Here is a 67,846-nt window from a genome sequence, read left to right on the forward strand (position 1 = left end):
TTTTTCACAAGCAGTGAAAGTAAAGTGTTTTATAGTGAAATATGGGTAATGTAGAGAGGGTGTTTAGTAATCGCGGTAACATTTCACTAACTTGGTCCTAAGCAAAAGCACTCGGACGTCCTCAATAGTTTAACATTTTCTACTTAAACATCCGTAACAAAACTACTCACTTCGCTGATTTTGTGACTTGTTGGATGAAAAGTGTGTACTGATCAAAACGGGTTGTCAAACTTGTGATGTGGGACAATGAATTGGGTCGCATGGGATTTTCCAAAAAAAAAAACTTTATATAAATTAGGGAATAGAAAATAGAGTACAAGTCTGATGTTAAGTCTCTGTCTTGTGGTTGAAGACAACATAGGAGATGAGAGTGAGTCAGAGAGAGCATTAAAGGAGAGGGACAGCGGAAATTGGAAACAACATGAGGAGATAGAGGCACTGAAACTTGAATTTAGAGATTGAAACTGAGAGAGAGAAGAAGAAGAAGAAGACTTTGGGCAAAATGGTCAAGAAACAGTTAGCAAAATGTAAGAAGGATAGACAAAATCCTAAGATTCCGAGTTACCAAAAGTGATGAGTCTCCTAGAAACAACCTTACTAGTCTCAACTCATTGCACTTTCACTCTCAGTCTCATTTCAAACCTAAATTCCAAAAACTGCATTGTGTTTTGTGGTTGATTCAATAAATCCCATTTAAAGAGACAACTACACATGAGACAAAGAGGAATTTCTCTCTCAACTTCATTTGTTTTTTTTTCTAACTTGCAAACCAATCTACTACCCACACCACCTCATTTATTACATTTCCCTTCTTCGATCTAATATCTATCTGTGCAACGTGGCTTTCCATTTTGACATGTTCATTGTAACACCGTACATAATCTTCACCAATGGTCAGATTTATATATATTAGCTTTTGTCATTCTATTGTTCATCCTAGTTTAATATTGCAATAACCCATATATCTTATCATGCACGTTATACGGATTTGTAAAAAGTAGAATATGACTGAGCTTATGTGTTGCGTTTATGGGTTAATAAATGTATTTTTGATTAACTTGTTGATAAAAATCTCTATCCTAATGAAACTTTCAGAATGTGGCATGTATCACGTTGATATTATATGCATGTCACCTAGGAATATATACTTATATTTTAATCAATGCTTTTATACAATGGAACCGGATTTTAATCACATTAGAACTCGCCGACAAAAATAGTTGTCACTAGAACTCCATCATCACAATACATATATATTATACTCTTTCCGTTTTACAAATATAGATTTTTTAGTGTTTTCACACATATTAAATAAACACATTAAATCACTATAATAAATGTATCATTTTTTTCTATAATTTCCAATTTTCAATAATTTTAACCAATAGTAATTTAATAAAGTCAATTAATCTTTTTGAAAATCATATTTTTTCATAAAAAATACAAAAAGTCTATTTTTATGAAACAATTTTTTTTAAAAAATATTTAACTTAATGAAACGGAGAGAGTATATATTATTTATTTTCTTTTTTCTAAAATGTAGTTAGGAATGTGATTAATAGAAAGAATGAGAATCATTTACTACTCACAGCTGATCGAAACGACGAAGATTCCAATTATTAGAAAATGAGATGGAGACGTACATAAGAGGAATTAAGTATAGTGCATTTTAGCATATAATTAACCGAAGTATTTTCACATGAAATATTCAAAATTTGCCTTAGTAATTAGCAATGCCTATCTCTCTTACTCTCTATCTATATAAACTCACACACACCCACTCACATATATCTCCTATCATTCATCGTCTCTCTCTGTATTTCTCAGAACTAAAATCTCTCTATATGACAAAAATTCCCAACATGACGACACTCAACCAGCTGTTTGATCTGCCGGGGCAGGTTTGCCATGTCCAGTGTGGTTTTTGCACCACTATTTTGCTGGTACACCTTAGCTTCTTCTCTCTCTTTTTGGTTATATGCAGATTTGATGAATATAAATGTTTAACAGGTGAGTGTACCGTTCACGAGCCTGTCAATGGTGGTGACTGTGAGATGTGGGCATTGCACAAGCCTTCTCTCTGTTAATTTGATGAAGGCTTCCTTCATTCCTCTTCATCTCCTCACGTCTCTCTCTCATATGGATGAGGTTACCCCCATAACATATCTATTATTTATGCATAGTCCTGGGTATCTACATTTATATATACATCGATCACTCTTATTAATTTTGGTTTTATCTTTGTGTAGAAGGGGAACGAGGAGGTTGCAGCTACAACAGATGGTGGTGTGGAAGAAGAAGCGTGGAAGGTGAATCAGGAGAAGGAGAACAGTCCAGCGACTTTGGTTACATCTTCAGACAGTGAAGATGAAGATAGAGATGTTTCTCGTGTTTACCAAGTTGTCAACAAACGTACGTTGTGTGTATATATATATATAGTTTGATCTTGTCAGCTTCTGTTCATTTCTCTTATAATTGGTATTTTTGAGTTGTGAGTAGCACCTGAGAAACGACAACGAGCTCCTTCCGCTTACAATTGCTTCATCAAGTAAGAAATCGTTCCAAGAAACTATGCTCATTAATTTATATAAATTACAAATGTATGTATGCATTTTCACAAATTTGTAAAATAGTTTCCTTTTGGGGGTTAAATTGGGGCAGGGAAGAGATCAGGAGGTTAAAGGCTCAGAATCCAAGCATGGCTCACAAAGAAGCTTTCAGCTTAGCTGCCAAAAATGTACTTAAAAGTTTACTTAAACTTTAAACTTAAGGAGAATAAGAACCCTAGTTTAGTTTAGTTTAGTTTTTCATCTTTTATTCAGCTTAAAGGAGAGATCTATCTGATAATTCTTTTGTGATTTCAATTTGTTTTATTTGGGGATGGTGAAGTGGGCCAATTTCCCTCCAGTGCAAAACAGGAGAGCTGCCTCGGATCAATGTTTTTGCGAAGATGACAACAATGCACTACTATCATGCAACGCTCTCGGGGTAATTTCAGAAATTAATTGTGTTTTTACGACATGTTATATATATTTTTAGAATCAATAATCATATACTTGACAAATAAACCACCATATAGGTTAGCAGACTATAAAATGTCATTTCTAAAGCAAACCATCTAAGCATTAACTAGATCCAAATAGCATCACTCTCAGTAAAACTTTCAGAACCCTAGCTAGAGTATTTATTAAAACAGAAAACATATTTATTTATACTAATTATTAGAGTGAATTCAAGGAAAAGGGAAATATGATTCATTGATCCTCAACTACTGCAATGTGTGAAATTAATGACCTAGACCCTTTTATAGTATTGAAGCTTACACTGCACACAGTTTACTTTTAAAGAAACACATTCAACTACTTAAAGCATTACAGCTGAATATGTATGTTTTCAATTAATTTAACTTGAGTTTAATTCAATGCTGAAATTAATGTTTGGAATGCAGGACCATGACGAGAGCAATAATGGATTCCGAGAGAGAAAGGCCCAAAGGCATTCCATTTGGGGAAAATCTCCATTTGATTAATAACAATTTGGCAAATGAAATGTGATGGTGACTATCTTCTTCTATCTAGGGTTTGATTTTGTTGTTTTTAAGGTTCTTGTTGTTGGAGAGAGAAGGGAGGGTAAGGATCTGAAACTTACGTAAGCTTTGGGTATTCGAGGAGAGTCTTACGAATGATCAGCGAGATCAGTATTTTTGTACTTCTTAGCTTTGAACTTAATTTAAAGAGACACTGACTCTATATCAAATCCTACTTTTGCATTCATGACTACGTTATGTTTTAACATTCCATGAAACACTCGAGGAATCTTTGTTAAGCTGTCATTATTAGATACTTCTTCATTTCACTTAGTATGCTTTTGTACATTGGGGAAAACAAGACAAATACTTCTAATAAATCATAAATTCAAATGAATGTTTACGAAATATACATTAGATTGGTATAAACATGAATATCATGAAACAAACAGAAAGTAGGAATATTTGAAATTCTTAAATTACACCAAGAGAGAGAGATGAGAGATGAGAGAGGATTCTCTCTTTTCTTTCTTTTCTTTCTCTCCCAACCGTTCATCTTTCTACTTGAAAAATCCACCGCCGATTCTCGTTACGGTGGCCGACGGAGGGTCTCCACCCGTCGGTCGCCACCCCCAATCGCTCCTGAGTCCAACTTCATCCCCTCTCTAATCTCGATTTCTCCATATCCTCTTTGTTTTTCTTTTCTGGTTCTTCGTCGGTTTGCGGCAGGGCGAACCAAAACGGTATATGAGTGTGTCCTCGGTCTTCCTAGAGTGATGACGAGGATGTGGATAGTCGGATCTGAGCAGGAGGCGCCGTCTAGGTGGTAGATCTAGGGTTTGATTTGTTAATGCAGATGAGGAAGTACTTCACCAAGTACGTCAGCAACCAACGCACACCAGTGACACCAAAAGCTTGATCACCCATGCACACACATAGCTCATCACGAGCTACACACGATGGATAACTCCACCACACAAAGCGCCAGCTCAAACGCCACCAAACTAAGTCAACATCAGACTCCATCAGACAATGCTTCAGAATGTCCTTCGACACCAAGCAGTACCACACACCAATGAAACCTCTCTCTCTCTTCTCTGAGGTCTGACTTTCTCATAAGGCACGTCCCTCCTTATATAGCAGACCAGATCTTGCTCTCCACCTCTTCAACTTGCTCTCCAAATCTTCCAAATACACTTAAGACAACTATCCATTTTCTTTAATGGAAAACTTCATCTTAAAGTAACTCCCTTTTGCTTTATGGAAAATGTCCATATGTCTTCAAACATATATCCTCTTTCCTTTTCCAAGCTCAGAAAGTCCACGCAATCAAAAAACTCGAACTCCCATTCAGCTCCATCTTCATGATGCACGTCTGTACTACTTCATGTAGTACTTCACGAACTGATACAGAACATCTCAGCAAATTGCATCTTTATGATTTTGAGCGGATCTGGGTCAGTTTCTCTCTTGGAGGGTCCGCTGGAGTGGCTGAGCGTCGCTGCCTCCTATGTCTCTCTCCGTCTCCTCTTCCGGCTGCTAATGGTAAGAACTTCCCTCTCTCGTTCCGAGTTAAAAAGACTATATCGAAGCTTATTGTCGGGGACTTCTTTCTGGTTTGGTTCTTCGACAATCACCATGGCGCATAGTTAGGGTTTAGATATGTCTGGGGTTTGTGTCGACTCAGAGCTTTCGTGACGTTACTCTGCTATGTTCCTACTCCAATCGATGGATCTTTTCTCCTCTTCCGTCTGCTGATAGGAGCTTCTTGTTCCACCGCTTCTCAAGCTTCAGAAGGTTGGTAGCCGCTGTCCCCTGCCTCTCTTGATGTTCTGTAACCGGTCACTTTTTGTGCTCTGCTCGCGGGATGGGACCGGAATTCAGCCGTATAAACCTCCGCTTTCCATCTGCCAGTAATCCACCTGCGTTTCATCTGATGGTTCCTCCTCATCGGTTTGGATTCTCAGGAGTGCAGCTTGTCGTCTTCTTGAGCTAGCAGCGTCTGGAGTGGACTTCACTGGTTAGGAATGGCTGGACCAGGACTTGCCGACCCTGCTTCGCCTGTTCCACCATTGGAGTCGCCCTCTGGACGGTCTGCGGTCCCTCAGACTGTTCTCCGGTTGTGATCTCTTTGGACTCGTGTGGTTTTGATGCAGGTCTCGGCATCAATCTACTCGTTATGGTCTGATGTTAACTTAAAGGGTTGTCGATAGAATCATGATGTTAGTCGAGCTTTAATCACATCCATATGGCTGGGATTGAAACTTTGTTTGTCTTAGTGAGTTCTTTTTAGTTTTTTTTTTGTGGTTTTCTAAGACACATTTGCTTTGAGTAGCGACTTAGATACTGTAGGTTTTGATTCTTCAAGCTGAATGTATCTTTCTGCATCATTATTGATTTAATGAAAATTCACATACTTAACAAAAAAAAAAAAAATGAAACAAACAGAAAAGTCAATATTCATGAGTAAGTCTATTAGTCTTACTCGGCTAGCTTCATCTTAGATATACATGATGTTTTTTTGTTTTTTTTTTTGTTCACCAGATATACATGATGTTTGAACATGCTATTTTTATAACAATAAGAAAACCCAAGTCAAAGTCAAGTCCGATTTTATCGCTTATTTACGAAAAATATGGTACGTACTCTCCTCATGTTTATACGGAAGGCTGATACTTGGCCAATCTTACAATCATACGTTTTGGATTCCGGGATTCAAACCCGCTACTTCAGTTTTGTATAATTGTATAAAAACTATTTGTAAGAGCAACCTCAATGGTTACAACTTCATATTGAGTATCCAAACCATAAAGTAATTTTATTTATAATACTGTTTTTATTGATGAATTAAATTTTAAACTTAAAAACACAAACAATTGATCTATAGTTGACAACTGTCCATTGAGTTCCAAAAGCGAGTCATAAACATTGTGAAAGAAGAAACTTCATCTGACACATTCTTTATTCTGCTATATTTTTAGTAATATAATTTTAGCATACTCAAGACCTCTTGGTTGGAGGTGCTCTAAGAACCGTCTATGTGGATCCACATTTCAGCACACACTCTCAAGACTTAGTATTGAGGGTACCCCGATGGTACAAGTGAGTTTTACTGTTTTCTCCATTCTATCGCTCATTTATCTTCTAACAATTCGATCAGATAATCATTTTCTTATTAATATGTATTGTATTGTCGGTAAAATTAGCTTATTAGTTCATCTTACTTTGAATACTTTCATTCATTTTCTTATTAATATGTATTGTATTGTCGGTAAAATTAGTATATTTTCTTGGGTATTTGAGAATATTTTTAGCAGAACTAAGTGGTGGTACATTGGTAATTTGATGATAATTTTTTTAGGATTCAACATGTATCCATAGTTGTCTTGAGTTTGATTCTTGTTACGAACTAAATTATCATTACTTGACATACAGTCTAGACATGTCTAGACATAGACTATGACCCAAATGATTAATATGGTGGATTGTACCTATCCGTCCATTTCATGACATTAGTTGGAGTATTAACTCGAATCAGACAGTGTGGTATATTTTATAACACAAAGTATATTCTTCTTAAGGTTGATCGGATCAGCTAATATGGTATATAAAATAGCCAAAAACTCTCTCTCTTTTCCTGCGTTTTCTTCCTCCACCTCCCACAAGTAAAACCGTAGCCACTTCTGCTTCAGCCAACGGTGGTTGGCCTCCTGCCGCCGCCGTCGGCTGCCTTTTGTGTCTTCCTCCCTTTCCTTTCACTTTCTCACTTTCCTGTTTTCCCCGTGAAACTTATTAAACCCTGTTTTTTCGCCTTCGCCTTCTCGTCGGTTTGAAACGGCTGCATTGTTGTCTAGGGTGAGGTTGGAGCGTCGGTTTGTAGGTCGGTGGGAAGGTTCTGGCTGGTGGTTCGATGGTGATTAGGTTTCAGATCTGGGTCAGATCTAGGATTTCCGACGGATCCGTGGCAGCGATCCTTTCAACCAGAGGGTGTCCTCAGTGGAGGAGCATACTTCTTATGTGGTGGTGCGGAGTCGCTATCTGTGCTGCAAAGACTCCCACTAGATCGGCAAGGTTGTGGCACGCGTCCGAGCCTTTATCCAGAGTCTCCGATTTGTATCGGGCCGAGAAGTCTACTTATTGTGCATCCATGGAGGTCTCAAAGGGCGTTTGTGGTTTGTTTGTTTTGTTTTGTTTTGTAGGATATCAACGTTGGGGTAGCAATGAAACTGTAGGAGTGGAGACGGTTTTGAGGATGGGCCTTTCTCCGTGGCTCGCGTCAAAAAAGTTTGTTTCAACTTAGTGATTCCGATGGGAAAGACATAATAGACAACATTTACAGGGTGATCTAGTTTTGTTTTGTGGGTGACTTGTTCTCTTGATTCCCATTGTCTTGTACTTGTATTTTTTCAGTAGTTTTTATTTGTTTGCTGCTACTAGTTCTTTTTGTAATTTATGTCACAAATCATAAATGATAATAAAGTTTTAACATGTTTACCAAAGAAAAAGGTATATAAAAGAAAAATGATATTTTTAGTAGGACTGAATAAGGTTTTCTTCTTTATGATAGTTATAACATAAAAGGATTAACAAATTTTCAAAAGATACTTATGATTTTTTTTCAATATACAAACTTTTGAGTGTATTAAATAAATATTTTATATTAACAAAGCATCTATGTAAACAAGTTGTATATGCTTGCACGTTTCCCTCAAATAATAAGAGGGGCAATTTCGTGTATATATCCACCCCATCGGTAGGTGGGTCCTGTTGGCAAAGCGGCTCAACAACGCTATTATGTTGCCGGAATCGCAACCTCTTTTTAAAAAAATACCTATTTTTAATCTATCCTCCAATAATAACACGCCACGTAATCCTCTCTGTCACCGATTGAATAAGGACGACAGAAGCTGTCGGAGACGTTTCATTCCCCCGACGCTTAGTGGCAATCTCGTAGATACATTCGTAATCGGTGGGCGTTCCATTCATGCGTGCGCTTATAATAAAAAGTCCACCGCGAAAGAACCCAAAAACTCAACTCATCTCATAATTATTCTCTCGGAAGAAGAAACCAAAACCCATTTTTGTTACCTCTTCCCTCAATCCATAAGTCAAAAAACAAAAAGCTTTTGAGAACTGGTAAAGCTCTTCCCTTTTTTTTTTTTTTTTTTTTTTTTTTTTTGTATTAATGATCAATCAGAGAATTTGATTTAGGTACTGCTTATCGCATCTTTGCTGGTTCTGTGGTTAGATATGTTTTTGAGAATTTGATTGATTTTGTATGTGTTTATTTATTTTTCTACTTTATGAAGGTTGGAGGAGATGGGCTCTGAAGGACCAAAAGCTGTTACGATTCACGTGACTGGTTTCAAGAGGTTTCTTGGTGTTTCCGAGAACCCTACTGAGAAAATCGCTAATAATCTGAAATCGTATGTGGAGAAACGAGGGTTGCCTTCTTGGTTGAGTCTTGGTAGCTGCACTGTTCTTGAGACTGCTGGGGAAGGTGCAAAGTCTCAGCTTTATCAGGTTTTGGAGTCCAGTGTTGCTGTCTCTGGAGATAAGAACAGCAACGGAACTGTTGTTTGGGTAAGAGAACTCTTGTTAATTTCTTGATGATTGCCGATCATTCCTTGAAGTCATCAACTTAAACAAATTTGATGACTGTAGACTGTGGTTCAAGTGTGATTGTGCTTTGTATTGACTTTTTCTATTCATGGCTCTTGATTGTTGCTTACTCTTAGTTGAAAGCTCCCCTTGTGTTAACGCCTTGTGCTTCTAACTAGATGTGTGTTTGGAGCTCAAGATTGTTAAGGTCTCTCACAAAAGTTTATATTTTGAATTATAACTTGGAAATGAAAAAAGGTTGTTTTAGTATTGTGATTAAGTGTTCTTCTGATGGTTTAAAGACATGCATCTTCTCTTGGTTGTTGTTGTTGTGCTGCTTCAGCTTCATCTTGGAGTGAATAGCGGAGCGGAAAAATTCGCAATTGAAAGACAAGCAGTGAACGAAGCTCATTTCCGTTGCCCTGATCAATTAGGCTGGCAACCACAGGTACAACGATTCACATACCATTAACTACTAAGAAACATATTCAAATCCAACAAGATACTAACTGATTACATTTCTTCACCACAGAGGATTCCCATAGTTTTTGATGATGGAAGCATTTTAAAGGCCAAAGAGGTATATAAAATCATACACACACTTCAACCACAAGACTCACCTTTTTCTTTCTTGCAACATTCTAATGTGTTTTTTTTTTTTTTTTTTGGTGTCGTTTCAGACAACATGTTCAACAGAGTCGATTTTCAAGCTACTGCAGAACAAAGGCTTCAACGTTGTTCAATCAGACGACGCTGGACGTTTTGTGTGCAACTATGTCTACTATCACTCTCTGAGATTCGCTGAGCAAAAGGGACACAAGTCACTCTTCGTCCACGTTCCTTTGTTCTCCAAAATTGATGAAGATACTCAGATGCAGTTCGTGCTCTCTCTCTTGGAGGCAATTGCAGCTACTTGCTAGTGTACTATGCCAATGTGTAAGTATAATATATATCCCATCTACGAAGCATTGTGTTCTTTTGTTGGGGAGAGGGAGGGGGAGTGTGGTGGCATTGTAGCTTGTGATAAAATAAAAAATGACTATTGCTTTTGGTTCTGAAACTTTCTGGGTCATGTAAAGCACACGATTAGGAAAGAATGAGCCTCTTTTGTGATCGTCTCTGTAATAAATAAATAATCTTAATTCAAAAATGTCAAAGTTTGGATTTTTATGTTATTTCTTGTTTTTGCTGCCCATTATACAAATTTTTATCATTTATTCTTATTATATTACTCACTCCGTTTTTTAATATAAATCGTTTTAAAATTGTGCACATAGATTAAAAAATCATTAATTTTTTATATTTTCTAAACAAAAACATCATTAATTATTTACCTAGACACAAATCAACCAATAATAAAATAGAAGGTATATTATCATTGCGTCATATAACATTAAGTGTTAATATATTTTACATAGAAAACCGAAAACTTCATATAATTTAGAACATAAAAATTTCTTTAAAAAGAGTTATATTAAAAAACGGAGAGAGTATAAACTAGAGTTTGAAGTGCGGGTATTTTTTATTTTATAAATTATAAATATATGATTTACATATTAATTTTGAACAAAAGAAAATAATTTACATAGTAGTGTTATATATTGTGTAACTCTTTAACGTTATAATTTTTTTATTGAGTATTTTTATTTGACATGATTAATATATAATGATTTTTTTATACATTTTACTTTGTTATTGATTGTTATTACATATTAAAATATTTCGATTTGTTATAACAAATTCATAATATGAAATAATCAAATAGATAGCCTCGTTCATAATATTTTTTTTGGGACAAATAATATGTCTTTTTTAATTTTTACAGTTTGTGTATAATATATTTTTAAAATTATTTTAGTTATGCTATAGAAATTATATTTTAAGGATAATTTATATTTTTATGTTGTATTTTAAAAGTATACCTTAGTAACTATCACTTTAGTATATTACATGATTCGATTAGTAAATTTTATAAATAATAGCATCTATCGTATTATTTAAGTAAAATTTATCGATATAGAATAATTTTTGGATGTTATGGTATTCAGTTTTCTGATTTCTTTGTTACGAAATAAAGATTTTAAAATATTAAAATATTTTAATTTTAGAATATATTTTTTTTTGTGTTGGATTTCGAAAATATTCTTTAACATCAATGGTTTTATCTTTTGTATTAATTTGGAATATTATTATTTCAAGTTTAGAATATGTATTTTCAAAATTGTATATTTGGTCAAGAGAAATTAGTAAAATTATATAACTTTTTGAGTTTGGAAGATTATATGACTTATTTTTTTTCATTGCTAAACTAATGGATTATTGTATAAAAGTTTTTTTGAAATTCTTGGTAAGATTCATTATATCTTTCTCAACAGGTTTTATTATAATTAAAAATCAATACTATCCTCTCCATATTAAAAAAAAACATTACAACATTTTAACTATGACACATGTCATCACTAGAATGTTCTTAGTTTCTCTAAGAAAAATATATTAATCCACTAAACATATATTATATAATTCTCATTAAACTAACCATAAAATTAATTAACAATCTATAATTAATACTTTATATTTTTTACTTAAATAAAAACTACGGAATTATCAAAAACGAATATAAAATATATTTGATAACTAGTGATTTTAAAAGTCAAGATTTGATAACAATTTACATATCCTCCCTTATTTTCTGTTTAATTATATTATTAAAATAAATTATACAATCATGTTAATCATATAATAAATAAATTAGTTTATAAATTATTAAAAATATTAATTGTTTAAATTTTTAAATCTCCCACACTAAAAGTTTTGTTATTAATGGTTTAATTTTTTTCAATAAAAAATATAAAAGATCATAAAATACTATGATTAGAAAGTTTCATTTAATAGATAGTCATATTAAAAATATACTATATGTATATGTTAATATTATTTATATTTAATTACATGCAATACAAAATAGAGAAAATCATTGTTTAAATTTATTTACCAAAATGATTGTAAATAAAAAAAATGTTATTTCTTTATTATATGTACTAGATTTTGATCCGCGCTTTCAAAGCGCGAACATTTTCTACTGATAATTTTGATAAAATATGCATGAATTCATAACTTATTATAAAAAAAAAAGTTGTTTTAAGTTTCAAGCAGTGCCTTCATATCCCGCCTAGATCTGTTGTCGAACAAAAATCCCCGACGATTCGTATATAATCCGTATATAGCATATGTTAACATATATAATTTGTGTATATTATAAATTTTCTAAATTTATATGAAGGTTTGTATAAATATACATATATAAGAATCAAAATAATATAATTTTTTTGTTTAGACCTGTGTTCCATTAATTTAAAATGATTTTTAATGTCTTAAGCATGTATATAGTTTTTAATGACAAAAATATGTTTGACAATATTTTTCTTCAAATATAATTTTTTTCTCACAAATTCTCCAAAATTTTCTTGATGTGTTTAGTTAAAGGATTTTATACAAATTAATAGATTTTGTATTGAGATATTTTTTTACATATTCTGGTATTTCTAACATATTTATAATAATAATTATGCATACTAAATTTTTATTTTCAAACATTGTAAAATTAATAATTTTTATTATTATTTTTTTTAAAAAAAATATATATAGTGTTTAGTTTAGTGTTATCAAAAACTTTAAATTGGAAACTATATTATATAAAAAGTTATAGTGAATATGTTTTTAAAAAATTGCTGTAAATCATTTTTAGGATAATAAATATAGTGTTAAGTTTTAAAAAGGAAACAATAAAAGAGAGAAAATTTAATTAATTTAATTGGATTTTAAGTTTTGGGATATTTTCTAAATTAATTGGTTCATATTAATTAGTTAAGATATGCATAAATTTAGGAGTGAAATTGTCTTGTAAGTAACTCTAAAAATTAAGGGCAAAATTCTATTAGGTATTTTGCTTTAATAGTCTAGATTTTTGTCAATTCAAATATACTAGATCCTTTCTCCGCGCTACGCGCGGCTAATATATTTAAATTTGTTACATTTATCATTTTTATTTGTATGTGAATTTTTGTATATTAAATTATATATAACTAATTTTTAAATTTGATTTTTTAATATCTTTATTTTGAAGTAAGTATTTCTATTATATATAACACAATTAACTAATAAAATATGAAGAATCAAGTCCGAGATTTTAGAGTTATGTAAAAAAATGTAATTATGTATAGAACATAAATTATATTAGTTTAAAAGATCGGAATCTAATCTCGAATAAATTCACGAAAAGAAAAAGTACTACAATAACCTACTTAAAATATAAAACCCCATTTTCAATAAAAAAACATACATAATAATATTTTTTTACGTGTAATAGTTAAAAACTGACAATTGAATATCGATCTAGAATATTATTTTAAAATATCTAATGGTAAAATATTAATTGTAAATTTGTAATAAACAAATTTTGAATTTTGTAATATTACATGAATTAGAAGTATTTAAAATCTAAAATCTGTTTTAATAATATAATATATTTTTTATTCATTTATTATTTTAACGTTACATAATATTGCTTTTGTTTTATTTGTATATTATTTTTTTAATAATTTAGTTTCTTTTTAAGTAATTTTAAAATTATCAAGAATATAATATATTTAAAATTATTTATTTAAATGTATCCAAATATGATGTCTCATTTTTATGTGTGTTTGCGTTGAGCATATTTACTTTGTAGTTTGTTTATTTAATAACACATTGTTTCGGGCCGTTTTATGGTTTTAATAAATGTGTTGTCATTTCATTTTTATTACTAATAACATGATTTTTTAGTGATCAGTGATAATGTATTTTTAGCGTTATGTATTATATTTTATCGTATATTTTCTAACTCTTCATGCTGACATTTTTTTTAGAATCATTTTAACTAGATAATAGGTTTAAAGATGTAAATAAAACTGTGTATATTGTAAATTTAGACTTTTTAGTGTAACTAAGCACTATCAATTATGAAAATTATATTATGATTTTATTTTACTAAATATTTTTTTCTGTGTATATATTTTGTTTTATTTTGTATTTTTACAATTTTATTGCATTATTCTTTAATTGCAGAGAATTGCTATTTCCGATTTTTGTTTCATATACCTTAAAAGTCTTCGGTTGATTTTTGTTTGTTTTCTTTCTCCAATTACAATGTACAGTTCGACCGTTTCTTTTTTTTTGGATCAAACTACTAATATCATCAGATAAAAAAGCTTAAACTCCAAGAATGAAGTGAGTATTTGTGCTAGAGAAAACTGATTTAGCCTTTAATATAGTGAGATACTATAATATTAGAAGGTATGTAAACTCTTTTCTGTTGTCCTACGTTGGACATAATTAAGTTGTTGTCAATTGATTCTATATTAGTGATAACTGGAAATACATCTTTATGGCTTCCTTACACCTTCCTTAACTGATTTACGGTTAGACCATTTCTAATATACTGAGAGTAACATAATATTAGATGTTGATTATCTCCTTCCAATTAGGAATGCACAAAATGAGAGAAATTCAAAGTGTGACCACTTTATAATTTTGTCATCATATCTATATAGAGTTAGTTTATAGATTACTCTTTCTGTTTCAAAATGTAATCAATTTTAATTAAAATCTGTAATATTTAAAAGTTATCACTTTATAAAACTGTCATTTAACATATAATTTAATCAATTACACAGTAATTTACATAATTTATTTAATTGTCCACGCGATATCCAATAAATATAAAGTTACATTGAAATATAAAAACAATTTATGTAGTGAAACAAAAAAATACTTTTAAACCATTATATTATAAAACAAAAGGAATATTCAAATTATATTGAAACATTAGAATAGTAAAAATCAGAAAAGCTGAAATCTCAACGTCGATCATTTACGTCGGCCATGCCTTAGACCATCTCCAATGTATTCCTCTGTTTTTTTTCTCTAAAATAGAGGAATTTCATAATAGAGATGGATTTGTCTCCGACGTATTTTTCTATTTTCTCTCCTAAAAAAGAATATTCTTGATATATTCTTTTCTAAGTTTACAAATAATATTTTTTATTTGTGAAAGTTGAAAACAGCCCAATTTATTTTAGTATTTTATAAAATTATGATATTATTTACACTAAATATTTCTTTACAAACTATTATGTAAATAAAAATATATAATTATATTTATATAAATAATATATTTTAGTAAAAAAATATTTTCGGTTATAATTGTTTAAGTAAAAAGTTAAAGAATCATTTTGTAAAAACAAATAGAGGAGGTGACATGACAAAAATATAGTTTCTCATTGGCCGATTATTTTCGCCTACGTGGACACTCTATCTGAGGCTTATATCCTTGAGTTTTAATTAAAAAGTTATTACTTTAGAAAATTGTCATTTAATATATAAATTTAATCTATAAATTTAATCAATTACATAGTAATTTACCTAATCTAATTGGCCACACGATATCCAATAAGTATAAAGTTACATTGAAATATAAAAACAATTTATGTAGTGAAACAAAAAATACCTTTAAATCATTATATTATAAAGCAAAGTGAATATTCAAATTATATTGAAACATTAGAATAGTAAGAATCAGAAAAGCTGAAATCTCAACGTCGATTATTTACGTCGGCCATGCCTTAGACCATCAACAATGTATTCTTCTATTTTTTTCTCTAAAATAGAGGAATTTCATAATAGAGATGAATTTATCTCCGATGTATTTTTCTATTTTCTCTCCTGAAAAATAATATTCTTGATATATTCTTTTCTAAGTTTACAAATAATACTTTTTATTTGTGAAAGTTGAAAACCAGTCCAATTTATTTTAGTATTTTATAAAATTATGATACTATTTAAACTAAATATTTCTTTACAAACTATTATGTAAATAAAAATATAATTATATTTATATAAATAATATATTTCAATAAAAAATATTTTCGGTTATAATTGTTTAAGTAAAAAGTTAAAGGATCATTTTGTAAAAACAAAAGAGGAGGTGACATGACAAAAATATAGTTTCTCATTGACCGATTATTTTCGCCTACGTGGACACTCTATCTAAGGCTTATATCCTCCTTTTATTACTTGTTTGATACATAACATTTAATAGTTTTCAATTATTCAATATATAATTATTAATTTGTTTCATAATATGTAAAAAACGTTAAACAAATAATAATAGTAAAAATAATGTGTATATCAAATGTTCATCTAGCACAAGGTGCGAATCTTAAACTGGTTAAAATATAAGGAAAACTATGGACCTTTGAACCCAACTTGTTTGTAGATAGATTTAAAAAAAAAAAAAAACTATACACTATACTATCAAAGTCAGAGTAAGAAACATCTCCATGTTCTTACTCACGGCACAAACGTAATGCAAACCCGACTAGATTACTGTAAAGATCGAGCCTAAAGGACAACTAAAAGCTTTATGAGTTTTCCTTTGGGGATTAAGATTTGATGTCCAAGAAACTAATATATGGTAATTATGTTTAACATGAACTTTGATCCCGTGAATATTAAAACCGAAGGAAAGTAACAACAACGACAAATGATAAAGTAAACCCAAGAGCAACTCCATTTAAAAGATCTAGGGCAATGTCACTATCACTGTAGTCAGTCTCACTGGTACTTGGTCGTCTTTCGTCTGGTGTACCTGCTTGACATTGAGTCCAGTTGTAACAAAAAAAAAGTCGTTTCCCTCGTAGCTCGAATCCGGAAATGTTTGAAAGTGACCACCAGAAGGGATTCTCCCAGAGAGACTATTGTTAGCGACGCTGAACATGGACAAGAACGTTAGTTTCTGCAGAGACTCCGGGATTGAACCGGAAAAACGGTTATTGGACAAATCAAGAACCTCCAAGGTTGTCATTTCCGAAAGCGAGCTAGGGATTGTTCCTGATAATCTGTTTCCATTCAGATTAGCAACATGGAGTTTCTTCAGTTTTCCAAGATCCTCCCAAATGGGTCCAGAAAGATTGTTTTGGCTGAGTTGTAACGTTGGTGGTAGCCTGAAAAAGTGTTTGGATTGCAGAGATCTTGCATCCGAAATGTCTCGGCTTGAGAGATTGGGAAATCTAGAGACGGCTCTCCCGTGAGCGAGTTTCGTGACAAATCCAAGTAGAAAAGATTATCGAAACCACCGGTATAGCTCCGGTTAAACTATTCCACGAGAGATCCAACAGCTCTAGATTGGTGCTCTTGCTCAACCATCTTGACATTGAACCAGTAAGCCTAGAGTTTGCTACAACAAGCACCTTGAGCATCTTGAAATGAAGACGCGGGTCGTCAGGCAACATCTCTCCACGGAAATTCAAAGTGAGAATCAGAGTTGTCAGGTTCTTGCAGTGCTGAAGGATGTGAAGCGTCTATGAAATCCTTGAAGCTCTCAGGGGCCTGCCCGTAAAAGTGGTATCGCCCTAGGTTGACGTAATGCAGGTGTCTGCAAGACGGTAGATACTCCGGAAAAGAGCTATTGAACTTATTAGTCCCCAGATCGAGCGAGGCCAAGTTAGTCATCACAGCACAGTTCAGATACAAAGGACCACTCAGCGAGTTGTTCCCCAGGTTAAGCAAGATCAAACTCTGTGAATTTGCCAGCGACTTAGCTAGGGATCCCTCCGCTGAATCTGTTAGACTTAGCCATTAGATACTCTAACTCGTGCAGTGTGTCGAACACATCAGGTATTTCGCCGGAGAATCTATTCGATGAGATGTCCAGATGAACGAGGCTGGAGAGGTTACCGAGAGCAGGACCGAGTGAACCAGAGAGACCCTTCTCTTGAATCTCCAAAAGGTTCAACCTTTGAAGCTGAAAGAGATCTTCAGGTATATTACCAGTGAGTTCGGCGCATTTCTCGAACCCATATGGAATATCTCCGGAAAAACTGTTAGACTCGAGTCTGATCAGCCTGACCTCGGTGGAGTTTTGGCAAAAGTTAAATTTATCAGTAAGGGAAGATTCAATCTCTTAGGGACTTGGCCTGTCAGTTCATTAGAGCTCAAATCTAGAGTTTCTAGGTTTGCGAGATTGAAAATAGATCGAGGGATGGAGCCAAAGATGAAATTGCGCGAGAGATTAAGAACTCTAAGCTGATGCAGCCGCCCAAGAGATTCAGACAACTTACCGGACAATCTTTTTGTTCACAAGCTTCAGCTTGGACCTTGGTGATTCTCAGAGTCTTCTTGTCCGGATCGTTTAAGTGAAGCGAAGAAGAGCATGTGATCCCCTCCCATTCACAGCAATCTCCAGTAGAATTGAAGTCCCAACCATCTGGTTTGGAGTCGAGCTCGTTGATGAAGTCACGCAAGGCCTCCAGTTCACGTGGATGGCACGTAAGGTTCTGAGAGTTTGATGAGTAGAAGCGGAGCTCTATGACAACAACTAGGATCATCACCCACCAAAGTTCGTTTTTCGTTGACTGATAGATTTGAGTTTTGTATTCCTGATACGGTTATGGTTGGTTTAAAATCAGAATTGTCTGCTCTAACAAACTAACCAGCACAAATGTTGTGTTCTCATCACACTTTTGATTTAGTCAACCGGAATGTACCATTGGGAATGAAACTAAGCGCAAATTAAACAACACACTGTTTTTTTATTCATCAAGGCATAACCGCCTTCTATGTTTGAAGTTACATTCATCTAGGACTAAGTATTTTTATCAGGTAAATTTGATTCGATTCGTTATCCGTTTTTATTCTATACAAAAAAAATTCTGAATATTCGTAAATTTTTGGAGCAAAATAAATACTAAAACTCAGTATCCGCTAAAAACAAAACAAATCATAAATACTAAAATTTTAATAGGCGTATATCCGCTCCGCTCCTAAAAATATATAAATACACGTGTATCTAGATTAAATGTATAAGTTTATAATTATTATTTTAACATACAATTTATATATTATATTCATATTATTACTTATAAAAGTACTAAATCAATAAAGGAAATTTCACTACCTTTTTATATATCATATAAAAAATATTTTTCAAAACAAATTTTTATCACTTTTTTCTAAATTGTTTGTATTAAACTAAGATATCCATAAATAGTAGTAAATATCCGTAAATATGCACATATTATTGAATATCTAATTTTCTGAATATCCATATTTACTTGAGAAAGTAATCTAAAATTAAACTAATTTTAATATTTTTAGAAAAATCTATATAAATATATAGTCTCTTTAAAATCACAATTTAACAATTTATATGTATATACATTTTATATAAGTATAAGCAAATCATTTTACTGTTTGTTATATATTCACAATGGATATATATATATATATATTTTAAAACTTCAATATCTTTTAATGATATTTAGTAAAATTCTATTTAAAACTACATTTAAATTCCATGAAAGATATTTTATATACACCAAATAATATAACTAAAACAATATGAAAAGCGAATTTTGAAAAATTAACTAATGTATATATAAATTAATAATATTGAAAATATAATATTTAATTAATTTATAGTGTTATTAATTTATAAAAAGTTTATTTCTTAGATTTTTATATTAAGAGTATGTTTTAAAAATAAAATTGGATATATTAGTTGACAAAAAAAGTATTAATAAATCTTCAGACTTAAAAAAAAATTTCTAGTCACTAGACTGGGAGCTTTTTCAACCCAATCATATAATTTTAAGTCTTAAATTACTCTCTAGAAAGTAAGAAAAATAAAATATATGCAATAAGTAAAAGTAATAAAGTTGACAAAAAAAAAAAAAAAAAGTAAAAGTAATAAAGAGGGTTTCTTTGTGAAGACATTGCTTGATACTTGTTGAGCAAGGAGATGAAAAAGATTGAATTTTTAAAGTTATATATTGAATCAAATGCGAATTGGCGGCTGTAAGAGAGACATTACTGTGTCGGAGACATGCGAGGAGCTCAAGCTTTAAACTTCCTTCGCAAAACAACGACGCTAGCTCAACACATACGTTCTACGGCGGCGACTCGTTTGGAGTTTGGTTCGTGTCTCGAAGCAAACCCTAGCGACCTAGTTTATACCCATAACTGCAAAATCGATGATTTGTTAAAATCCGGTGACCTAATATCTGCACACGAGGTGTTCGATGAAATGTCCCTACGAGATGTCATCACTTATAATCTGATGATATCTGGGAACAGCCGAAACGGGTGTTCTGTAAAAGCTTTCGAGCTCTACGCGGAGATGGTCTCTCATGGTCTTAGAGAGAACGCTTCCACGTTTCCTTCTGTTCTTAGTGTATGTAGTGGTGATGAATGGTTATGCAGAGAAGGGATTCAAGTTCACTGCAGGGTGATCTCGCTTGGGTTTGAGTGTAATATGTTCATTAGGTCTGCACTTGTGGGTCTCTATACTTCTTTGCGGCTCGTTTATGTTGCTCTCAAGCTGTTCGATGAAATGCCTGAGAGAAACTTAGCTGTTTGTAATTTGATGCTGAGATGTTATTGCGAGAATGGAGATTCGAAGGGGTTGTTTGGAGTGTATCGTAGGATGGGAGTTGAAGGTGTCGATGAGAACGGGTTGAGTTATTGTTATATGATCCGTGGTTGTTCTAATGATCGGTTGTTATGCGAAGGGAAGCAATTGCATTCTCTAGTGGTTAAATCTGGTTGGAACGTTTGTAATATATTTGTGGGTAATGCGCTTGTGGACTTGTACTCTGCTTGTGGTGATTTATACGGTTCTAAGACATCATTTGATGATGTCCAGGAACAGGATGTGATATCGTGGAACTCGATTGTTTCTGTGTTTGCTGATTACGGGTCTATGCTTGAGTCTCTTGATTTGTTTAGAAAGATGCAGTTTTGGGGGAAGAGACCTTCAGTGAGGTCATTCATGTCGTTTTTGAATTTCTGTAGCAGAAACAGTGATACTCAGTCTGGGAAGCAGATCCATTGTTATGTCCTCAAAATGGGATTTGATGTTTCTAGTGTTCATGTGCAGTCTGCTCTAATTGACATGTACGGCAAATGCAATGACATTGAGAGTTCTGTGTCTGTTCATCAGAGTCTGCCTCGCCTGACTCTGGAGTGTTGTAACTCGCTGATGACTTCTCTTAGGCACTGCGGCATCACTAAAGATATCATCGAGATGTTTGGTTTGATGATTGATGAAGGAACTGGAATCGACGAAGTCACTCTTTCTACTGTCCTCAAGGCTTTATCACTCTCTGAAGCAGTAACTTCACAGAGCTGCACGCTTGTACATTGCTGTGCCATCAAATCCGGATACGCATCTGACGCTGCAGTCTTGTGCTCTCTAATCGATGCCTATTCGAAGAGCGGCGAGAATGAAGTGTCTCGGAAGGTGTTTGATGAGATTGATTCACCTAACGTATTCTGCTGGACCTCGATCATCAATGGATATGCTAGAAATGGCATGGGAAGAGACTGTGTTGAGATGCTGAAAGAAATGGATGGAAAGAATCTCGTACCAGACGAAGTTACAATCTTGTCTGTGCTATCAGGTTGCAGTCACTCTGGGCTTGTTGAAGAAGGTGAAGTGATTTTCAACTCATTGGAGTCGAAGCACGGGATAGTCCCAGGAAGGAAACTGTATGCGTGCATGGTGGATTTGCTAGGCCGTGCTGGTTTGGTGGAAAAGGGCGAGAAGCTGCTTCTTAAGGCACGTGGAGATGCAGACTGCATAGCGTGGAGCTCATTGCTGCAGAGCTGCAGGGTTCATGGAAACGAAGCAATAGGAAGAAGAGCAGCGGAGGTTTTGATGGATCTTGAACCTGACAACTTCGCTGTTTACATTCAAGTTTCTAAGTTTTACTTTGAGATTGGTGACTTTGAAATCTCCAGGCGAATCAGAGAGATTGCTGCCTCACGAGAGCTCATGAGAGAGATTGGTTACAGTTCAGTCATCTTGAGAAACTGATAACGGAGGACAGTAATTTGCTTCAGCTTCATGATAAAGAAGAGTGTACATATGTGAAATGGGTTCTTTTACTTGAAGCCACCACACATGATTTGACAACACTCTACAAGCACAAGACGCAAGGATAAGATTCTTTATTTGCCTGATTGGTCCAATAAACTCATTTGACCTCTTCTATAAAATCATTTTATGTTCGTTAGATCTTAAAATAGCATCTTGAGGTTTAATAATTGAGAAATATTCAGCGACTTATTTCTCGTTTTGTTTATTTCAGATCTCATGGGACCAACATGCATCAAGAACAAGTTGACCACAAAGGTTTTGTGTTGTAGAGGTTTTGGAGTAAAGCAAAGAAGTGGAAAAGAACATGACTTGTGCTTTAAGCGTAGATATTGTAGAAAAACAAGGCTTCTTCTTCTTCATGTACTTTTAAGCCAAGCCAATAAACCCCACAAACCGCATTAATTAGTATGCATTATAAATTCATTCTGAAACCAAATCGTCTCTGCATATTAGTGAGCAGTGGATATAATCAAAAACCTATGATGGATAAGCTCTTGCTTCTTTCCCTTATTGGTCTGTTAGTAGTCACTGCTTATGGAGCTGCATATGTCGACATCCTTGAGAAGCTTGAGAACTTTGACATACCGGAAGATGATGCTGGTGATGATTATGATTTTGATTCAAAGGTCTTTGATTTGCCGTCATTCAATTCTGGTAAGAATCTGGTGAATGTTGATACATTTGGTGCAGCTGGAGATGGAGTTTCTGATGATACTCAGGTGCGTTTTAGATCATTTTTGTTTATTCCATGAGAAATGTCAGCGTCTCTGTGATAAAATGTTTCCCTAAACTTGGAATGTATACGTTACCTATAGATTTTGTGCACTAATCTGTTGTTGTGCAATGTTTTTTTCTCAAACCAGGCATTCGCGAGCGCATGGAACAAGGCCTGTGGGACGCCAAAATCTGTGTTGCTTGTACCACAAGGAAAGACTTATTTAGTAAACGCAACGAAGTTCAACGGTCCATGTGAACAAAAGTTGGTCATTCAGGTCAGCAGAAAAACAGAAGCTAGACCTTTTCTATAGATACAAATACCTATGGTATGTCTTATACAAATCAGAAACTTTTTTATAGATTGACGGAACAATAGTGGCACCAGACGAGCCCGGTAACTGGGACCCGAAGTTCCAAAGAACTTGGCTCGAGTTTTCGAAATTGGAAGGGGTTGTGTTCCAAGGGAATGGAGCTATAGATGGTTCTGGCAGCAAATGGTGGGCTGCTTCTTGCAAGAAAAACAAGTCTAATGTATAATCTTCTATACCCAAAATTAGCTTTTCTATAACTAAAAATGTAAACCTCTCGAGTTTATATGAGAATCTTACACTTCTATCTTGCTCTCTTGCAGCCTTGCAAAAGTGCACCAACGGTAAGAAGCCATTGCCTTTATTGTTTGATCGGAAAACGGTAAATAATAAGATGTGGGTTTTAACAAAGACGTCTTATTAATGGTCGGAGAAAAAACGTTCGGTCGGTTACAAGGGAAAAGAAGAGAGTGCGACAGAAAGGAATCCGGTGGCTCGACGAGCTACCGGAAAAGTACAACTAACGGCGAGATGAAGCAAAGGTGAAAACCCTAATCTAGCCGTCAAGTGTTAGTCAGTGATTTCGGATCCTTTTCTCGTTGTCTCCCCTTTCCCTTATATAGACGTCCTGATACCTCGTCCTTGACCTAATTTACGCCGTCTTGGTGGGCCTCCTCTGCTGGGCCGAGAAGCCCGTAGGCGTCCGAGCAGCCGCTGAGCCGAACGTACTTCAGTCGATGATGATCAACTAAAAGTACTCAAGAGTCAAGCCGAGAGACCTGACTCTTGAGCTGACCGATCGAGCCGTCGCTCTTCCTAATCCGGGCCAGGCCTTCCTATTCCTCGGGCCTTGTGGGATGGTCAAATCCATCCTCTACAGTAAGTCCCCCCCAGTCCATTAGCGAGCGAAGTGCTTTCCAGCTCGTGATGGATTCTAAGGTTTGAAGGTTTGAGGGAATAGGAGGTCTGTCGGAAGGTTGGAGCGGTTGGTCGATGAGTCGCACAGCGTCGTTCTCTCGGAAGCAAGCAGCAGAGGCTTTTATCTCTTCTTTTGGTCGTCGTGTCGCAGGAAAGGTTCTGGAATATTTCCACTCAAGGCCGATTAGTCGCGGATATTCAGATCCCGACTGACATATCTAGATTAACCGTTGGTTTATTCTAATTTTAAGATGACCGACATCCGATTCAGACGAGAAGCCGAACCGTCGCGAGGGTCCGCTGGACATTTGGGAGAGTTTCAAGGCCCATTTGGGCCCGTTTAGGCTTAATGACGACACCTCGAATTCCCCCCCCCTTTTTTTTTTTTAAATGTACCGAGAAGTCGAAACGTCGCGAGGGTCCGCTGGATTTTTAGGGAGAGTTTCGAGGCCCACCTAGGCCCGAATAGACCTAATAATGATGCCTCGAGTTCCCCCCTTCTCTTTTCCTTATAAATACGCCGATCCCCTCTCATTTCTTCAAGTTTCCTCCGCGATCAAAGGTACTTTCTCTCTCTTCTCCTTTTATCTCTCTAAGTGTTATAGTCTTCACTCGATGCGTTCTCCGCCGCCTTGTCCTATCATGTCGTCGGCTCAGGGGTTATCGAGGCAGCAAAAAGGGAAATCGGTTGCGGCGGCATCAGCTCCGTCAAGGGGTTCTGGCGGAGGTTGTATCGGGGGTCTCGAGTCGACCCATCACGAGGCGATGATGGACACGGTTGATTTGTCTCGCTCCCAGAGACTTTTGGTCGCAGATGCCACACGGCTTGCGAGGGAAGGGAGCGAGAACGTCGTCGTGAGGGACGCGACGGAGTGTGCGAGAGACGGGCAGAGCGGGGCGGTGCCCGTTGATTCGATTATCTTGAGAGCTCGCGCAGTGGAGGGCGATCCTTCAGAAGACGACAACTCTGAAGTCGAGTTTCTTCCGACGACCTTCTATCCCGAAGGGATTTTCGAAGAGCTTCCACGACTACATCCCGACTTATTGCGCCCTGCTTTCGTGGCTGGTCAAGATTGGGACGGTGTGGAGGAGACTAAGTCGACCCTGAGAAGCGTGAAGGGGGTTCTTCGGGCCCAGAACGCCACAGGCGTGACTTTCCTCATTCCTACGAAGGAGCAAAGACCTTGGTCTCCTCCGATCGGGTACCAAACAGTTTACGAATCTTATTTCCAGAACGACACTCGCTGTTGGTTCCCCATCCCGCGACTGATCACCGCGTACGCTAGGCGGCGAGATCTCGCGATTAGTCAGTTACTGAACGGCTCGCTGCGATTAGCCGTCACTCTATCAGTTCTGGCGGAAGAGATCGACATGCCGATGAGCGTCAGGTCGTTCGAGGAGATGACCTCGATAACCGATATGAAGGACGGAACCTACTCGGTAAAGATGCGACCAAACTGCAACGTGTGCGCCGGTCATCCAAACAAAACGTAGAATTGGCAGCGCTCCTACTTCTTCATTAAGTCCGACGACTCGGCTTTCGAGGAGCCTCCTCGAGAAGACTATCGGGTCCTATGGAACCGTTCTTGTGGTAGAATATCTTGTCGCGAGCTACGTCTGATTTTGTTGATTTTAACGAAACTTTCTTTTTGTTGTGCTCGCAGTTGGCCATCCCACTTCTCCAGTCTATCTTGAGGATTTCCTAAAGAGCGTTCGAGCCGTCACTTTGCTTCGGATCTACCGTTGGTCCAAGATTACCGTCGAGAAGATTCGCGAGTTTAAGGATCGGATAGCTCGAAGTGCGTTCTCTCGCCGTTTCTAGTTATTCTTTCGATCGCAAAGTTCATTTATCGCGTTCTGACCTTTCTGCCTTATGTTTTCAGGAGAGTGGAGATCTGACCTTCCGACCGTGCTTCCTATTCACACCAAGCGACTAGATATCTTCCCGAAGGACATCCAGAAGCAAATTTCTGAAGCAAAGAGGATGGGAACTCTTCCCGATTTGAGCGCGATGTTAGCCGCCCAGCTGGGACTGGCTAGCGAGGAAGGACCCTCAGCGACGGTTCCTCGCACGGTTTCCCCTTCTGGCGCTAGTAGCGCGGGGAAGGGTAAGAAAAGGAAGAGGGGCGGCTCGGGAGTCGAGGGGAGCGCCGAGGAGGCGAGCGACGTTCCTCTTTCTGGCGAACCCCAGAAGAAAAAGAAGAAGAAGAAGAAGAGGACGAAGAGGCCTGTCGACGAGCAGTCGGAGAATCCCGAGGAGCCGACTGAGATTGAGGAGGGTGATGTTCAAGAAGAAGAACTTCAACCCGAAGAGGAGGCTCCTGAGGCTGAATTCTCGGGAGAACGGGACGACGCGGCAGAAGCTGGTGAAGGGGAGGAATCTGAAATTCCTCTTAATGTCGCTCGTCCGGACGGTTCTGAAGATGACAGCGGGGAGTCGCCGCTTTTGATCAGGAGACGCAACGACGAGGTCGGCGATGAGGGGCGATCTCCTATTCTGGCGTCTTCTCGCGAGGGAACTCCGGTTCCCAATTGGGAAGGGGTCGCTCAGATCGGCACTTCTTCTCGCGGCTCCGCTATCTTGAGGAGGGTGCCCGGAGTCAACTTTCCAGACAAGGTTTCGTTTCACTACGAGGGACCGGCCCCTCTAGCGTACGTCCCCGAGAAGTGTGGAGAGTTCCTTCGCCAAATAAGGGGGAGGGCGAAACCTTTGCCTGCTGTGAAGGACCTCATTTTTGGGGGTGAATACGAGGAAGCCGCGAGGGCCAAGCTGCTGGTAAATGACTCGGCCCCTTCTTCCTTTTTTTTTTGCTTCGTCCTTTAACTTTTTCTTACAATTTTCATCTCTTCGTTTGTTTAGGGGGATAGTGCGACGAACGTCGTGATCGATAAGTACGACACTGCCTTGAAGGGAGCTTTGGGCGAACTCGAGCTGGCTAAGAAGGAGCACGCGGCGAAAGAGGAAGCTTCTGCTCGCCAGCTGAATGCATCGAGGGCTGACGTCGAGAGGCTTAACGGGATGGTTGCTCGCATCATCGCTCGGAGAGATGAGCTCAAAGCCGAGTTGGAGGTATCTCGGGGAGTCGTTTGTGAGCTCGAGCGGAAGAACGCCGAACTTGAGGGCGAGAAGGCTTCGCTCGTTGAGTCTCATGAAAGAGAGATGAGGCGCCTCAGATATTTCAGGATCCTGGAAGTGACGAGGGAAAGAGGAAGAGTCGAGGCCGAGATGGCCGCAAAAGCTAATCGTCGCTTCGCTAGGATTCGCTCCCGAGAAGAGCGACGAGGTCCCTATGAGGAGGCCCGGTTGCTTCATAGCCAAGCCTTCGGAACCAGGAAATGCCTCGAGGCTTTGAGGAGGGCTGGAAGCGACATCTCGCAAGCTACTATCGAGATATTCGCCGAGCAAGAGAAGAAATACGAGGACGAAGCCGAGAAGCTTAGGGTGGGCGTGATACCCGAGGAAGATCTCACACTTTCTCCTCTCGTATTGGACTCTCAGTTTGTGGATGTTCGAATCTTGGCGAGTCTCGATCCATATGGGTCCAACGCCGGCTTGATTGATCCGGAGACTGCAGCGAGTCTTCACGTTCCGCCTACTCATCCGACTGAAGAACGGCGCGGAGACCCAGCGCCTCTTCTTGAAGGTCCTTTGGCTGATCCAGAGGTCGTCCCGAGACCAGTTTAAGCGCATGTTTCTCCGGCTTCTCGTGAGTCGAGCGTCAGGGCTTCAGAGCTCTCCGTCCTCAACGAACGCGAGAGTGATCGGGAAGCTTAGTCTTTTTTGTTTGTTGTTTTTTTTTTTGAGTCTCGTAGGACTTGTGTTGTTGCCTTTAGATTTTTGCCTTTCGAGGCTTCTACTTTGTTGTTTTTCTTCTGTTTTGTTCCAACTCATCGAATTGCATTAACTGTTTTCCTTTAATTGTACTTGTCTATCAAATGCATGATTTCTCAAGATTCGAAGTGACTGTTTGCTTGGTATAAACGTTGTTCGAGATATTGAATCGTCGTAGTGTTTAGCTCGTCATGACTTTGTCTCGGTCGATTTCTTTGACTCGCGATCGTTCGTCATTTGAGTTTGGTTGTTAATTATGAGTTTTCGACGTTGACGGTTCCAAATCGACCCTAACGTAATTTTCAAGCGTTCGGCGGGCCAAATCTTTCTTAGCAAATTACAGGGTGAGTTGGAGTCATTGTCTCGGCCGTGTTGGTTTAAATCGCAACACGGTCGACTCCCGTGAACGCGTGTCTGATCAGGACATATTCAACGTGGGATGCGAGTATTAATACGCTTGTTCGGGAAGCCGGGGCATGCTCGTGTCGGCATCGCTTAAGTGATCGTCTGCTTCGGAGATCGATTCCTCGGGGAGGAGTTTTTTTTTTTTTTTCGGCTGGACCCCTTTTTCTTTTGGGTTGCCTACGTATCCCTTTGTGGGAATCAAACCATTCGTAGTTCTTAGATTGTGAGTAAAAGTGGCTTTTGAGGCGCATTTACTCGTTTTTTTTTTTTTTTTTTTTTTTTTTAAAGAGACCGAGTAAAAGTGGCCTTAGTGGCGCATTTACTCGGTAAAGTGTTCGTCTTGACTAAGGATGGAAGAGGCGGAGATGTTTGGAGTTCCAAGCTCTCGGTACTGCTTCGCCTGTTGAAGTCTCGAGGCGGTATACTCCTGGTTTGATGACTTCGACTATCTTGTATGGTCTTTCCCAGTTGGCTCAAAGCTTGCCGGCTTTCCACTCCTTAGTATTTTCGAAGACCTTTCTTAAAACAAGATTGCCCATTTCGAGGGGACGCGACTTAACCTTTTGGTTGTAGTAGCTCTCGATTTGATGCTGGTAATTTTGGATACGGAGTAGTGCTTGGTCGCGCTTTTCCTCGATGTCGTCGAGTGCGTCGAGCAGCATGTCACGGTTGAGTTCGACGTTTTGTGGCATTCGTGATCGGCGCAAACTCGTCACATTCACTTCTGCGGGAGCCATTGCCTCGACGCCGTAGGCCATTGAGAAGGGCGTAGCCTTCGTCGCTCCGCGAGGAGTTGTTCTGTGGGACCACAGGACACCATCTAGTTCATCCGCCCAGCAACCCTTCTTTAAGTCGAGTCGTTTCTTCAGATTGTCGATGATGGTCTTGTTCGTCGACTCAGCTTGGCCGTTACTCTGCGGGTTTCTCGGGGTCGACATGTTGAGTCGAATGCGCCATCTGTCGCAGAATCCCTTGAAATGATGCGAGATGAATTGTGAACCGTTGTCTGTGATGATCTCGTATGGGAGCCCGTGTCGGCAGATTATGTTCTTCCAGACGAAGTTTTGCACCTCCTTGTCGGTGATGCTGGCATAGGCTTCGGCTTCAACCCACTTGGTGAAGTAGTCTGTGAGGACCAGGATGAACTTCTTTTGGCGAGATGCCGGCATTGGACCAATGATGTCCATTCCCCATCGCATGAATGGGTATGGAGCAGTTAGGGTATGCAGGAACTGCGTTGGGCTGTGTAAGGTGGGAGCATGACGCTGGCATTTGTCGCACTTGCGCACATATCTCTCGCAGTCGGCGTTCATGGTTGGCCAGTAGAATCCGAGATTCTTCACTTTTAATGCAAGAGCTCGTCCGCCCGAGTGATTGCCTGCTGCTCCTTCATGTGTTTCGGCCATGACTAGTCTCGTTTCTTCACCGGAGATACATTTGAGTAGCACCTTCGTCGCGGTCCATCGGTGTAGTTCCCCGTCCATGACAACGTAGTGTGCACTACGTCGCTTCAGTCGCCGCGCGTCCCATTTCTCGGTGGGCAATAAACCTTCAGCGAGATAATCGATGAGTTCCTTGCGCCAGTCTGTTGGCTGATCATCCTTCGAAGGAGGTTCTGCTTCGTCGATGTCCATCGCTTCGCTAATCGCTGCTGCAATTGCAGTCTGTTCCGCCTTCATGTCGATGCTCGGTTTCTCGATTTTATGGATTGGGATTGTCCTCTTGACTTGATCGTGTAGCTTGCTTCCTAGAGCAGTGAGTTCGAAGAACTCGAAGTCTCGCGTGAGGTCTTGGACGAGTTTGTGGTAGGCGTCCATCCTTTCGTTGCGGACGTCGTAATCGCCGAGGTACTGGCTCACAACAAGTTGAGAGTCGCAGTAAGCGCTGACTCTTTTGGCCTTTACTGCCTTGGCGAGGCGGAGCCCTGCGATGAGGGACTCGTACTCAGCTTCGTTGTTTGACGCCGCAAAACCAAAACTGAATGACTGTCGGATGAGTTCTCTTGTTGATGATTGCAGTTGCACTCCTGCCCCCGACCCTTTACTCGTGGATGAACCGTCGACGTGGAGGATCCAGTTTAAACTTGGTAGGATGAGGTCTTGCTCCAGCTCTGGTGTTAACTCGATCAAGAAGTCTGTAAGGACCTGTGACTTTGCTGCTGTGCGATTCTTGTACACGGTGTCATGTTCGCTCAGCTCCATCGCCCATTGAGTCAACCGTCCTGACTGGTTGGTATTCTGCATAACCGGTCAGAGTGGTTGGTTGGAGAGCACTTCAATCGTGTGCGACTGAAAGTAGGGTCGCAGTTTCCTGGCCGAGGTGACGACAGCTAAGGCCATCTTTTCGAGTGTTGGGTATCTCGTCTCCGGCTCGGTCATTCTTTTACTTGTGTAAAAGATTGGTTTCTGTTCTCCCCGATCTTCTCGAATGAGCACGCTGCTGACAGCGGAGGATGTGACGGCTATGTAGAGAGACAATGTGTCGCCGGCTTCTGGCTTTGATAGTACTGGGGGGGTTGTGAGGTAGTGCTTGAGTTGATTAAACGCCTCTTCGCACTTTTCGTCCCAGACGAACCTCTTGTTGCCCCTTAGTAGCTCGTAGAAGGGAAGACACTTATCGGTTGATCGCGAGATGAACCTGTTGAGAGCTGCTATGCGTCCGGTTAGTCGCTGTACTTCGCGGCTGTTCTTTGGGCTTGGAAGATCGAGGATCGCCGAGATCTGCTTGGGGTTAGCCTCGATTCCTCGTTGAGTGACAATGTAGCCGAGGAATTCTCCCGAAGTGACACCGAAGGTACACTTGGCCGGGTTGAGCTTCATCCCGTAGTCATTCAAGATCTTGAAGCAGTCGCGTAAGTTGTTTAGGTGATCGTCGGCCTTGAGCGATTTGACTAACATGTCGTCGATGTACACTTCCATGGTGTTGCCTAGCTGATCAGCGAACATTCGGTTGACGAGTCGCTGATAAGTCGCGCCGGCATTCTTTAGCCCGAAGGGCATCACCTTGTAGCAGTAGGTCCCTCTGTCGGTGATGAATGCCGTCTTCTCGCGATCGTCGGGATGCATCAAGATCTGGTTGTATCCCGAGAAAGCGTCCATGAAGGTTAGGAGTTCGTTACCAGCAGTTGATTCGACGAGACGATCGATATGAGGGAGTGGGTAACTGTCCTTTGGGCACGCCTTGTTGAGGTCCGTGAAGTCGACGCATATGCGCCATTTGCCGTTTTTCTTTTTGACGACAACCGGGTTAGCCAACCATTCGGGGTATCGGACTTCGGTTATGAAACCCGCGTCGAGGAGCCTGTCGACTTCTTCGTTTACGGCTTTAGATCGTTCTGGACCGAGTTTTCGTCGCTTCTGTCGGATGGGTTTGAACGTCGGATCGACGTGCAGTTCATGAGAGGTAACTGCGGGGTCGATCCCCTTCATGTCGGAAGTCTTCCAGGCGAACGTCGAGGCGTTGTCTTTGATGAAAGAGATGATCCTTGAACATACGTCGTCGGACAGGTAGACGCCAACTCGGATGATTTTCGTCGGGTCGGATTCATCAATTGCGACTTCGCGAACTTCCTCCTTCTGAGGGTATATCTTGTTGAGTGGTTTACTGACGGAGTTGACAAGGGAAGCTTGTTGCTGCATCTTTACAGTTGCGATCAGTAGTTCTCTTGCGGCTTGTTGATCTCCCCGAATCGTCTGAGTTTTGCCGTCTTTTCCGGGAAATTTGATGCATTGATGATAAGTCGAAGGGACGGCTTTCATGGAATGCAGCCATGGTGTTCCGAGTATGGCATTATAGGGTGCTTTGGCGCGGATGACGGAGAACTTGACGGTGCGGGTTATACCACCTGCGTAAACTGGAAGGCGAATTGTCCCGATCATTTGCTCCGAGGCTCCGTTGAAGCCGGTGAGCGTGCGAGAGGAAGGCTTCATATCCCTTAAATCAACTCCCATTTTGTCGAGTGTGTCGCGAAAGATGAGATCGACTGAGCTGCCGGTATCAATAAGGACTTTTGCGACCAGACATTCGCCGATGTCAAGGTCGACGAGGAGAGGATCGTTATGTGGCATGTGGACCCCCTTGGTGTCTAGTGCCGAAAAAGTGATCTGGTGATCATTTTCGACTGAAGAAGGCCACTTCTGAGAGGTGGTTGCTTGACGTTTGTAATCTTTGACGGCTCGAACCGAGTCACCGCAAGGTGGTGATCCGCCCATTATGACACTAATGTGCGGGGCTCGGTTAGCTCGCATTGATTCGAGTTGCTTCCTCAAATCGTCAGTTGTGTTCTCGAATGTAGGAATTTCTACGGGCTGTTTCTTTTTTGACTCAAGACGTCGTCGCAGATCGGACCTTTTCGAACGGTTGAGTTGGATTCGCAGATCGTCGGCCTTCGAATTGAGCTGGTCACGAAGGTCGCCAGTTTGACCGACTCTCCGAGCGTTGCATTTTGAGATGGTCGCACGGAGGTCGGTGGTTCCTGTGTTTTCGTTCGTGGCGCTTTTTCGCTTCAATAGAATGCGTAGGTCTTTATCTGCTTTCGAGGGAGCGAGGGACTGCTTATCCTTGATGTCCAATTTATCGCGCAGATCTGGTTGCACTGTCGGGACGTCGTCATCAGAGGAGTCGCAAGGGCGAGAGAGTATGACTTCCACTCGTCGCCGGCGACGCGGGTGTTCGTCTTCTGACGAATCGTTGGCGGGGCCGACGTTGTTGACGGGAGTGCGCTCAGGGCTTGCTCTTTCCTCGCTCGGGGCCGTGTTCTTTTGAGACTTCTGTGCCTTCTTCTCCTTGTTCTTACTCCAGCTTTTAGTGTTTTTCGGTGTCGTAGGAGAAGTGGGCATTTGGATTGTCCCATTAGTGATCCCGTCGAAAAACTGCCCGATGAGGACCTTGCATTCCTTCGTGTCATGGGAATCCCTTTTGTGGTAGAGGCACCATTTTTTCGGCTCCTCGGAGTTTGAACTCGCTGGTTCGGTTTGGGTTGATTGCTTCGGAGCGGAGTCTCGATCCCAGTGGTTCCAGCCTTTCTCTCGCGTGATGGCTGCTGATTTTGGAGATTCCTCATCATCGACCGAGCTAACGTAGCCTCGCTTCTGAGTGGTATTTCCACCGGAGGAGTGCTGGCGAGGCTCGGGGCGGGTGTCGTTCGTTCGGGAGGATCGCTGTCTCGCTGCTGCTTCTTTTGCAAACTTTGCTCTAGTGTCTTCTTCCATGCGGATAAAGTTGTGCGAGCGAGCGATGGCGTCGGAGACAGATTTTGTCGGATATCGGTAAAGATCCTGGCGGAATGTGGAGTCGACGTGCAAGGTGTTCATCAAAGATTCGACGGCGATATGGTCGGGAATATCAATCTTCGAGACAATAGCTTTGAATTTTTCCATGAAGTCGCGGAGACTTTGGTCGCTGGCGTGAGTGAGGTTCCACAAATCTGACACGGTCGCTTCCTGGTTGGTGAACATGATATAGTTCTTAAGGAAAGCCGTCGAGAGGTCGTGGAAACAGTCGACGAAGTTCTCTCTGAGGCCGGTGAACCAAGTAAGGGCCGGTCCTTCTAGGGTTTCGACGAAGAGTTGGCAAAAGCCGGCGTCTTTGTCTTCGTCGGTCAGGTTTGCGCGTCGCATCGCTATGTTGAAAGACGTGACGTGAGTAGAAGGGTCAGAGAGACCTTTGAAGGTTGGAAGACGGAGTTTCTCCATCTTCTGTAGCCGCACGCCGGTAACCTTTTGCGTGAAGGGTGTACGAAGAGATTCCGCGAGTACATGCTCGATTTGGGGCGCGGACGTCGTCTCCTGTTGGATCTTCGAATTGATATCGAGGACCGACTGTTTCAACGCGGCTAGTTCGCTTGCTGTGTGCGCGTTGGTGTCGTTACCGGCGCTTTGGTTATCGTTATCCCGCGTAGGTGCCAAGTCGGCGGTTCGTTCTGTGGCGAACAGGTGTCGACGATACTGCGCCGTTGAAGCTTCGGCGTTTGCAGCGAGAGGAGCAAGGATCTTTGCTATCGCCGTGATTTGGTCAACTGCCGCCTTCTGCGCCGCTTCTTGTAGGGCGAGGCGTGCCAGGATAGTTTCCATAGATGCAGGATGGGGAAGTGGAGTTACTGGTGTAGGCGTAGATGTCACCTCTGGAGCCGGTGTCACCTCGAGAGCTTCGCGCTCCTCGCTTGACGAAGAACTGTCGTTGCTAACGACCATAGTTCTGACGTTACTTTGCTAGTGGTCCCACGGTGGGCGCCAACTGTTTGATCGGAAAACGGTAAATAATAAGATGTGGGTTTTAACAAAGACGTCTTATTAATGGTCGGAGAAAAAACGTTCGGTCGGTTACAAGGGAAAAGAAGAGAGTGCGACAGAAAGGAATCCGGTGGCTCGACGAGCTACCGGAAAAGTACAACTAACGGCGAGATGAAGCAAAGGTGAAAACCCTAATCTAGCCGTCAAGTGTTAGTCAGTGATTTCGGATCCTTTTCTCGTTGTCTCCCCTTTCCCTTATATAGACGTCCTGATACCTCGTCCTTGACCTAATTTACGCCGTCTTGGTGGGCCTCCTCTGCTGGGCCGAGAAGCCCGTAGGCGTCCGAGCAGCCGCTGAGCCGAACGTACTTCAGTCGATGATGATCAACTAAAAGTACTCAAGAGTCAAGCCGAGAGACCTGACTCTTGAGCCGACCGATCGAGCCGTCGCTCTTCCTAATCCGGGCCAGGCCCTATTCCTCGGGCCTTGTGGGATGGTCAAATCCATCCTCTACATTTACCTTCTTATTAATGGCTTCTTGTTTAGTTTGATTCAACTGGCTTCTTGTTTTCCATGCAGGCACTAACTATAGACTCTAGTTCAGGTGTGAAAGTAAGTGGCTTGACGATCCAGAACAGCCAGCAGATGAATTTCATCATTGCAAGGTCAGACTCAGTTCGAGTCTCCAAAGTTATGGTCTCTTCTCCAGGAGATAGTCCCAACACTGATGGTATCCACATCACTGGATCCACCAATGTTGTCCTTCAAGACTGTAAAATCGGCACAGGTCTTTCTTCTTAAACCAGAATCTTTACGCAAATGAAACATGCTTAAGCCTAATCTCGAAAGATTGGATTAAACAGGGGATGATTGTGTCTCGATTGTGAATGCAAGCTCTAATATAAAGATGAAGAGAATCTATTGTGGACCTGGACATGGAATCAGGTACATCATCAAGTCACTTGATAACATTTTTTTTCAGATCAAATTATATCATTCTTTGGAGATTCTCGCAGCATTGGAAGTCTTGGGAATAATAACTCAACAGGCATTGTAACAAAGGTTGTGTTGGACACTGCGTTATTGAGAGAGACAACTAATGGACTCAGAATCAAAACATATCAGGTAATACAGAAAAAAATAGCTTCAATCTTTACTCGGAAACTTTTTATTTCATTGTGTACTCTTTTGGAACAACAGGGAGGTTCAGGTTACGTTCAAGATGTTCGATTCACAAACGTAGAGATGCAAGATGTCTCTAACCCTATACTCATTGATCAGTTCTACTGCGATAATCCAACTTCCTGTCAAAACCAGGTTTCTTTACAATCACAACACAACCTGGTGATTATACTCAAAGATGCAAAACTTAACTCAGATAATGTTTTGTTTCTTTTTCTTGGTATAATGTAGACATCAGCGGTTAAAATCAGCCAAATAATGTACCGGAACATAACTGGGACAACAAAAAGTGAGAAAGCCATCAAATTTGCGTGCAGCGACACAGTCCCATGCAGCCACATTGTCCTCAACAATGTGAATCTTGAAGGCAAAGATGGTCAAGTCGAAGCTTATTGTAACTCGGCTGAAGGTTTTGGGTATGGAGTCATTCATCCGTCTGCGGATTGTCTATACTCACACGACGACAAGGGCTTCGACCACAGTCACACGTCAGGACCTGTTTTGGTGACTGAGGAAGCTGAGATTGGCCACGACGAGCTCTGATGGTGGTGATGTTCTATGTGTTGTAGTGAGGGATGGGATGTGTAATATAGTTTTCTGAAGCATATGATACAGTAAACGAAGTTTTTTTTTAAAAAAAATCTTTACTTCGTAAAGTCAACCGTTAGATTGTTCTTAATAGTAAGCATTTGTCCATCTATTGTATCGTACAAATCATAGCACGGTTTTTCTCAACGTTAATGTTTTTTTTACAATGATTTTATAGTTCTATTATAAACTATAAAATTATAATATTGATAATTTTATAATGGACAATTCTATGAATAATATTTACGCTTACATAATTTCACTTACATCATAGTAAATTGCTTTACGAAGATTTATGTCTCATGGTTATATTTGAATTATGTTTACATTATTCTTGTAGTATTTTTAATCTTTATAAATGATAATTAATCTCATTTTAAGATCCGAACTTTAATGAAATATCTAATAGTTAATGTCAATGAAAGTTACAAAGTATTGATACTGCAAATAAACTATATAAGTATCTAACTGCATAGAGGTATATGATGATTCAACTAAAAATTATTATATTGCTGATTGATTAGAATTTAAAATGCTTGAACTTTTCCGGTGTGAAAGTTTCACTTTCTGTCGTGAAATTGAAATTTTAAAAGGAAAATTTTGACTTTTTAGGATAGAGAAGAACATAGCACATGGGAACACCAAAGGATGCACTTAAGATTGAAATGTTTGATATGTTTGGCACCAAAGGATGCAATTATTATTTTCTAATTAGTATTCCCAATTTGTGAGTAGCTGTAAACATCAATGACCAATGCCAGCCCATTTATTTACTCCTTTTAATACAACTCACCAACTATACATGAGCCTAAGATCTAGTCTTAGCTTACAATTTGCAGACTGTGACTTTATGTAATGTGAAATTAGAAAAAGAATTTGTAATTATACATTGTATATGATTATTAATTTTCTTTCATATGGTATAAAATAATAAGTTACTTAGTTTGTTTATATGCAGAGGGATGCGAATAAAGAGATATTTTTCAAAAAAAAAAACAAAGAAAAAAGCCAAGCTAATATGGGTATGGACCGGAGAATCTAAGACGTGCGAGAATAATGAGTTTCTTTACCATTATAAACAAACCACTATAAACAAAATAATGTTCATGTTCATTCCATTCCACCCTATTCAAATCATTCTGAACAAAAAAAAATAGAGTTGTGAAGAAACTGAAAGTGGTTTCTCTCTTAGAAGACATATTGAAGAGGTCTCTTTGGTGGTGGAGAAGAAAGCTTCTGAGGTAAAGTCACAAAGACAACATTTCTCAAATCTCATTTGTCAACAATCTTATTTGACTCATAATGTTGCATTTGCTTTTAAGTTCTACTTCTGAATTTTTTTGTAAGTGATGATCTCTAAAGGTTTCTGACTTTTTAGAATTACCCTTTTTGATATCTAAGCACATGTTCTGTATTCGGACGGCCAAACTTTTGCTTTAGTTTTGTTCAGTTGATAATGCAGATCCAACGTGACTTGGTTTTATTTCAATCGTTTCAACAAAAAGGCCTGCCGTTGAACATTAATCTATCATCTACTTTGTATAGAATTGTAATCCATATAGTCATTCACATATAACATCCATCATCTATAAGTCATGTTTTGATTGCAATATTTCTCGGAAAACGAAGTCAAACATTTTTATTTATCAGTTTTGAGAAAGAAACAACACGCCATTAGAGAATGAACAGTGTTTTGAAGAAGATGAGGAATGTTCAATATTAGAATAGTAACAGCAAATGTCAACATCACTTTCTACAAAATAATAACGAATACAACTGTAACATTTACTTCGACTTTATCTACCAGGGGAGAATAAGCAAGTGGATGTAATTGACTAACAATGCATCACAACCGAAATCATAGCTTACAATTATATTAGACCACCCCTTTTCTTTCTTTCTTTCTTTAATTTGCTTAGATTATAATAAAATGAAATTAAGAGAATATTGTTATGCTAGCAGCCCCTAAGCTATTATATATATAATTGAAGGAATAAAACAAGATCTAGTTCTGACATTAATATGGATCATCAAACTCAGGACACAAACCAAGATCTCTGCTAGAGGAAATATAATTTCCTCTATGTTCAGGTTTTGAGCTTCTTCAGAGCTGTGGAGAGAAAACAATGTCACCATTCATGAAGTTCTTCAACTTTCTATATGATTCTCTCCCACCTTCCTCTTGGTTTCTGGTAAATCATTTCTTCCTCTCTGTTTCACTTAATCATGATTCTTAATCATTTCACATTCTATCTAATTTTTTTTTTGGGTTTTGGGTCCTAAGGTCCAAAGACGCAACTTAGCATCATCTTCAGAGACAGATGAGGTTATTAGAAGTGGCATTATTGGAGAACTTATATACATTTGGAAGGAGACGAGAATCTTTGTCTTTATACCAATCTTGAAGTTCTTAGTGACAATGTGTCTGGTGATGTCATTTTTGCTATTCATAGAAAGAGTTTATATGAGCGTAGTTGTAGTGATTGTGAAGTTACTTAGAAGAACACCTGAAAAAGTACACAAGTGGGAGGTTATAAACGATGATGACCTTGAGCTAGCACACACAAACTACCCAATGGTTCTCATTCAGATCCCAATGTACAATGAAAAAGAGGTAAGATTTTCATTAATTTTTTGTAACCAAACTTTATTATATTAATATACATATACACAAGGAGACGTGTTATTGCTGTCACAGGTGTGTCAGTTATCTATAGGAGCAGCCTGCAGACTATCTTGGCCGTTGGATCGTATGATAGTTCAAGTTCTTGATGATTCCACAGATCCAGCTAGTAAGGTCCTTTGTTCAATTTTTTCTTTCTAACTCTTTAGTTTATATATTTATATGATTAACTCAACATCAATAGAGAGTTTTGACATACGAAATGATGTGGAAATGACAGGAACTGGTGAATGCAGAATGCGATAAATGGGCTAGAAAAGGTATAAACATAATGTCAGAGATTCGAGATAACAGAATTGGATACAAAGCTGGAGCATTAAAGGCAGGAATGATGCACAACTATGTGAAACAATGCGAGTTTGTCGCCATTTTTGATGCTGATTTTCAGCCTGATCCTGACTTCTTGGCTCGAACCATTCCTTTTCTTATTCACAACCGTGAAATCTCCCTTGTTCAATGCCGTTGGAAGTTTGGTAAACTCATCATCAATCTTTTGGAAGTCTAATGGTTATGTTTTGGATTTTTCAAACAGAAGGGAATGACTTAAATATGTGTATGTGTCACGTTTGTAGTGAATGCAAATGAGTGTCTAATGACAAGAATGCAAGAGATGTCACTAAACTACCATTTCTTGGCTGAGCAAGAATCTGGATCTTCAATCCATGCTTTCTTTGGATTCAATGGAACCGCTGGTGTTTGGAGAATCGCAGCTTTAAATGAAGCTGGAGGATGGAAAGATCGAACAACAGTAGAAGACATGGATTTAGCTGTAAGAGCTTGTCTTCATGGTTGGAAGTTTGTCTATGTCCATAACGTCGAGGTATTCTGAAAGTGACTTAAATCTCTTACTTTCTTCGTCGCTTGATTTTCGTTTGTTCACAACAAAAAATTTATAACTCAATCAAGTGTTCTTTAAAAAATTCATTGAAGATACATTTATTTTATTGAAATATTCAGGTGAAAAATGAATTGCCAAGCACATTCAAAGCATACAGGTTTCAGCAACATAGATGGTCTTGTGGACCAGCCAACCTCTGGAGGAAGATGACAATTGAGATTCTACAAAACAAGAAAGTTTCTGCATGGAAGAAGTTGTATCTCATATACAATTTCTTCTTCATAAGGAAGATAGTAGTACACATCTTCACATTTGTCTTCTATTGTCTGATCTTACCAGCAACTGTGATGTTCCCTGAGCTCCAAGTTCCTAAATGGGCAACTGTTTACGTTCCTAGTACAATCACTCTCCTTAACGCTCTGGCTACACCTAGGTAACACCTCTAACACATTAAAACTCTTCTTTTCTCATTTCTTATTGTGAAGTTGAAGTTTGATGATTGGTGTCTAATGCAGATCACTCCATCTTCTTGTGTTTTGGATCTTGTTTGAGAATGTAATGTCTATGCACCGCACAAAGGCCACTTTCATTGGGTTACTAGAAGCAGGACGGGTTAACGAATGGGTTGTTACAGAAAAACTAGGTGATACACTCAAATCTAAGTTAATAGCTAAAGCTACAACTAAGCTTTATACCAGATTTGGACAAAGGTACTAAACTATAACAACACACGAACACTCTTCAAAGTTATTTAAACCTTGAAAGCATATTTAAATATTTGTAAGTATTATAATATAGTTTCTTATTTTTGCAGAATCAATTGGAGGGAGCTTGTTGTTGGGTTATATATATTCATCTGCGGATGCTATGATTTCGCCTATGGAGGATCATATTTCTATGTTTATTTGTTTTTACAGGCTTGTGCATTTTTTGTAGCTGGAGTTGGTTATATTGGCACCATTGTTCCCATTGGTTAGAGAGACTTGGTTTTGAGAAACAAATGTTATTTTGCTACTCATGTTAGAGAACAACTAGGGATTGGATCTTGGATAAACAATGTTAACTCTTCCAATTTTCACACTCAAATGTATTACTACTAGTAAATGTTTATGTTGTAATGATCCAAGATGTGGCTATGAATTCTATACCAATGTATAGGTACTTGGTTCATAGGTAACATTAAAGCAAGTTCAATCCTGACAAACTAAAACCAAACCGAAATAACCAATTAAAAAAACGAATCATATCTTGGTGTATTCTACATTTTTTACTGGAAAAACCAAATCCGAACTATATGTAAAAAGAATAGAATCTGTTCTAAAGCAAAATTAAGGTTTTAAGAAGAAACTTGAATTCCAACCGAAATGGAAAACATATTCTTCAACTAAGAATCGAATAATCTAAAGTTAAACCAAACCGAAATCAGAGAAGAGTTTTGCAAACAATACAAGTAAAAAATGGAACTTCGATAATGACGTGTGAACCTCTAATTGGCTAGATTCCATCGACGGCTAAATCACTCATCATCGCACGTAAACCGCGTAAGCTCAGAAAAAACATTCTGCAAATGGGTCTTCGAAGGGTATTCCGGTAATAAGACAATGAATTGACGTTTTCGCCCTTCGCCTGTATAAAGATCTTCTCCGCTTTTAATATTGAGCGTTGTTTTGAAGCTCCGTTCTCTTTCATCGAGCTCCGTTCGTTGTTACGCCATTTCTCTCTCTCTCTCGATCAGATCATATACGCAGAGGTATTCTTGATCTGGATCTATGATACCATATGCATTCTCAATTCGAACAAATTTTGCAGGTTTCATTCCCATTTTTCTAGTTTGGGAATCGAATCTCTTGCATTGATCTAGGTTTCGTTCTGTTTCTGATTGATGCTCTGAGATTTGAAAATTTTAACGAGTCGATGTGCCATTGCATCGCGTCTAAGTCTGGATCTGTGAAAACCATCTTCGATTGCTCGTCGTACTCGTAATTGGTTCATATATATATTTTATGTTTATTAGTAATCGCTGGATGCATTGCTTTGTGATACGCTACTCTGATCTCTTTGTGTGTTGTTGTATTGACACGATGAGCACCGGTTAAGAGATCGGTTATTGTTGGTTTGATGTTGATTACAACCGGTTTAAGTTTATACTCTGAAATTGAACTGTATATTGTTTACGTTTGAGTTACATAAATTAATATCTTTGTGGTGTGATTAGTGAAGCAGGATGGGACTGTCGTTCGCCAAGCTTTTTAGCAGGCTTTTTGCCAAGAAGGAGATGAGGATTCTCATGGTTGGTCTTGATGCTGCTGGTAAGACCACCATTTTGTACAAGCTCAAGCTCGGTGAGATCGTCACCACCATCCCCACTATTGGTATGTTTCTTAACCATCAGTGAGCTATATGTACATACAAAATGTGTTGCTTACATTGACCTTAATGATTAAACTTTACATTTGTGGACAGGGTTCAATGTTGAAACTGTGGAGTACAAGAACATCAGTTTCACAGTCTGGGATGTCGGGGGTCAAGACAAGGTATAATCTTTATCCAACTTTTAAACGATTCACTAGTTTTGGTTTTGCATTGCAACCTCTGGATCTTTTTGAACTGCACATGGTATATAACACCTGCTGCACTTGTTGTCAGATTCGTCCATTGTGGAGGCACTACTTCCAGAACACTCAAGGTCTCATCTTTGTGGTGGACAGCAATGACAGAGACCGTGTTGTTGAGGCTAGAGATGAATTGCACAGGATGCTTAATGAGGTTCTGTTTCCAGTGTTTATCCTGCCTATTTGTTTCTTGATTTCATGATTCCATCCGTGCAAGTAGACTTACCAAAACATTTATCGGGTTTATACAGGATGAGCTGCGTGATGCTGTTCTGCTTGTGTTTGCTAACAAGCAGGATCTTCCAAATGCCATGAACGCAGCTGAAATCACTGATAAGCTTGGTCTCCACTCTCTCCGTCAGCGTCACTGGTATAATGAATCATCTTAATCTTCCTTAATTGTTCTCTTGCTTAATGATGTATTTATATGTATATGGAACTCTCTCTCTCTCTCTCTCTGTTCAGGTACATCCAGAGCACATGTGCCACTTCAGGCGAGGGACTCTACGAAGGTCTTGACTGGTTGTCCAACAACATCGCCGGCAAGGTAGACAAACGTCCTAAAACCTCAATTTTTTTTGTTTTTCTTTTCGTATATTTGTGCACGTTGTAATTATTTCTTCTGTGTTCTTGTTGCTTGTTTCTTGCAGGCGTAGAGGGAAAGTTTGTGGTTGAGTTGATTTTGCTGGGCAAATCTTGATGCGGGGGCAAAACATTATCTGAGTTTTTTTTATTCCGGTTATCTTATATTGTTTTTGTTTTTTTCGGGTATGTGGATTGATTTTGTGATCGTTGTTTTAACTTGTGTAAGGCGGGAGGGGCCTCTTGTACGTAGAACACAGAAACTACCTTATTACATATATAGCTTGTTATCCAAGATTCTCTCTTACTGCTTTCTTTGTCACATTTTACTTTTGCATTCGATTCATAAGTTGGAACCGCGGCTACATTTGATACTAATAGACATCATGTGATCGTGTGAATATGCTATTGAGACATTTGCTTGCTATATTAAAACTGTGTCGAACTGTATGACAATGAAATATAAAATTATGATTTCCAAAGATCAATCAAATGACTCATGGACTACTTTGGGGATTGCTGTTCGGAGTTAATGTTTAAATTAATGTCAATGATTACTTTCTTATACCACTCATCAGATCAAATATTCGACTTTCCATTTTTGACTAGGAGGATATCTACAAAGACGATAATCAAGTAGTATTTGAATTTGATATAAGAACTTGGATAGTTAATGGTATGAAAAAGAAGACCGGATAAAACATTCATGATCTATTGCTTAAATAAAGGGCAAATCTCCAAAATAGCACATTTCTAAGTTTATATCACAAAAATAGCACTCCAAAACTAAAATGACCAAAATAGCACCTTTGAAAATTTTAATTTTTTTATTTTTCAAAATTTGAAATCTTATCCCCAAAACCTCATTTCTCAACTCTAAACCCTAAACCTTAAACTCTAAACCCTAAGCCCTAAGCCCTAAACCCTAAACCCTAAAACCTAAACCCTAAACCCTAAACTCTAAACCCTAAACCCTAAACTCTAAATCATAAACCCCACCTTTTAACTCTAAACCCTAAGTTTGTGACTTTTGATAAAACATTAAGTGCTATTTTTGTGACTTTTGACATTGAGTGCTAGTTTGGGAACAAAAACTTGATTTAGTGCTATTTTTGTCTTTTTCTCTTAAATAAATATTTTCACAAATATTCATTTCTCATGTGTATTTAATATCATAGTAAATACTAAATATCCTCACAAATTTCATCGTGTTAAATTGAATTGTTTCCCATAATTTACTAAAATCAAAATCTGCGAACTTTGGAAATTACAATCTTCTTTAACTCTACGTATATGTATAAATACCAGTAGTCTTCTTTTGACGTCGAATATACCACCTTTTCAGTTTATCCAAATATTCATAAAAAATAGATACCGAAAATATGAATTTCTCTTTACTTTCTACAATGTTATTAGCATTAGCATTGTCTTTTGTTTGCTTGTTTTCTGTTGGTCATGCTCAAGAACTTTCAGGAAATGCAAGAGTTTCTGCACTCTTCGCTTTTGGAGATTCCATGCTCGATACCGGAAACAACAACAATCTCAGGACTCTTACCAAATGCAATTTCTTTCCGTATGGTAGAGACTTTGCTGGTGGAAAAGCCACTGGAAGATTTGGAAATGGACGAGTTTTCTCAGATCTTATTGGTATATACCTTAACGTTAACATTTTTAATATTTTTTACAATTAGCTAGATACTACAAGGTTACTTTCAATAATAGGACACTCAATAATACTCATTATCTTACTATTTATCAAAAAATTATATTACCAACATTAGTCTTTTTATTGTGTAGCCGAAGGTTTGAGCTTAAAAACTCTCTTACCAGCTTACCGTGATCCAAACCTTTCCAACAATGATCTCTCGACCGGTGTTTGTTTTGCATCCGGTGGTTCAGGTCTCGATGAACGCACTGCCAGTTCACAAGTAAACCGACATTTTTGTTTAGAGTTTTAATTTATCATCCATTTAACAATGTGTTATGTCTTGTGGAATGTATGTCCATAGGGAGTTATATGGGTGACAGATCAGGTGAAAGATTTCAAAGAGTATGTCACTAGACTAAACGGCGTTGTAGGAGAACAAACAAATGCACTTATATCAAACGCTGTTTATTTAATCTCAGCTGGTAATAACGATCTTGCCATCACCTTTGCGACTGGGCGGACACAATCCACTATTTCAGATTACACTAATCTCATGGTCACTTGGACTGATAATCTTTTAAAGGTACATATCATTGTGTCAATATTACTTTATTTTCTGTGGTCAAGCTAATTACTTACTAATATTTTATATTTTGTTATTTGAAGAGTCTATATGATACTGGAGCAAGAAAGTTTGCGGTTCTTGGAACACTACCATTAGGTTGCTTGCCAGGAGCAAGAGACGCGGCTGGAAATTTTTTGAAAGTATGTGCATATCCTGCAAATCAATGGGCTGATACGTTCAACAAAAAGTTAGCAGCTAAACTTAACAATCTCGGGACAACACTTCCTGGTTCCAAGTTTGTCTACGTAGACATGTATAATTCTCTTCTTGATCTCATCAACAATCCTCAGGCTTCAGGTAACAGCTTTACTTAATGAAAAATCCCAATATTTTGTACCTTGTGTCAATTATAGCAATGTTTTCAAAAATGATATGTTCTTTGTTTTTGGTCTAAAGAATAATCTGTTATTTTATTTTATTTGGAAATTTATAGGGTTTATTGATGCGGCTGATGGATGTTATATGCCGACGATTTCTCCTGTTCCTTGCCCGGATGCATCTCGTTACGTGTTTTGGGACATTGGTCATCCTAGCGAGAAGTCATACCAAACGATTTCACCAAAGATAATTGAAGAACTCAAGGAGAAACTGGCATGATCGATTTCTACATTTATATTTATTTTAACTTTGTTATAGTTATTATTCATGTTCTGAATTCCATATTCATAGACTAATACAAAATTGTCACAAAATACAAAACCAGTGTTCATTTCTCTTAACAGACATTTGGGGATCTTTTCTATCGAGTAATTAACCAATGTCGTGTCTGGAGACAAAGCTTGTACTCTAAAAAGATTAGCTTCATTTCCATCAATCAAACAAGAGGAGTTAAAATCAATATGAAGTACAAAGTCGGTTAAATATTTTGTCAAAAAAAAAGTCGGTTAAATATAGACGTGATATAGAATCACAATATATGAATCACAATCAAACTTAATAAGAATAACTCTCTTATTAATCTCTTGAGGAAACTAACTCAAAACCTCAAGCTCTCTCAATCTCGTAATTCATAATCTCTCACACAATCTCTCTCAACTCATAAATTATGCCACACATTGGCATCCTCTTATATAGGAATGTTAATTTCCTAATCTCATTAGTTTTACTTATTTAGATAACTCCTAAACAAGTATATATCCTATTTCTTTTCCATTCCAAATATTTTTAGGATATCTTGCTCCACAAGCTTTCTTCAAGCTTACTTTCAACATTCTCCCCCTTAAGCTTGAACACATCTTGATCCTAAGTTTCTGCTCCTTAACCTTGTAGTTGTTCACCTCCCATTCCTTCCATTCCTTTTCTTTGTAAGGAGCCATTTTAAAGCTAGCTAAAATCAAAGAAACAGAAAGATCTTCTTGCTTGGCAAATCCAATAGCTGTTTTAATTATTTCCAAGTTTAGAACGTCATATCTTAAGACCAACCACTTAGAGCCTGCAAAAAATTCTTTGCTTAATTCATCAGCATGAATCCCCATTGCTACACTGAAACAAATACTCAAGCTTCGAACTGTATTACCCACACTTTGTCCTCCCATCTTCTTTCTTTTCAGTATCATTAGCAGCAGATCGTCCAATATACGTCGGATTAATTTCAATACTGTCAAACCATGCATCCTTGTCTTCCTTCTCTCTAACATACACAACATAACTCCCATCAGCATTAAAGTATCCTTCCTCTTTCTCTCAAGCTTACCATGTTCTTCATCATCTGAATGCACACTCCTTACCACATCTCTGAACTTTCCATGAATCCTTGAAAACTTTGACACCTCTTCATCACTGATTATCTTCCAACGTTCTTTTTTAAGATTATTAAAATTAAGCTCTTCAGAATCCCCATCCGAATAAGACACCTGACACATCTTGTTAAGACGTTTATAGGATTTTATGATGCCATCATAAAACTTCTTGTCAAGTGACCACCAGATGTTAGCTCTCTTACTAACCAATTCCTCACCATGCTCACTTTTATTGAACTCCACTTCCTCAACAGCTGTCTGATTCCTCTTTTGATGGCTCTTGATAATTTGTTCAAATTCTTTGGTAGAAGACTTCATTGTCCGAGAATTCTTCTTCTTGCTCTTTAACGACTTGGCAATTTGCATATCCATGCTTCCACCTTCTGAATTCCTTTTCTTGGCATCTGAGTGGACTGATTTATCAAGTCGCTTCTTTGTAGTTATTTTCGTTGAACCTTTCTGTGCTTTCTCTGTTTTAGATTCTGCAAGTAACTTTTTTGCAGTCTTGGTGCTATCTTCAGGCTTTTCAAGGTTAGTTTCCATAAAGTCTTCTTTTCCTTCAGTCTCATAGACACAGAGACCAGTGTGTCGATAACTCATGCATATTCTTTCACCTTGACGAACTGGATAGCCACTTCGGGTTCTCTCATCAACTATCGTTTTGTGTTCTCTCCTTTCCCTATCAAGATTTGTAGCCCTATTCGACTTTGTTTCATGGCTTCGCTGCTGTTGCATCTCAACATCTCTTAGTCTCTGTTGTTTCAGTATGTCTGGATACAGATCTCTTTGATCGCGAACCTGACCGAGTTCGTTTCCTCTTAAACCGGAGCCTTCATTCTCCTTCTTATCTGCCCAGGTTCTTGGATTTCTTTTGTATCTCCGATCAGTCCTAATATCAGACTTTCTCGGCCTCAAATTTGACACCCGTGTCTTTCCAAGCTCGAAAGTCTCGACCTTTGCGTTCACAATCCACAATACCTTACATGTATTAACAACATACGAACTAAAATAGGTAGCAGCTATTTTCAGACCAAGGGTTCTCCACACAATTCTCAGAGACTCATTCTCCTTGTGAGCTAATATGCAGGGATCCTCGAGAGGTAACTTAAGAAAACTCTCCAGATTCTCATACTCAACACAGCTTTGACCAATCTTCATTCTATCCTCGTTGTTCTTTTCCGCAGAATCTTCAGAGATTCTAGACTGACCCATAATAATATCCCCTGAACTCTTCTCCTCATGATGATACAGAGTCTCAAACTTCTTTTGATCAAGTACCATGTCCTCATCTTTCTCAAATGACTCAATCTCAGATTCACCAATCACTTGAGTTTTGCTATTTCCATCGTTCTCCTTTACTATCTGTCTTAGAAAGCAATTTCTTAAGAGCTTGTCGCCTTCACCATACTCATCTGCAGCCTCCTCTGCAGCCATCATAAATGCAGGAACCACTCCGTCACAGACCTGTATAATCTTCTCAGCAGCTTCCATACCAACAGCTTTGGCAATATCATTAGGCTGTGGTGCAGAAACATGTTCAAACCTTTTACCAGTTTGTTTTTCAATACTGGACAAGCCAGACTTTCTGGAACCGTATAACATAATCGCAACTCCACTTTTACCGGCTCCTCCGGTTTGGCCCTTTCTAAATCCAACAAGAGTAATCTTACGTTGTGATTGTTGAATGTCACCATGCAAAGCTCTAGCTCCGGGTAACAAACCAGAAAACTGAGAAGCTTGATCTTTAGTCTTAGTGAAACATATTTTACTACCTCCACTGCTATACAAACTGATGGTGTAAGGAATCAACCTTGACATAGATTGCTTATTGCATGGAAGAGCAATGGGTCTAACACTATTACTGGCCTTTATTTTATCATTACCAACAAGATCGATTGTCTTCTTATCTTGTTTCAGAAACCAAGTAGCAATGTTGTGCCTTTCAGTATGATCCTTGATACGACCAGGGGTACCAACTACAATGTCAGCACCTCTCTTTAGTTTAATCTCCTGAGAACCCTCATAGACACAACAAGAATTTAAAGCAACAAATCCTTCGTATGCATCAAAGTCAGCAAACACCTGCTTGGCCAATTCTCTGGTTGGTAAAAGTATCAAAACACTCTGTGGCCTGCCATACCTATTCTTATTTTTTCTCTTTGCGGGTCCATTGATCAAAGACTTCAATATAGGTAACACCAAAACCAATTTTTTACCCTGCCCAGTACGGGCCCTTCCAACAAGATCAGCACCACCAAGAATCATCTCTGAAGTCGTTGCTTGAAGCTTCTCCCTCAACGGATCCGTGATTTTGAATTTCAAAACAGCATTAGAGTTATTGATTTTGACATCTTCTACGCTCAGCTTCATCTTCTTGCTGCTCTTCTTTTTCTTTTCTTTCTTCACATCATTCTTCTTAACATCATCATTATGCCCTGTATCTAGATACTCAAGGTCACGTTTCCATAACTTAGACAAACTCTCAGTCCACTCACAGACTTTATCAACTCCGATCTCCTCCTCTGGATCAGAAGCTCCTTCGTCAGATTCGTCTTCTTTGTCCTCGTCGGTTTTAACTTCATACAGCAGGTAACCCTTCTTCCAAGCTTTCCCTGTTCTTCTATAAAACATCAGCAGAGATTTCTCTTGTGTTCGACTTCCTTCACTAACTTTGAAGCTTTCGATATTTACTATCTTATCTCCACCAGATACACTCTTGTGCTTCTTCTTCTTCGATTGTTTTCCACCATCATCACCAGATTCAGAATCATGTCTTTCAAAACTCACTTTCTTCTTCTGTTATAGACTTGCGATCTGTGAAAGTTTCTTGATATTGAACCACAATCTTACTCGTTGTTGTCATCTCTTTATCCGTTTCAGACTCAAGTGAATTTAGCTTGAATAAAGTTGCCGCCATAACCATTATAATTTCCCCTGAAGTTTTCTCAAATCTGAATTTAAAGATTAACTCGATATCGAACATAGTTTAGAACCTGTTGCTCTGATACCAAATATAGAATCACAATATATGAATCACAATCAAACTTAATAAGAATAACTCTCTTATTAATCTCTTGAGGAAACTAACTCAAAACCTCAAGCTCTCTCAATCTCGTAATTCATAATCTCTCACACAATCTCTCTCAACTCATAAATTATGCCACACATTGGCATCCTCTTATATAGGAATGTTAATTTCCTAATCTCATTAGTTTTACTTATTTAGATAACTCCTAAACAAGTATATATCCTATTTCTTTTCCATTCCAAATATCTTTAGGATATCTTGCTCCACAAGCTTTCTTCAAGCTTACTTTCAACACGTGAGATAATGGTTCTGTTTGAAGTGCACCTTGCGTATACGGCTAAGAACAAATGATAAGAAAGTGGGCAGCTCAATCCTCGTGACTTCGTTCTTGACGTTCAAACGAGAGATATTATTTCAGACTACACAAGGCATTCCATGATGAATGACGGACCACGAAATGGAAATCAATATGATAGTCTCTTGTGTTAAAAATAAATTAAAAAGGCAATTAAGAGTCTCCAAATCAAAAGAGATATAATGATTATAAAAATCTCTAGTTACAAACTTATAACATACAGTATATTCTGTATAATAATTTATGCTAGTGTTTGTCATGTTTGTTGCTTGAAGCTCTTATAAAAATTGTAATAGGTGATAACCCGCGCCAAGCAAATTTTATATAACAGTAGTTAAATAGCTATGTTTGATCTTTATAAATCAAAATTGTTCTACAATAGTTTTTCAATCGAAAATCATAAAAATCAGTAATGCATTGTTTAGGGCCAATATAACATGAGCCCTCGTTATGGATATGAGATTATTTGAATTAATCATCACCTGATCTTGATATGATGCCCTTAGACAGTAGTTTCAGTAATTTATGATTTTGATTGAATCCTTAGTTTTAGGATTGTTCTAGAATTCATCACCTGATCTTAACATGGAAGCTGAGCCTTTCTTTTGCTATTAGTGTTTGATTGATAGATTGTAGGAAATATTTTTGTGCCAGGGCTTTACACTAATCGTTGATGATAAGAAGAATGGTTTAAACTACATTGCAGCATTATATCTTGTGATGAAGACGCGTTCTGGTTGCTAGTCGACTTCAATCAAGAAAGTTTTTAGAAAAATCTGTGCTTTAAATAATTTTGTAAATCGACAGTAAACCATCTGCAACTAAACCGGTTGTGAACTAACTTAATGAACGATCGTTGGTTTGTTGTATTATAAAATGGCACGCTTGTAAATTTCCTAGTAACTAAAGACTAGCCGTGAGAAGCTATGTGGAAATGAAACCTTAGCATTGAAAGCAATGTTACAACTTAAAAATATTTTCCTTTTAATACATAGGGGATATGGTATTTATAATAAGGAATCTATATATATTTAGAATTTCTCATTTGATATAAGATGAAACATAAGTTTGTATATAAATAACTAGGGCCGGCCCGGGCTACGCCCGAGTTTTTTGTTTAAATTTTAATTTTGATTCAATATTAGCATGTTTATTTTAATATATAAATTTTTGAATCTATTATAAAAAATATAAATAGCTATAGACAAATATAAAATAATTTTAAATCATTCATTGCTTTTGTCTTATGCAATTCAAAAATTTTAGTATTCAATTTTCTTTTGTTATTAGAAATTATATATAAGGTGAATACCTGAATGAGGAAAAATTAATTAAATTTTAATTATGGTATTTTTTTTTGTCATCAACTTATACAGACTTTTAATTATGGTATTTAACTGGTTGAATTGTAAACATGTCTCAGTATCTAAATATTATTTATCTTACTTTTATAAGTGTTTGAATTTTTTTTTTTGCCTTTTCAAATTTTTGTTCCACGTCGTCTAAAGTCTGTTTTAAAAATTCATCAACTCCATAGTTATTTTTCTCATTTTTATAGACTTTAAAATTTTGGAAGTGTGAGAGTTGATAAAATATAATGCATGTATGAATTATAAAGCTCATGGCAGACATGAGTACATTTGTTAGTGCTTCTTCTGGATAGCGAAATAAATATATATAACATAAAATAACATGTTCAAGTATTAGAATTTATACGAAGCTTTTCCATTGTCCTTTATTATATAATTTTAGCAAACCAAGCTTTGGGATTTGATATTGGAGTAGTGTCATCGATATATTTGACAGATCAATTACTCGCATGAGCCACTAAATTGCCTTTAATTGATTTATATATTTTATGAAACATGCAAAAAATATTCAAAACGCAAAAATTGTATTCCAACACTAACTCCTTCCCTTCACGTCTCATGTGGCTTGACTCTTGCTTCTTAGTTCACTACTTTCCTTACTCATGGCCATCTAACGATCTCACTCTCTGATTCGTTGATAATCTTCATCAAGTTTTCTACTACAACCTTCATCTTGGGCTGATAGGTATCGTTCTTTTCAAACAGAGATCAGCAAGTCTATCCAAACTCAATGCTCATGCAGCTGCGTAGTTATTGTGGAGCCATTAATCCTTAAGTTTGTTTCTCTCATTTGTTCGGGCGTCGGGTTAAATCTGGTTGAGCACAACACCGAAGCCGTAGAGATCCCTCTTTAACAAAATATGGCTTCTCTGCACGTATGTAAGAGCTGTAGCCACATGTTTCAAATTTGTATAAAGTGAATGTGGATAAATATGAAAAAGTAGATATATTAAACGATTCATTATTTTTTTTTTCATCATCTAAAACTATGTACACAATATCAAACCTACCTGAATACATCTTATTCTATGAAGAAAGGTTTGCTTCAATACAATTAAGGATAAAATTCTCAAATACAAAACATTTTTTTTTAACGCGAACCAAATAAAACAATATGAAAGGTAAAGTCGTGTGTGTGTAAAAAACTAATAGTTTAATATTCACTGAAGAAACATTTGGGTTGAGATGAAGAAACATTTGGGTTGAGATGAGGTAACGAATATAATAATGAAACTGAATTGTTACAGTGAAACAATGACCAAAGAAAAATCATTTTGATCAATTTCATGACTTATAATTTTTTAATCAAAGAAATATTGATGTAGATAAGAAGAGACCACATATGGGTCATCAGTTTAATTTCAATTAAACCCCAATTTAGTTAAAAGCCTATATTATAATAAAGAGTCTTCCTTTCCACTATTGATGTTTTTTTTTTCTATTGTTGCAATTCGCTTTCACCGTTACCGCCGGTAAGTTTTCCAATTTTGTGATAGCTTTATTCGTTTCTTTTTTTTTTGTGTGGTAAAAATGTAAAGATGATAGCTTTATTCTGTTCAGCTGATATCATTATTTGTGAATAGACATGTCAATTAGGGCCGAAGCCCGTAGCCCGAGTCCGTCTAGCCCTAAAAATTACCGGGCTTGGGCTTAGCTTTATAAGCCCAAAAAAAAATTGGGCCTTTCGGGCTAAGCCCATTTGGGCTTTGAGTATTTTGGGCTTAAGTCCGTTTGGGCTAGGGCCGGCCCGAAAACCCGAAATTTATATTTTAGCGTAAAAATTATCCTTCTTTCTTGTAATCGAAACTATTATTAGTATTGATATATTATTTTAATATTTTTATCTAAACTCTAATAAAGCAAATATAAAAGTTTTTAATGCATTTTATTGTTTCATCATTACAAGTGTTACATTTTAAATTTTACAAAAGTACATTCTTCTTTCATGTACAACATGTTTTTATTTTCAAAATATAAAGTATAAAACGTTTGACCATGTTTATCATAAATTTTGTTCTCTTATATTTTTTGTTTTAATTGATATTTGATTATTTAAATCTTATTAAATTTGGTTTGTGTATAAAATGTTTTTAAAACATACGAAAAAATAAAAAATTTGTGATAGACAAGAAAATTTTAAACTCACTTTATACTTTTTTTTATTTTTTAAAAATGAAACTCTTTTTTTAATGAAAATTCACATGTATTAAAACGATGGAAGTGACAATGACAAATTATTTTTCGAAAAGCCTACAAAAGCCCGAAAAGCCCTGTAGCCCTATAAGGGCCGGACCGGGCTTTGAATTCTAGACCCAAATTATTTTCGGACCGGGCCGGGCCGGGCTCAAATATTTACGGGCTTAGCGGGTTTGGGCCGGACCGGGCCGGGCCAGCCCGAATTGACACCCCTATTTGTGAATGGACAATGGTCACTTGATTTTTCAATCAGAAGCAGTGACTGCTCTTTTTAAACAACAAAAATCAACTCAGTACAAAATTTAAGTTTATATGGAAATAAACCTTCATGCTTCATGAGTCATAAATAAGCACATGTATCCATGAAGCCAGCAAATAAAACATTGGGTTAAGGTTTCTATAGACTCTCGAACTCAGTTTCTTACAACGTCAAGTCAATATTTTTGTAGCACTTTCTTTGTGAACTTTACTAAATGTTGGTTCACAGATATCGGTCAAAGATTGCTTTTTGCAAAGTTGATTGCAATCATTAGCCACTACCATGATTGAATAGTAAGAAAACAAAGGCATTTCTATAAAAAGATAAGAAGATACAAATCAATCATTTTGCAAACCTAAAAGTCATATGAAAGTCTCTATTGTTGTAATACTGGACCGGATAGAGTAGGGTCGCAGCTAATAATTTGAGAAATAGTGTAATAAATGGAACACCAGATTTAACGTGGAAAACCCCAAAGGGTAAAAACCACGGACAAGGTAGAAGAATTTATTACGAGAAAAATAATAGGAGTTACAACCTCTCAATTATAACGGAGAAATCAATTAATAATTTTCTCGTTATAATAGGAGAAAATACCCAAACTCTCTAAATAATTTTCTCTCAACCCGATCCCAAATACCCGTAAGAGATTATAGAATTTTTTTTTTCTTTTCTCTCTCACACGTTCTTCTTCTTCTTCACTTCTCTTTGTGATTTTGATTTTGGGATGCTTTCCTCTTCAGCTTAGCTCTCTTTTTATAGAAGAAGTTTAGACATGTGAAAGCCATAATTATTGACAAAATCACCTCCTCCACCGTCCAACTTCACCGTCCATTATGAAAAACGTGTTATTTGACTTACAATCTCCCACTTGAAGATTTGATTGAGGATCAATCGGATCTTCACACCATTCTTTCTACCTTATCATCCCATGTTGCTTACGTCTCCTTCAGGCCACAAGAGGATCGACACCAAATAAACTTGTCAGTAGTGACTGCTTTCGTCATAAAATCTGCTACATTTTCTTTTGTATGAATCTTCTGCATATCCACCGTGCCTTCTTCCACTTTCTCACGAACGAAGTGATACTGGACTCGTATGTGCTTGGTTTTTGAATGAAAGGCTGGATTCCTTGCAAGATGCACGGCACTCTGGCTGTCACAAAAAAGAGAAATTTTCTCTTGTTTGTGCCCGAGTTCCTCCATTACCATCTTCAACCACATCGCCTCTTTACTAGCTTGTGTAGCTGCTACATACTCTGCTTCGGTTGTCGATGTAGCCACAATTGACTGTAGTTTTGAAACCCAACTTACAGCTCCGCTAGCCAGTGCAAACACATAACCGGTTGTGGATTTGCTTTTATCTAGATCGCCTGCATAATCTGAATCAACATAGCCTCTGACAACAAAGTCTGATCCTCCATAACATAATGCAACATCCGAGGTTCCTTTAATGTACCGTAAAATCCTCTTTACGGCATTCCAATGCTCTTTGCCAGGATTCGCCATGTACCGACTTACTACTCCCACTGCTGATGCATACGGTACTCGAGACATTTCTATCCTTCCTTCTTCACTGCTAGGACTCATACCGGAGGATAACTTGAAATTAATAGGAAGTGGGGTAGAGATTGGCTTACAATCTTGCATGTTGAACCTCCGCAAGATTTTCTTCAAATAATTCTTCTGTGACAGCCAAATCTTCCTATTATTTATGTCTCGGTGAATTTGCATCCCTAGAATCTTGTTTGCTGGTCCCAAGTCCTTCATCTCGAACTCCCTAGCCAACTGTGCCTTCAATTCATTGATACGATCATTGTTGGGGCCTGCTATCAACATGTCGTCTACATATAACAGCAGAGTAATGAACTCTGTTTCACTAAACCTCTTGAAATATGCACAAGGGCCTGCATGAAGTCTGCTATATCCAAGGCTCATGATGAAGGAATCAAATCTCTTGTACCAACATCTTGGCGCCTGCTTTAGACCGTACAGAGATTTGTTTAACCTGCAAACCAAGTTCTCCTTTTCTTTTTCTTCAAAACCTTCTGGTTGGAGCATATAATTTTCTTCCTCAAGATCTCCATGAAGAAACGCTGTTTTCACATCTAGTTGCTCTAGATGTAAGTCAAATGTAGCGCACATTGCCAACAGTATCCGAACTGTTGTAAGTCGAACCACAGGTGAAAAAATTTCATTGAAGTCAATGCCTTCTTTCTGAGCATATCCTTTCACCACCAATCTAGCACGATACCGCTCCACTTGGTCATCACCATTTCGCTTGATCTTATAAACCCATTTGTTTCCAATTTCTTTTCTTCATTGCGGTAATGGTACGAGCTCCCAAGTTTTATTTTTATGTAGAGCTTCAATTTCTTCTTGCATTGCTTCCATCCACTGAGAAACATCTGGACTGCTCATTGCTTCTTGGAGATTTGATGGCTCTCCATCCTCAGTTAAAAGACAATATGCAACATTGCAGCTCAGATCATAATCCTCGTGCCAAGCTGGTGTAGTTTTTACACGTTTTCCTTTACCAAGTTCTTCTTCCAACTCGGCAGGTTCGGCTTCCTCGTGTTCTGGTGTTGCTCCAGAAGAATTCTCCTTTTCCACTTGTACTGCTACAGTCTCTGACCTTTCTTTTGAACTGCTTCTTTCTTCTTCGATCTTCTTATCTTCTGTGAAGATAACATCTCTGCTGATTATAACCTTGTGGGCAGTGGGATCCCACAGGCGATACCCCTTTACTCCATCAGCATATCCCAAGAACACACACTTTCTAGACTTTGGATCTAGCTTTGTAGTTTCTTGGTTATTGTACATTACATACACTGGACTCCCAAATATATGGAGGTCTGAATAGTCGACAGGCTTTCCTGTCCACATCTCCATCGGTATTTTCAACTCAATTGCAGTTGATGGCGACCGATTTATCACATAACAGGCGGTGTTGACTGCTTCTGCCCAAAATTTCTTCTCTAAGCTTGCAGCTCCCAACATTGCTCTTGTTCTTTCTAACAGAGTCCTGTTCATCCGCTCTGCCACTCCATTTTGTTGAGGAGTGTATGATGTAGTGAACTGCCTTTTGATGCCCTCTACTTTACAGAATTGGCTAAATACATCACCAGTGTATTCACCTCCATTATCTGTCCTCAAACACTTGATCTTCTTTTCAGATTCAAGTTCCACCCGTGCTTTGAAAACTTTGAAAACTGAAAACACATCTGCCTTACTCTCGATAGAATACACCCAACATCTCCTGGAGTAGTCATCAATGAAGGACACAAAGTACTTCGCTCCTCCTAGTGATATAACTGGTGCTTGCCACACATCAGAGTGAACCAATTCTAGAATAACTTTACTTCTAGAATTTGACGTGTTAAACTTCAACCGATGCTGCTTGCTTGTCACACAATGCTCACAAAAGGATAGTGATACCTTTGTGAGACCCGAAAGTAACTTCTTCTCTGCAAGAATTTTCATGCCTTGTTCAGACATATGCCCAAGTTTCTGATGCCACACCGTAGTAGCTTTCTCACTGGAACTGCTTGAAGCAACATATGCTTCTGATTCTGACAGAGTTTCTCCTCTTAACATGTATAACTTCGCAGCTATCTTCTCTCCTTTCATAAGCACAAGTGCTCCTCTAATTACTTTTAGAGTACCATTTTGAACTTCAACTTTGCAACCAAGATCATCAAGTTGCCCCACAGATAGTAAATTCTTTTTCAGGCCTTCCACGTGTCGCACCTCATGAATAGTACAAACTGTACCATCATACATCTTCAGTTGAATGGATCCAGTGCCAACAATCTTAAGTTCATGATCATTGCAACTGTACACAGATCCTCCTGAGATGGGTTCATAATGATGGAACCATTCTCTTCTAGAGGTCATGTGATATGTAGCTCCTGAGTCGAACAACCATATATCAGCGAACCTTCTTCTATTTTCGCTTGAAATTGCTGCTTCACAACATAGCGCGATTCCATTATCTGAAGTGTTTGCGACATTTCCTTGAGGGTTGGAATTCTTCAATTCCCAACAATCCTTCTTCAAGTGACCCTTCTTGCCACAGTGGTAGCATTTAAAAGTCTTCTTACTTCTTGACTTTGATCTACCATGTTTGTGACTCCCACTTGAGCCATGTTCCATTGATCTCCCTCTCATCACCGTCAATGCCTCTATTTGAGAATTTTCTCGTCTGTCTTCCTTACTTTTGCGCCGACTTTCTTCTTCTAGAACCGCAGCTGCAACATCGTCAAAGACTAGACTGTCAGTGGAGACATTATTTGTTAAGTTGATGATGAGTTGATCATATGAATCTGGTAGACTTTGAAGTAGAAGCTCAGCACGTTCTTGTGATTCTACTTTATAACTCAACGAAGTGAGTTGAGAAAATAAAGTATTCAAGGTGTTGATGTGCTCCGTCACTGAAGTAGATTCTCCCATTCGAAGGGTATAAAGCTTCCTCTTGAAGAAAATTTTATTGTGCAGCGATTTGGCCTCGTATAATTTTGCAAGGTGATCCCATATCTCCTTTGCAGTCTTCTTCTCCTCTATGCTTGACAACACTCCATCTGCAAGGGCAAGATGAAGATTTGCCATAGCATTCCCATCCATCTCGTTCCATTTATCATCATATGTGTATGTAGCCGGTCTTGCACTAATGACCGCTAAACAACCATCTTTTCTCAAGATAGCCTTCATCTTCAACTTCCACAGCGCAAAGTTACTGCCGTTGAATTTTCCGATCTCAAATTTTGCCGCCATTGCTTCTTCCAGAACCTATGCTCTGATACCACTTGTTGTAAAACTGGACCGAATAGAGCAGGGTCGCAGCTAATAATTTGAGAAATAGTGTAATAAATGGAACACCATATTTAACGTGGAAAACTCCAAAGGGTAAAAACCACGGACAAGGTAGAAGAATTTATTACGAGAAAAATAATAGGAGTTACAACCTCTCAATTATAACGGACAAATCGATTAATAATTTTCTCATAGGAGAAAATACCCAAACTCTCTAAATAATTTTCTCTCAACCCGATCCCAAATACCCGTAAGAGATTATAGAATTTTTTTTTTCTTTTCTCTCTCACACGTTCTTCTTCTTCTTCACTTCTCTTTGTGATTTTGATTTTGGGATGCTTTCCTCTTCAGCTTAGCTCTCCTTTTATAGAAGAAGTTTAGACATGTGAAAGCCATAATTATTGACAAAATCACCTCCTTCACCGTCCAACTTCACCGTCCATCACCGTCCATTATGAAAAACGTGTTATTTGACTTACATCTATACCAAGTTTCCAAAGCATACCTGAAACCCGAATATTCTTTTGTGTTTCACAATTTGCTTAAAACTTCATGAGTTGCATTGAGTTTCTTTTTCATAATTCTATGCCTGCTTGTCCCAGAGGTAAATGTTAACGCTGCCTTACTTTGACTCTGAAGCAAACCAAAAGAGAAATTTGGAAGTAAAGAAGATGACGCAGATTAACAAATAGATATGTAGGGGAATGATGAATTTCAATTGGCGTTTCTATAAATCTTTAAGGTTCTATATTTTCAACTTGGTTTAATCATCCCTCATACATAGAGTGCTATATCCAAGAACTTGTCTCTTACCTAAAATTCAATTTTTGTAAGTTGATTCTCGCCTCATTGTAATCTAACAAAACAAGAATCTATTTCATTCAACTCAGAAGTGTGTTCTGTTGAGATAAACAGAAAAATACTAAGCAAAGAATTTCAAGTAAACGTCAATAAGATATGTATAAACAGAAGTAAAGATTCTTTTAATCACCTCAGGTATGAGATCTAGGTGTACAACACCGAGATGACAAAATGCAAACTCATAATTTTTTTTGAATCATAACAGTCTTTGCGTCCTACTCATATACTTCCCACCTCTGCACATAAAACACACCACCAAGTTCAGTATAGCACATACAATCCTACGTCGGATCCTATGTCGGAAGTGTATTGTTCCCTTACCTTGAAAGTATCTATCGAAAAGCTCTCCTCCTTCACGTAGCCTAAAACAACAAATCACTTGCATTATCACTACATTCACTATAGACATTATCAATGATCCTCATATGCATCATAGAAATGAGGAAGGTTATCATGACCAGACAGAGCTCTCAAGATCTTCATTTCTCTCCACACAACTACACAAATTACAAAAAAAAAATCCAACAGATCTCATCATCATTAGTACAGAACCAGAAGACACTAAATCAAAAAACACTAACCTTTGGTTTTGGAATAACTTTTACAGCAACTTGTAGTCCTTTGTTATCACCTTTCTTAAACTTAACAGTAGGTGTGTATCCAAAATGGGCACGACCAAATTCATCACCAAAGCTCGTATCCAAAACCACTCCGCCTCCTTCCGCTTTGCTATATTCAGGGATCGTCGCAGAGTTCTGCTTCACAGAGCCATGCCGTCTCGAGAGAGCAGATCTGATGTGTTTACCGGAGACGGAGAAGCAAACCTTTGTTTGCAGAATCTCCAGAGTATTTTTGGAGAAGGATCTGTCTACTGGTTCAAGACTCACTTTTTTATAGTTAGAGATCCACCGCCTGAAAGAGGGAACATACATTGAATGAAAAATCGTGCTTGGAGTGGGTAGAAGGATTTAAGGAGGTCGTTAATGACAATGTTCAATGCACCCTGTAACGGTTTTGAGATGAAGAAATTCAGTCGAAACGACAAGATAGCAGCTTGGTCCAAGGATACGTCACCGAGATTTGTCTCACATCACCCTACCGAAACTCCATTGACGATTTAACTAAATAGAGCTCGAAAACAGGATGAACCCTAGAACTGGAGGTCGCCATCGTCGAAGATGATGAAGGTAACAATAGAGCTACGCCATCATCTGTTCTTTCAAGCCGGACACAGTTCTAAATTCCACAGCCCAAACTTAGAACACGCGAACGAAGAAGCCCACTACGGTGAAAAATAAATGATACGGCGCGTTTTGTGTAAGTGGACACGTGGCGGCTCCTGGATGTGCGACTTTCCTACGTGGACTCTGACGTGGAGGCCTGTGAGAGAAGCAAACATGATTTTATAATAATAGATAGATAGATAGATCGATAGATAGGGAAATCACATAAAAATAATGAAAGTGGCATTGCTAATACTTTAAACCTTCAAGATTTTTCTCTAACACTATTAACTTTCAAAGTGACAGTTGTATCATAAAAACCTCTAAAGTAAAAAAATCGGCCTATTGTCAAGATATTGAAATCTGGACTGGACCGGCCGGTTGGACCGATTCAGCCGTGACTCCCACACCTAGCCGAGTCCTGGTCAGATCTAAGACCGGATGTGACTTGAACCGGTAAAATTGGCCAAAAACTGTAAGAACCAGTGACCTGGTTTTATTGAAAACTAGGGTTTATAAGTCTAATTAAACATTTATTTTTCATTGATTTATGAGTTAAAGATAGTTTTTTTCCTTTAATTTGCTTTGATTTAGCTAGACTTGATATAACAAACGAAAAATAAACCTTTTATGTGCACGAAAACAAAAAAAAATATGTAAATGAGAAAAATTACAGGAACTTGAACTCACGTAACAATGGAAAAGAAAGAAGAAAAAACATGCGTATGCTGAAATGGAAAAAAAAAAGAATATTTGAAAAATTTAAAAGGTGGATGGGTTTATGGTAGGGGAATAAAGTCAACATATCATTAATATTTAGGCTCATCGTTAAAATAGAAATATGAATCAATACGAAAAGAAAATGAAAAGGAACAAAATAAAAAGAATGAAAAAAAAATATTTATTAATTTTGTTCCATATCAATTTTGATAAGAAATATTTTTGTTATCTAATTTTTTAAAATTGAAGAATGAAAAGAAATCATATACAACAAAAATTCCTCACAAATGGTGTAATTCGTAAAGGATTAGTAGGAATTGGTTATTCCTTTTTATTACTTATCTTTCTATGTAGACCCTTAGTTAGATACAATTTTTTTTCTGATGATCCTGGTATCCAGAGCCTCGAGAGGATCCGACTAGCGCCAATGACCCTCTATCGAAGCTTAGCCGGGGAGCCCGCCGAAGCATCCAGGAGGGCTGGTGATCACCTCATGTAAATTCCACCAGTATATACAATTAACGGTAAAATAGGAAGTATATATATATATATATATATATATGTATAATTATTTAGTGATGTTATTATATACACATATACATATACAAAATACTATTATTAAGACCTTGTTGAACTGGGCTAAACCGTGACTCAAATATTTCACATGTTCGTGTTCTGGTCCGCTTTTTAAAACATTGCATGTTGTACAGGTTAAAACATGATATGTTGGTTTTTTTCTAAAAAAAATAATTATTTAATAAAATAAATAAATTCAAAATTTTATTGAAATTCAGAAAATAAATTAAAATTAGAATATTAAATAAAAATTCTAAAACTAAATGAAAAATTCAAAACATAAAGAAAATTATAGAAAATTAAATCAAAATTCAGAAATTAAATAAATATATATATATATATATATAATTAAATAAAAATAAAAAATTAACTATTTTTTTTTTAAAATAAGAGTAAATTAAAATATACAAAAACTAAATAAAAATTCATAATTTTCAAAACAATTGAAAATTCAAAAATTCAAAATAGATGTTTTAATTAGAAGAATTTTTAAATGTCATATTCTCGTTGACAAAAAAAATTCAAATATATCACTAATGACGATGACGGTTTTTGGCATATCTTCAGTGATAGTTTCCGGAAACAATAATGAAGTTTTCGACTACCATCCCTTAAAGTAGACATGTCAATAAAGATGTTTTGACAAATAACAATGCTTTTGGCAACCATCAAAGTGACATTTCATCATTTAAAAATTAGTGTAACACATGCATTATGCATATCATCGTTGACAATGACGGTTGTCAAAATGTCGTTATTGATGATATATCTACCATCATTTTCAATGATGTTGCCAGAAATTATCGTTGGAGCTATGTCAAAATTGTCATTTTTAACGATGATATGTCAGTCTTTAATTAAAAAAAAACTATTTGAGTTTTTGAATTTCTAAACTTTATTTAATATTTTGTTTAGTTTTGTGAATTTTTATTTAATTTTATGATTTTATTAAATTTTCTGAATTTTTTCTTATTTTGTTTGTTTATTTTATTAATTAAATAATTATTTTAGAAAATAAACGGACATAACATCTTTTTACCTATTCAAAAGATAACTTTTTTACTTTCGCGATTTTTTTGTGATACAAAAATCACTTTTAATTTTAAAAGTGTTAGTGAAAAAACTTCTAGGTTTAAAAATGTCATTACATGCCATTTTCATGATTTTTTATTCGATTTTTTCATAAATAATATACAACATTCATTATTAATCGATTTTGAGTTAAAATTCATGAAAACTACAAGAAAAGAAGTCGGATATTCTACTCAGAAATCTATGCGAGACTACTTGCCTGGTGAACAACCATCTTTAAATTAATCTTGACATGAATGCATATTTTACGAAGACTCATATATTTAGACATGCCATCTTGTGGTTAGAAACAAGACATATGATAGACAAAAAAGTATATATGAGAGACGACAAAGTAAACATGCTTACTTGTTCACAAAGTAAAAACTCATATGATAGCCAGAAAAGTATATAAATATCCTTCCTTTTTTAAGTTTACACAGCAGATATTCGACGACCCTGATCCAAAATCCTCCGGGTTCTTCCCCCGACTCGGGTCGGAGGGACCGCCCGCAGCAACTAATCTCCGCCTTTCAGCTCCGGAATACCTGCAACGATGGTATCTTAAAGCTTGAAACCTTTCGCAGGGAACCAAAGTTCTAAAATGGTCATCTCTATCTAGTCATTCTAGAAAAGAAAGTTTTCAAAACTTTAAAACTTTTGGATATGTTTTGAGAGTTTTGGTTTTTCAAACGGGAATCCGTTTTTCAACAACACCAACAACATTGAATATTCCAGGAAACTACATACATCAACAACATCGTCCGCTTCTAAGAAAATAATGTCGAAAGAAAGATTTTCCGAGGAAGATAAAGGAAAGAGCGTACCCGATGAATCCGAATGGGTAGGGTACGGCCTAGCCTAAGTTATTAAATGCAATGAATGTGTTTCAAAAAAAAAAAAGATAGCCAGAAAAGCATATATGAGAGACGACAAAGTAAACATTCATTACATTGTTTGGTGAAAATAGCGAAATTTTAACTTTAAAATTATGCTATTCGAATTTTATAATAATGTGATTTTGGTGCATTTCAAATACCTCGAATGTCGGCAGCCCGAATTTGAAGATCTTCAGCCACTTTCTTAGTGGTCTCGATAGTGAACCGGCGCATGTACGAAGACAGCAGTGGCAGATCCCAAGGAGAAGCAGGCCTAAAAGTCTGGTCCACTTTAACCTTGGACGCAATCAATCCTTTTCCACCACTACATTTTCTGTATTCTTCTGGACTCTTTGGCTTCATGTGCTTGCACAAGCGTTCTGCATCAACATATACTGGCTCCACTGTATACCTACCCTCGAACGTTTCCATGGTCCTTATTCCTTTTCCATCTTTCAAGTAGTCTACCTGCCGACAATAAGCAGGAGAAACCCTAAATAATTTTTCTGCAAGACTTGAACAAAAACATTGATTCTCGTCAGATATAGAGAGAGACGTTTCTTACATAAAGTTTTTTTGGTTCTTCGAGGACAATTAGACGTATTGGGAGAGTTCCTGACAAGAAAAGGAATTTCCATGACAACTCTTTCTCAACCTTCACGATCGGCCTATGCCCTTCTCCTTCATCCTTCTCTGATGTAACTATTCTTGATACGGCTTTCTTCACAAGAAAAAAAAAAACTCACTCTCTAAAATATTTTCATATATTTCTATAAAAAAGCTCTAAATATACCCCATTTGAATTATACAATGATAAGTTAAGAAAACAAACCAGAAGTGGACGGTCGTTCTTTTCTCTGGAGTATGATTTGTTGTCTTGATTAGTTAAAACGTCGTAAGCTGTTTGAGGTGGCAATCCTAATATAAATTCCATTTCCATACGGGAAAGGCCATCTAATTTATGGTCTATGCGCACCTTCAAATATTATAAATGAAAATTATGGATCATTATTTCATATATAGTTCTATATATATATAGAGAGAGAGAGGCAAATGTTTTGTATTTCTTTTAGCTGATTTGATCTTACCTTCACAGTAGGAGGAGGTTCTTGATATTGTTCCTTCTTATTTGCGTCTCTCCATAGTTTTAATTGCTCCATCTCATCTCTCTCATTGTGAGTTTTTGTCTCTCTCACTGGCTTGGATTTAACATTTTCAGATTTTTTAGGCTGTTGTGTGTTCTGACTGATCCAGCCACCAAACCAAGGAAATATACCCATTTACACTCTGAAAATTTGGGCCCCAAAGAGATATGACGATCGAATGAGTGTCTGAGAGATAGATACCGGGACAAAGAGATAATTGACTTACAGGGGGAAAAGGTCAACGGGACAAATCATGTATTGTATATACTATATGGTTTCAGGACCATAGAAAATAATATAAAATAAGATATAGACAAACACATTTATAAAACTGAAAGAATAGAGAAGGTGAAGTGTACCTTACGTTAACGTACCGTCGAGTGAAAATGAAACAGATCAAGGCAGCTAAAGTCTCGTGACTTCTTTCTTGACGTACAAGCGAGAGCTCCAAGGATATTAAACACTACCACTAGGTTGCTTGCCAGGAGCAAGAGACGTGCCCGTAAATTTATGGAAAGTATGTTCAGACTCTGCAAATCAATGGGCTGATACATTTAACACAAAGTTAACAGCGAGACTTAACAATCTCCAGACAACATTTCCTGGTGCCAAATTTGTCTACGTATACATGTATAATCTAGTCTCTATCTCATCAAAAATCCTCAGGCTTCAGGTAACGGCATTACTCAATGGAAAAAACAAATATGTACCTTACATATTTATAGTTATGTTTCCAAGAATAATAGTATGTTATTTGCTTTTGGTCTAAAGAATTGTGTCCATTTGGCTAGAGCCTAGAGCGACAAGCCGACAAAGATTCAGTGGGTTCATCTATCGGGTCTGTATATGAATCTTTATGTACACATTGTTATCCCTTTTTCCGAAGATTTTATCGGTGGATTCACCGCTTTAGATTCCTTCATTTTTTTTCTTTGAGGAGAAAATTTTACCATCAAAGTTTCTACGAAAGGAGATGTCTCGGACTCGTTACTAAGAAAATTTTTCAACTCAAGTTTACTATCTTGTGTAACGGTCTCTATGGATCAGAAAATGCAATCAAAATTTCTTAGGATTTCTCGTAGGTGACGGTTGAATCTCAACCTAAAGTGACTATTTTTTAGCTATCCAATTTTGTCGTGAAGGCCATATCGATGGATTCAAGTTTCGCCTCGAGCTCGCTGTCATTTTTTTAAGAAGACCTATTTGTTTTATCTCTCTTTGTTTTTGTAATTTATGCTTACCAAAGATTATGAATAATTCAATATTTTTATTGTATCCCAACAATTTGAGTTTAATGAAAGTAATTGATGAGTTTAATTTGGAATTTTTGGGGTTTATAATTGATGTGGCTGATGGATATTAAATGCTGACGACGTATCCTGTTCTTGTGCCCGGATGCATCTTGTTATACATGTTCTGGGACGTTGTCCACCCTATCGAGAATTCATATCAAACGATTGCACCAAAGCTAATTAATTGAATTACTCAAGGAGAAACTCGCATGATATATTTCTACATTTATCTTTACTTTTAACTTAGTTATAAACATATAATGTATTATTCATATTCTGTTTCCATATTCATAGAAAAATAAAAGTTGTCACAAAATACAAAACCAGTGTTCGTTTCTCTTAATAGACATCTGGGGATATTTTCTGTCGAGTTATTAACCAATTGTCTCTGAACAGAATTTTGGGACGACAAAGCTTGTATTTTCAATATGGTTTCAGACGAAATACACAATATGAGCTTTATTACTTGACTTCCTTTCCTCTGTTAGAAATGAAATAATGATCATTTCCAACCGTTTTTTATCCCTTTATTTTTAAAGAATTTTGCTTTCCAACAATTTTTTATCCCTTTATTTTCTAAAGGGATGAACAATACACAATCAAATATAAAGAACCACTATTCAGGCCCTTTAAATACTATTCACTTTTCACTTTATTCCCTACAATTATATATATATCTCATAATTGCATGATAACTTTTTATATATCATATTTTAGTACTTATCATTATAGTTTATTAAAACTATTTCAATTAAAAATACATTATTAACATTTTTATATCATTTAGAGTTATATTTGACTTTATTTTATTATATTTTTTGTTTCAAAAATATTTTCTGTTAATATCTATCAAATAGTATGTTTTATTGATTTTTGAAAGTTTAATGATGATATTTAATTATTATATTGTTGAGGACTAAAATGTAATATATTAAAAGTTTAAAGAAAATATATAAAAAACCACTGTTGGAGAACCACCTCTTTATCCCTTTATTTTACGTGAGTCTCTCTTTTAAAATAAAACTAGATCTCGACTCGCGCAACCGCGCGAAT

The 67,846-nt window shown here is 37.4% G+C and overlaps 10 protein-coding genes, 1 long non-coding RNA gene and 1 pseudogene across 19 annotated transcripts; 8 read left to right on the forward strand and 4 right to left on the reverse strand.

Annotated features, from left to right (window-relative positions):
* Positions 1-1,540: 1,540 nt before the first annotated feature.
* LOC106400355 (axial regulator YABBY 4) lies at positions 1,541-3,771 on the forward strand. Its single transcript, XM_013840727.3, has 7 exons — positions 1,541-1,943; positions 2,011-2,148; positions 2,250-2,412; positions 2,500-2,548; positions 2,662-2,737; positions 2,890-2,988; positions 3,449-3,771. Exons 1-7 carry the CDS (start codon positions 1,734-1,736, stop codon positions 3,527-3,529), a joined length of 816 nt encoding a protein of 271 aa, XP_013696181.2. The 5' UTR covers positions 1,541-1,733; the 3' UTR covers positions 3,530-3,771.
* A 4,671-nt stretch (positions 3,772-8,442) lies between these two features.
* Positions 8,443-10,302, forward strand: LOC106402193 (pyrrolidone-carboxylate peptidase). Of its 2 annotated transcripts, none has more exons than XM_013842876.3 (5): positions 8,443-8,662; positions 8,836-9,109; positions 9,471-9,575; positions 9,660-9,707; positions 9,808-10,302. In XM_013842876.3, the coding sequence occupies exons 2-5, from the start codon at positions 8,846-8,848 to the stop codon at positions 10,045-10,047; spliced, it is 657 nt and encodes a 218-aa protein (XP_013698330.2). In that variant the 5' UTR covers positions 8,443-8,662; positions 8,836-8,845; the 3' UTR covers positions 10,048-10,302. The 2 variants fall into 2 exon arrangements, with proteins under 2 accessions (XP_013698330.2, XP_013698331.2); XM_013842877.3 differs by having other exon boundaries at positions 8,500-8,737.
* Positions 10,303-16,189: 5,887 nt separating this feature from the next.
* LOC106399999 lies at positions 16,190-19,797 on the reverse strand (annotated as a pseudogene).
* Positions 19,798-19,912: 115 nt separating this feature from the next.
* On the forward strand, positions 19,913-22,552 carry LOC106397327 (pentatricopeptide repeat-containing protein At1g74600, chloroplastic-like). Of its 3 annotated transcripts, none has more exons than XR_007324172.1 (2): positions 19,913-22,186; positions 22,312-22,552. XR_007324172.1 is itself a non-coding variant. In XM_048758980.1 (1 exon), exon 1 carries the CDS (start codon positions 20,046-20,048, stop codon positions 22,035-22,037), a length of 1,992 nt encoding a protein of 663 aa, XP_048614937.1. In that variant the 5' UTR covers positions 19,913-20,045; the 3' UTR covers positions 22,038-22,189. The 3 variants fall into 3 exon arrangements, 1 of the variants encoding a protein (XP_048614937.1); XR_007324171.1 differs by having other exon boundaries at positions 19,913-22,182; positions 22,312-22,536; XM_048758980.1 differs by lacking the exon at positions 22,312-22,552 and having other exon boundaries at positions 19,913-22,189.
* LOC106401758 (probable polygalacturonase At1g80170) lies at positions 22,228-36,451 on the forward strand. Of its 3 annotated transcripts, XM_048758985.1 has the most exons (9): positions 22,228-22,819; positions 22,964-23,092; positions 23,178-23,348; positions 23,449-23,469; positions 35,091-35,298; positions 35,375-35,456; positions 35,528-35,636; positions 35,712-35,828; positions 35,925-36,451. In XM_048758985.1, the coding sequence occupies exons 1-9, from the start codon at positions 22,508-22,510 to the stop codon at positions 36,234-36,236; spliced, it is 1,461 nt and encodes a 486-aa protein (XP_048614942.1). In that variant the 5' UTR covers positions 22,228-22,507; the 3' UTR covers positions 36,237-36,451. The 3 variants fall into 3 exon arrangements, with proteins under 3 accessions (XP_048614942.1, XP_048614940.1, XP_048614941.1); XM_048758983.1 differs by lacking the exons at positions 22,228-22,819; positions 22,964-23,092; positions 35,091-35,298; ... (2 more) ...; positions 35,712-35,828; positions 35,925-36,451 and adding exons at positions 25,708-25,842; positions 25,927-26,819; positions 26,904-28,352 and having other exon boundaries at positions 23,185-23,348; XM_048758984.1 differs by lacking the exons at positions 22,228-22,819; positions 22,964-23,092; positions 23,178-23,348; ... (4 more) ...; positions 35,712-35,828; positions 35,925-36,451 and adding exons at positions 25,472-25,634; positions 25,708-25,842; positions 25,927-26,819; positions 26,904-28,352.
* Positions 36,452-37,312: 861 nt separating this feature from the next.
* LOC106401757 (probable glucomannan 4-beta-mannosyltransferase 3) lies at positions 37,313-40,957 on the forward strand. Of its 2 annotated transcripts, XM_013842335.3 has the most exons (9): positions 37,313-37,522; positions 38,322-38,473; positions 38,566-38,895; positions 38,980-39,078; positions 39,185-39,437; positions 39,537-39,784; positions 39,922-40,235; positions 40,318-40,512; positions 40,617-40,957. In XM_013842335.3, the coding sequence occupies exons 2-9, from the start codon at positions 38,408-38,410 to the stop codon at positions 40,777-40,779; spliced, it is 1,668 nt and encodes a 555-aa protein (XP_013697789.2). In that variant the 5' UTR covers positions 37,313-37,522; positions 38,322-38,407; the 3' UTR covers positions 40,780-40,957. The 2 variants fall into 2 exon arrangements, with proteins under 2 accessions (XP_013697789.2, XP_022558678.2); XM_022702957.2 differs by lacking the exons at positions 37,313-37,522; positions 38,322-38,473 and having other exon boundaries at positions 38,653-38,895; positions 38,980-39,073.
* A 365-nt stretch (positions 40,958-41,322) lies between these two features.
* On the forward strand, positions 41,323-43,303 carry LOC125587796 (ADP-ribosylation factor 2-B). 2 transcript variants are annotated; one of them, XM_048758986.1, is made up of 7 exons: positions 41,323-41,552; positions 42,018-42,174; positions 42,266-42,336; positions 42,449-42,568; positions 42,666-42,784; positions 42,880-42,961; positions 43,065-43,303. In XM_048758986.1, exons 2-7 carry the CDS (start codon positions 42,027-42,029, stop codon positions 43,068-43,070), a joined length of 546 nt encoding a protein of 181 aa, XP_048614943.1. In that variant the 5' UTR covers positions 41,323-41,552; positions 42,018-42,026; the 3' UTR covers positions 43,071-43,303. The 2 variants fall into 2 exon arrangements, with proteins under 2 accessions (XP_048614943.1, XP_048614944.1); XM_048758987.1 differs by having other exon boundaries at positions 41,333-41,552; positions 42,026-42,174.
* Positions 43,304-44,166: 863 nt separating this feature from the next.
* LOC106402054 (GDSL esterase/lipase At1g23500) lies at positions 44,167-45,943 on the forward strand. Its single transcript, XM_013842694.3, has 5 exons — positions 44,167-44,643; positions 44,794-44,924; positions 45,006-45,227; positions 45,311-45,566; positions 45,703-45,943. The coding sequence occupies exons 1-5, from the start codon at positions 44,379-44,381 to the stop codon at positions 45,864-45,866; spliced, it is 1,038 nt and encodes a 345-aa protein (XP_013698148.2). The 5' UTR covers positions 44,167-44,378; the 3' UTR covers positions 45,867-45,943.
* A 4-nt stretch (positions 45,944-45,947) lies between these two features.
* On the reverse strand, positions 45,948-48,231 carry LOC125587795 (sister chromatid cohesion protein PDS5 homolog A-like). The gene has a single exon (XM_048758981.1). The coding sequence runs from the start codon at positions 48,218-48,220 to the stop codon at positions 46,391-46,393; it is 1,830 nt and encodes a 609-aa protein (XP_048614938.1). The 5' UTR covers positions 48,221-48,231; the 3' UTR covers positions 45,948-46,390.
* Positions 48,232-48,263: 32 nt separating this feature from the next.
* Positions 48,264-49,794, reverse strand: LOC125587103 (DEAD-box ATP-dependent RNA helicase 7-like). Its single transcript, XM_048757250.1, has 2 exons — positions 48,328-49,794; positions 48,264-48,271 (listed from the first exon to the last, which is right to left on the reverse strand). Exons 1-2 carry the CDS (start codon positions 49,637-49,639, stop codon positions 48,264-48,266), a joined length of 1,320 nt encoding a protein of 439 aa, XP_048613207.1. The 5' UTR covers positions 49,640-49,794.
* A 14,125-nt stretch (positions 49,795-63,919) lies between these two features.
* Positions 63,920-65,805, reverse strand: LOC106400050. 2 transcript variants are annotated; one of them, XM_022703013.2, is made up of 6 exons: positions 65,728-65,805; positions 65,445-65,643; positions 65,189-65,332; positions 64,922-65,077; positions 64,518-64,824; positions 63,920-64,026 (listed from the first exon to the last, which is right to left on the reverse strand). In XM_022703013.2, exons 2-6 carry the CDS (start codon positions 65,634-65,636, stop codon positions 63,998-64,000), a joined length of 828 nt encoding a protein of 275 aa, XP_022558734.2. In that variant the 5' UTR covers positions 65,637-65,643; positions 65,728-65,805; the 3' UTR covers positions 63,920-63,997. The 2 variants fall into 2 exon arrangements, with proteins under 2 accessions (XP_022558734.2, XP_013695922.2); XM_013840468.3 differs by having other exon boundaries at positions 65,445-65,776.
* Positions 65,806-65,984: 179 nt separating this feature from the next.
* LOC125587797 lies at positions 65,985-66,818 on the forward strand. Its single transcript, XR_007324173.1, has 2 exons — positions 65,985-66,174; positions 66,273-66,818. It is a non-coding gene; the product is annotated as an uncharacterized LOC125587797 (long non-coding RNA).
* The last annotated feature ends 1,028 nt before the right edge of the window (positions 66,819-67,846 follow it).

The sequence above is a fragment of the Brassica napus genome, chromosome C5, assembly GCF_020379485.1.
Source record: "Brassica napus cultivar Da-Ae chromosome C5, Da-Ae, whole genome shotgun sequence".
Taxonomy (NCBI): Eukaryota; Viridiplantae; Streptophyta; class Magnoliopsida; order Brassicales; family Brassicaceae; genus Brassica; species Brassica napus.

Excerpts from the sequence above, each read along its gene's own strand:
- LOC106400050 (XM_022703013.2), bottom strand. The coding sequence starts at position 65,636 with ATGGGTATATTTCCTTGGTTTGGTGGCTGGATCAGTCAGAACACACAA. Across the intron at positions 65,333-65,444 it reads AACCTCCTCCTACTGTGAAG|GTGCGCATAGACCATAAATT; the intron begins GTAAGATCAAAT and ends TAATATTTGAAG. Across the intron at positions 65,078-65,188 it reads AGAACGACCGTCCACTTCTG|AAAGCCGTATCAAGAATAGT; the intron begins GTTTGTTTTCTT and ends TTTCTTGTGAAG.
- LOC106402193 (XM_013842876.3), top strand. The coding sequence starts at position 8,846 with ATGGGCTCTGAAGGACCAAAAGCTGTTACGATTCACGTGACTGGTTTC. Across the intron at positions 9,110-9,470 it reads GCAACGGAACTGTTGTTTGG|CTTCATCTTGGAGTGAATAG; the intron begins GTAAGAGAACTC and ends GTGCTGCTTCAG. Across the intron at positions 9,576-9,659 it reads AATTAGGCTGGCAACCACAG|AGGATTCCCATAGTTTTTGA; the intron begins GTACAACGATTC and ends TCTTCACCACAG.
- LOC125587796 (XM_048758986.1), top strand. The coding sequence starts at position 42,027 with ATGGGACTGTCGTTCGCCAAGCTTTTTAGCAGGCTTTTTGCCAAGAAG. Across the intron at positions 42,337-42,448 it reads ATGTCGGGGGTCAAGACAAG|ATTCGTCCATTGTGGAGGCA; the intron begins GTATAATCTTTA and ends ACTTGTTGTCAG. Across the intron at positions 42,785-42,879 it reads TCTCTCCGTCAGCGTCACTG|GTACATCCAGAGCACATGTG; the intron begins GTATAATGAATC and ends CTCTCTGTTCAG.
- LOC125587103 (XM_048757250.1), bottom strand. The coding sequence starts at position 49,639 with ATGTTTTATAGAAGAACAGGGAAAGCTTGGAAGAAGGGTTACCTGCTG.
- LOC106400355 (XM_013840727.3), top strand. The coding sequence starts at position 1,734 with ATGCCTATCTCTCTTACTCTCTATCTATATAAACTCACACACACCCAC. Across the intron at positions 2,549-2,661 it reads GCTTACAATTGCTTCATCAA|GGAAGAGATCAGGAGGTTAA; the intron begins GTAAGAAATCGT and ends AAATTGGGGCAG. Across the intron at positions 2,738-2,889 it reads TCAGCTTAGCTGCCAAAAAT|TGGGCCAATTTCCCTCCAGT; the intron begins GTACTTAAAAGT and ends GGGATGGTGAAG.
- LOC106402054 (XM_013842694.3), top strand. The coding sequence starts at position 44,379 with ATGAATTTCTCTTTACTTTCTACAATGTTATTAGCATTAGCATTGTCT. Across the intron at positions 44,644-44,793 it reads AGTTTTCTCAGATCTTATTG|CCGAAGGTTTGAGCTTAAAA; the intron begins GTATATACCTTA and ends TTTATTGTGTAG. Across the intron at positions 45,567-45,702 it reads CAACAATCCTCAGGCTTCAG|GGTTTATTGATGCGGCTGAT; the intron begins GTAACAGCTTTA and ends GGAAATTTATAG.
- LOC106397327 (XM_048758980.1), top strand. The coding sequence starts at position 20,046 with ATGCGAGGAGCTCAAGCTTTAAACTTCCTTCGCAAAACAACGACGCTA.
- LOC125587795 (XM_048758981.1), bottom strand. The coding sequence starts at position 48,220 with ATGGGTCAGTCTAGAATCTCTGAAGATTCTGCGGAAAAGAACAACGAG.
- LOC106401758 (XM_048758983.1), top strand. The coding sequence starts at position 26,028 with ATGGGAACTCTTCCCGATTTGAGCGCGATGTTAGCCGCCCAGCTGGGA. Across the intron at positions 26,820-26,903 it reads CCGCGAGGGCCAAGCTGCTG|GGGGATAGTGCGACGAACGT; the intron begins GTAAATGACTCG and ends TCGTTTGTTTAG.
- LOC106401757 (XM_013842335.3), top strand. The coding sequence starts at position 38,408 with ATGTCACCATTCATGAAGTTCTTCAACTTTCTATATGATTCTCTCCCA. Across the intron at positions 39,079-39,184 it reads CCACAGATCCAGCTAGTAAG|GAACTGGTGAATGCAGAATG; the intron begins GTCCTTTGTTCA and ends TGGAAATGACAG. Across the intron at positions 39,438-39,536 it reads TCAATGCCGTTGGAAGTTTG|TGAATGCAAATGAGTGTCTA; the intron begins GTAAACTCATCA and ends TCACGTTTGTAG.